General features: G+C 44.4%; 2 protein-coding genes and 1 long non-coding RNA gene across 5 annotated transcripts; 2 read left to right on the top strand and 1 right to left on the bottom strand.

Moving 5' to 3' along the window:
- Positions 1 to 11742: 11742 nt before the first annotated feature.
- Positions 11743 to 24503, top strand: DBNL (drebrin like). 3 transcript variants are annotated; one of them, XM_055414818.2, is made up of 13 exons: positions 11743 to 11902; positions 15909 to 15964; positions 17836 to 17948; positions 18540 to 18614; positions 19558 to 19704; positions 20523 to 20600; positions 20939 to 21090; positions 21213 to 21258; positions 21679 to 21754; positions 22345 to 22440; positions 22543 to 22655; positions 22905 to 23001; positions 23480 to 24503. In XM_055414818.2, the coding sequence occupies exons 1-13, from the start codon at positions 11820 to 11822 to the stop codon at positions 23617 to 23619; spliced, it is 1272 nt and encodes a 423-aa protein (XP_055270793.2). In that variant the 5' UTR covers positions 11743 to 11819; the 3' UTR covers positions 23620 to 24503. The 3 variants fall into 3 exon arrangements, with proteins under 3 accessions (XP_055270793.2, XP_055270792.2, XP_088688075.1); XM_055414817.2 differs by having other exon boundaries at positions 21210 to 21258; XM_088831949.1 differs by lacking the exon at positions 19558 to 19704 and having other exon boundaries at positions 21210 to 21258.
- Positions 24504 to 25346: 843 nt separating this feature from the next.
- PGAM2 (phosphoglycerate mutase 2) lies at positions 25347 to 27750 on the bottom strand. Its single transcript, XM_055414819.2, has 3 exons — positions 27246 to 27750; positions 26944 to 27124; positions 25347 to 25550 (listed from the first exon to the last, which is right to left on the bottom strand). The coding sequence occupies exons 1-3, from the start codon at positions 27657 to 27659 to the stop codon at positions 25384 to 25386; spliced, it is 762 nt and encodes a 253-aa protein (XP_055270794.2). The 5' UTR covers positions 27660 to 27750; the 3' UTR covers positions 25347 to 25383.
- A 10246-nt stretch (positions 27751 to 37996) lies between these two features.
- LOC148774077 (uncharacterized) lies at positions 37997 to 53018 on the top strand. Its single transcript, XR_016036140.1, has 2 exons — positions 37997 to 48703; positions 50282 to 53018. It is a non-coding gene; the product is annotated as an uncharacterized LOC148774077 (long non-coding RNA).
- Positions 53019 to 69358: the final 16340 nt, after the last annotated feature.

Below are 69358 nucleotides of genomic sequence, written 5' to 3'. Positions count from 1 at the left end.
ATACTGTGAGGTGAGTACATGTGCTAAGGTGGGGAAAGTCCCACAAGTTGGCAGGTGACCCCTGACTATTTGTGCAGTACTAGTGGGTGTATTATGGATGTGAGAGTTGGACTGTGAAGAAAGCTGATCGCCGAAGAATTGATGCTTTTGAACTGTGGTGTTGGAGAAGACTCTTGAGAGTCCCTTGGACTGCAAGGAGATCCAACCAGTCCATTCTAAAGGAGATCAGTCCTGGGTGTTCACTGGAAGGACTGATGCTAAAGCTGAAACTCCAATACTTTGGCCACCTCATGCAAAGAGTTGACTCACTGGAAAAGACCCTGATGCTGGAAGGGAGTGGGACAGAAGGAGAAGGGGACGACAGAGAATGAGATGGCTGGATGGCATCACCGACTCGATGGACATGAGTTTGAGTGAACTCCGGGAGTTGGTGATGGGCAGGGAGGCCTGGTGTGCTGTGATTCATGGGGTCGCAAAGAGTAGGACACGACTGAGCGGCTGAACTGAACTGAACTAAGTGGGTGTATTAGGGGCAGGGCTGGTAAATTGCTTGGTGGGATTAGGCAGCTATTGGACAGTTAGCTGAATGGTCCACCTGTCTGTTGCTCTCAGCTAACTTCCTGCCTATCAGAACCAGGGAGTGGGCTCTCACTAGACACCAAATCGACCAGTGCTCTGATCTTGGACTTCCAGGTTCTAGAAATTGGGCTGATAAGCCACCCTGTATGTGGTATTTTGTTGTATCAGCTTGAATGGATGTAAACACTGGGGGACACTGCTGTTGTTGATTCCTTCTAGACAGTGGACTCCAGAGGGAGTTTGCCAGCATGTTCCCTCTACATTTGGGCTCACATGCCTTCTGGACACAGTCAACTGCCCTTAGAGTTCGAAGGACACTGACTATTTGGAGCTCTGCTTTCATGCCTTGGATCTGTTACCTAAACCCACTAGGTAAGCTTCAAGAAGCAAAGCAGATCTGAGTTTATCTATATGCAAGAAAAGTATAGAGGCCTGTGTGAATGATGGGGCCAATTTGCTAAGAAAAGAGAAGAGTTCTAGGGGTGACCTCTGGAAACATCTCACATTCTCAAACCAAGGGACAACCAACCAACAAGAGAGAGATGGCCAAAAGGAAACAGAAATTCCAGAAAAGCTGGAGTAGGAGGGAGAGGAACATGGAGAGGATCTACACACAGCAGCTAGAGGAACATTTAAAAAATAACCTACTTCCCTGGTGGCTCAGACAGTAAAGAATCTACCTGCACTGATGGAGACCTGGGTTTGATCCCTGGGTTGGGAAGATCCCCTGGAGGAGGGCATAGTAACTCACTCCAGTATTTTTGCCTGGAGAATCCCCATGGACAGAGGTGCCTGGCGGGCTATAGTCCATGGGGTTGCAGAGTTGGACACCACTGAGCGACTAAGCACAGCACACATCACACCTAAGGATAAAACCTGAAGTCCTTCCCCTAACTCACAGGCTCCTATAGGATCCAACCTGCAACCATGCCTCCTTCCTTCTCTTTCTCTCTGTGCTCTCACCTCAGCGCTCTCACCTCTGCTTGGAACACTTCCACCAAGATCTTCCATAGCCACATCTGCCACCCTCCAGCCCTCATATCTAGTGTGCTCCAGTGTTACCTCTGAGAGGCCCTCCCTGATCTGTCAAGTTGAAATAGGCTACCACACACTAAAGCAGAAAACAGAATCCTAATGCCCCCCACGTTCCCACACCAGGGACCCCTCTTCGCAGTCTTGTCTTCTTTCAGTGGAGCCTGGGTCCCCCTGCTTTTCCCTCATCAGTATGAATAAACCTGGTCACCACACTGAGCTGATGTGTTTCCGGAACAAAGAGACCTACCTGCCTCTTTGTCTGAACAACCTGATTCAGGCAAGGTGGGGCCTCCCCAAGTTGACTAAAGTGCTGAAAAGTGCTCCCTAGTAGGCCCTAGGGATTTGGGAAACTGGTAACTAGGATGTGTTTAAATAGTAATATTACCAGAGAAAGAAGAGGAACAAAGAAATATGGGGCCAAAGAGAATAAGGAAGTAAAACAATAAGACTGTGGGTTGAACTCCTCTGAACTATGGAGATTATAAAAGGACAGTGGTGGAAGCAAGGTCCAATGCTATAAAGAGCAATACTGCATAGGAACTTGGAATGTTAGGTCCATGAATCAAGACAAATTGGAAGTGGTCAAACAGGAGATGGCAAGAGTGAACGTTGACATGTCAGGAATCAGTGAACTAAAATGGACTGGAATGGGTGAATTTAACTCAGATGACCATTATATCTACTACTGTGGGCAGGTATCCTTTAGAAGAAATGGAGTAGCCATCATAGTCAACAAAAGAGTCCAAAATGCAGTACTTGGATGCAATCACCAAAACAACACAATGATCTCTGTTCATTTCCAAGGCAAACCATTCAATATCACGGTAATCCAAGTCTATGCCCCAACCCCAATCGAAAAAGCAAGAAAGTTCCAGATAAACGCCTATTTCTTCTTTATTGACTATATCAAAGCCTTCGACTGTGTGGATCACAGCAAACTGTGGAAAATTCTGAAAGAGATGGGAATACCAGACCACCTGACCTGCCTCTTGAGAAACCTGTATGCAAGTCAGGAAGCAACAGTTAGAACTGGACATGGAACAAGAGACTGGTCCAAACAGGAAAAGGAGTACGTCAAGGCTATATATTGTCACCCTGCTTATTAACTTTGGCATAGTCAATGAAGCAGAAATAGATGTTTTTCTGGAACTCTCTTGCTTTCTCCATGATCCAGCGGATGTTGGCAATTTGATCTCTGGTGCCTCTGCCTTTTCTAAAACCTGCTTGAACATCTGGAAGTTCATGGTCACATATTGCTGAAGCCTGGCTTGGAGAATTTTGAGCATGACTTTACTAGCGTGTGAGATGAGTGCAATTGTACGGTAGTTTGAGCATTCTTTGGCATTGCCTTTCTTTGGGATTGGAATGAAGACTGACCTTTTCCAGTCCTGTGGCCACTGCTGAGTTTTCCAAATTTGCTGGCATATTGAATGCAGCATTTTTACAGCATCATCCTTCAGGATTTGAAATAGCTCAATTGGAATTCCATCACCTCCAATAGCTTTGTTCGTCGTGATGCTCTCTAAGGACCACTTGACTTCACATTCCAAGATGTCTGGTTCCAGGTGAGTGATCACGCCATCGTGATTATCTTCGTCGTGAAGATCTTTTTTGTACAGTTCTTCTGTGTATTCTTGCCACCTCTTCTTAATATCTTCTGCTTCTGTTAGGTCCATACCATTTCTGTCCTTTATCGAGCCCAGCTTTGCATGAAATGTTCCCTTGGAAACTCTAATTTTCTTGAAAGATCTCATTTTTCCTATTCTGTTGTTTTCCTCTATTTCTTTGCATTGATCGCTGAGGAAGGCTTTCTTATCTCTCCTAGCTATTCTTTGGAACTCTGCATTCAGATGCTTATAGCTTTCCTTTTCTCCTTTGCTTTTCACTTCTCTTCTTTTCACAGCTATTTGTAAGGCCTCCTCAGGCAGCCATTTTGCTTTTTTGCATTTCTTTTCCATGGGGATGGTCTTGGTCCCTGTCTCCTGTACAATGTCACGAACCACCGTCCAGAGTTCATCAGGCACTCTAACTATCAGATCTAGTCCCTTAAATCTGTTTCTTACTTTTACTGTATAATCATAAGGAATTTGATTTAGGTCATATCTGAATGGTCTAGTAGTTTTCCCTACTTTCTTCAATTTCAGTCTGAATTTGGCAATAAGGAGTTCATGATCTGAGCCACAGTCAGCTCCTGGTCTTGTTTTGGCTAATTGTATAGAGCTTCTCCGCGAGAGACGCCGGCCCCGGCGCAACGAACCACACAAAGAGGTGCGGCCGTGAGGAGCTACCCCACGCCTGAGGCCAGGGCCGGCGGCCGAGAGGAGCTACCCCACGTCCAACAGGCGGTGGCTGCGCTGGCGCAGGAGGGCCGAGAGGAGCTACTCCACCTTCAAGGTCAGGAGGGGCGGCCTTGAGGAGATACACCTCGTCCAAGGTAAGGTACAGCAGCTGCACTTTGCTGGGGCGGCTATGAAGAGATTTTCCACGACCAAGGTAAGAGAAACCCAAATAAGACGGTAGGTATTGCTAGGGGGCACCAGAGGGCAGACAAACTGAAATCATAATCACAGGAAACTAGCCGATCTGATCACATGGACCACAGCCGAATGTGGTCCACTGGAGAAGGGAATGGCAAACCACTTCAGTATACTTGCCTTGAGAACCCCATGAACAGTGACAAAGGGCAAAATGATAGGATACTGAATGAGGAATTCCCCAGGTCGGTAGGTGCCCAGTATGCTACTGGAGCTCAGTGGAGAAATAACTATAGAAGGAATAAAGGGATGGAGCAAAAGCAAAACCAATACCCAGTTGTGGATGTGACCAGTGATAGAAGCAAGGTCCGGTGCTGTAAAGAGCAATATTGCATAGGAACCTGGAATGTTAGGTCCATGAATCAAGGCAAATTGGAAGTGGTCAAACAGGAGATGGCGAGAGTGAACGTCGACATTCTAGGAATCAGTGAACTAAAATGGACTGGAATGGGTGAATTTAACTCAGATGACCATTATATCTACTACTGTGGGCAGGAATCCCTTAGAAGAAATGGAGTAGCCATCATGGTGAACAAAAGAGTCCGAAATGAAGTACTTGGATGCAATCTTAAAAATCACAGGATGATTTCTGTTCGTTTCCAAGGCAAACCATTCAATATTACAGTAATCCAGGCCTATGCCCCAACCAGTAATGCTGAAGAAGCTGAAGTTAATCGGTTCTATGAAGACCTACAAGACCTTTTAGAACTAACACCCAAAAAAGATGTCCTTTTCATTCTAGGGGACTGGAATGCAAAAGTAGGAAGTCAGGAAACACCTGGAGTAACTGGCAAATTTGGCCTTGGAGCACGGAATGAAGCAGGGCAAAGGCTAATAGAGTTTTGTCAAGAGAATTCACTGGTCATAGCAAACACCCTCTTCCAACAACACAAGAGGAGACTCTACACATGGACATCACCAGATGGTCAACACCGAAATCAGATTGATTATATTCTTTGTAGCCAAAGATGGAGAAGCTGTATACAGTTAGCAAAAACAAGACCAGGAGCTGACTGTGGCTCAGATCATGAACTCCTTATTGCGAAGTTCAGACTTAAATTGAAGAAAGTAGGGAAAACCACTAGACCATTCAGATATGACCTCAATCAAATCCCTTATGATTATACAGTGGAAGTGAGAAATAGATTTAAGGGACTAGCTCTGATAGATAGAGTGCCTGATGAGCTCTGGATGGAGGTTCGTGACATTGTACAGGAGACAGGGAACAAGACCATCCCCATGGAAAAGAAATGCAAAAGAGCGAAATGGCTGTCTGAGGAGGCCTTACAAATAGCTGTGAAAAGAAGAGAAGCGAAAAGCAAAGGAGAAAAGGAAAGATATAAGCATCTGAATGCAGAGTTCCAAAGAATAGCAAGGAGAGATAAGAAAGACTTCCTCAGTGATCAATGCAAAGAAATAGAGGAAAACAACAGAATAGGAAAAACAAGAGACCTCTTCAAGAAAATTAGAGATTCCAAGGGAACATTTCGTGCAAAGATGGGCTCGATAAAGGACAGAAATGGTATGGACCTAACAGAAGCAGAAGATATTAAGAAGAGGTGGCAAGAATACACAGAAGAACTGTACAAAAAAGATCTTCCCGACCAAGATAGTCACGATAACGTGATCACTGACCTAGAGCCAGACATCTTGGAATGTGAAGTCAAGTGGGCCTTAGAAAGCATCACTACTAACAAAGCTAGTGGAGGTGATGGAATTCCAGTTGAGCTATTACAAGTCTTGAAAGATGATGCTGTGAAAGTGCTGCACTCAATATGCCAGCAGATTTGGAAAACTCAGCAGTGGCCACAGGACTGGAAGAGGTCAGTCTTCATTCCAATCCCAAAGAAAGGCAATGCCAAAGAATGCTCAAACTACCGGACAATTGCCCTCATCTCACACGCTAGCAAAGTCATGCTCAAAATTCTCCAAGCCAGGCTTCAGCAATATGTAAACCGTGAACTCCCAGATGTTCAAGCAGGTTTTAGAAAAGGCAGAGGCACCAGAGATCAAATTGCCAACATCCGCTGGATCATGGAGAAAGCAAGAGAGTTCCAGAAAAACATCTATTTCTGCTTCATTGACTATGCCAAAGCCTTTGACTGTGTGGATCACAATAAACTGTGGAACATTCTGAAAGAGATGGGAATCCCAGACCACCTGACCTGCCTCTTGAGAAACCTGTATGCAGGTCAGGAAGCAACAGTTAGAACTGGACATGGAACAACAGACTGGTTCCAAATAGGAAAAGGTGTACGTCAAGGTTGTATATTGTCACCTTGCTTATTTAACTTATATGCAGAGTACATCATGAGGAACGCTGGGCTGGAAGAAGCAGAAGCTGGAGTCAAGATTGCTGGGAGAAATATCAATAACCTCAGATATGCAGATGACACTACCCTTATGGCAGAAAGTGAAGAGGAACTCAAAAGCCTCTTGATGAAAGTGAAAGAGGAGAGTGAAAAGGTTGGTTTGAAGCTCAACATTCAGAAAACAAAGATCATGGCATCTGGTCCCATCACTTCATGGGAAATAGATGGAAAAACAGTGGAAACAGTGTCAGACTTTGTTTTTTTGGGCTCCAAAATCACTGCAGATGCTGATTGCAGCCATGAAATTAAAAGACGCTTGCTCCTTGGAAGGAAAGTTATGACCAACCTTGATAGTATATTAAAAAGCAGAGACATTACTTTGCCAACAAGGTCCGTCTAGTCAAGGCAATGGTTTTTCCCGTGGTCATGTATGGTTGTGAGAGTTGGACTGTGAAGAAGGCTGATCGCCGAAGAATCGATGCTTTTGAACTGTGGTGTTGGAGAAGACTCTTGAGAGTCCCTTATACTGCAAGGAGATCCAACCAGTCCATTCTAAAGGAGATCAATCCTGGATGTTCATTGGAGGGACTGATGCTAAAGCTGAAACTGCAATACTTTGGCCACCTCATGCGACGAGTTGACTCACTGGAAAAGACTCTGATGCTGGGAAAGGTTGGGGGCGGGAGGAGAAGGGGACGACGGAGAATGAGATGGCTGGATGGCATCACCGACTCTGTGGACATGAGTTTGAGTGTACTCCGGGAGTTGGTGATGGACAGGGAGGCCTGGCGTGCTGTGATTCATGGGGTCGCGGAGAGTCGGACACGACTGAGCAACTGAACTGAACTGAACTGAACTGAACTCTCCATCTTTGGCTGCAAAGAATATAATCAATCTGATTTCGGTTCTGACCATCTGGTGATGTCCATGTGTAGTCTTCTCTTGTGTTGTTGGAAGAGGGTGTTTGCTATGACCAGTGCATCCTCTTGGCAAAACTCTATTAGCCTTTGTCTTGCTTCATTTCGTGCTCCAAGGCCAAATTTTCCTGTTACTCCAGGTGTTTCTTGACTTCCTACTTTTGCATTCCAGTCCCCTATAATGAAAAGGACATCTTTTCTGGGTGTTAGTTCTAAAGGATCTTGTAGGTCTTCATAGAACCATTCAACTTTGGCCTCTTCAGCATTACTGGTTGGGGCATAGACTTGGATTACTGTAATATTGAATGGTTTGCCTTGGAAATGAACAGAAATCATTCTGTCATTTTTAAGTTTCTTGAGAAACCTGTATGCAGGTCAGGAAGCAACAGTTAGAACTGGACATGGAACAACAGACTGGTTCCAAATAGGAAAAGGAGTACGTCAAGGTTGTATATTGTCACCCTGCTTATTTAATTTATATGCAGAGTACATCATGAGGAACGCTGGGCTGGAAGAAGCACAAGCTGGAATCAAGATTGCTGGGAGAAATATCAATAACCTCAGATATGCAGATGACACCACCCTTATGGCAGAAAGTGAAGAGGAACTCAAAGGCCTCTTGATGAAAGTGAAAGAGGAGAGTGAAAAGTTTGGCTTGAAGCTCAACATTCAGAAAACGAAGATCATGGCATCTGGTCCCATCACTTCATGGGAAATAGATGGGGAAACAGTGGAAAGTGTCAGACTTTATTTTTTTGGGCTCCAAAATCACTGCAGATGCTGACTGCAGCCATGAAATTAAAAGACGCTTACTCCTTGGAAGGAAAGTTATGACCAACCTAGATAGCTTATTAAAAAGCAGAGACATTACTTTGCCAACCAAGGTCCGTCTAGTCAAGGCTATGGTTTTTCCCGTGGTCATGTATGGGTGTGAGAGTTGGACTGTGAAGAAAGCTGATCGCTGAAGAATTGATGCTTTTGAACTGTGGTGTTGGAGAAGACTCTTGAGAGTCCCTTGGACTACAAGGAGATCCAACCAGTCCATTCTAAAGGAGATCAATCCTGGGTGTTAATTGGAAGGACTGATGCTAAAGCTGAAACTCCAATACTTTATTGGAGGGAGGCCTGGCATGCTGTGATTCTGATTCATGGGGTTGCAAGGAGTCGGACACGACTGAGCGACTGAACTGAACTCAACTGAAGAGTACATCATGAGAAACGCTGGGCTGGAAGAAGCACAAGCTGGAATCAAGATTGCCAGGAGAAATATCAATAACCTCAGATATGCAGATGACACCACCCTTATGGCAGAAAGTGAAGTACTAAAGAGCCTCTTGATGAAATTGAAAGAGAAGAGTGAAAACGTTTTCTTAAAGCTGCACATTCAGAAAGCTAAGATCAAGTCATCTGGTCCCATCCCTTCATGACAAATATATGGGGAAACAGTGGAAACAATGGCAGACTTTATTTTGGGGGACTCCAAAATCACTGCAGATGGTGACTGTAGCCATGAAATTGAAAGATGGTTACTCCTTGGAAGGAAAGTTATGACCAACCTAGACAGCATATTAAAAAGCAAAGACATTCCTTTGCCAACAAAGGTCCATCTAGTCAAGGCTATGGTTTTTCCAGTAGCCACATATGGATGTGAGAGTTGGGTTATAAAGAAAGCTGAGTGCTGAAGAATTGATGCTTTTGAACTGTGGTGTTGGAGAAGACTCTTGAGAGTCCCGTGGACTGCAAGGAGATCCAACCAGTCCGTCCTAAAGGAAATCAGTCCTGAATATTCATTGAAAGGACTGATGTTGAAGCTGCAACTCCAATACTTTGGCCACCTGATGCGAAGAACTGATTCCTTAGAAAAGACCCTGACGCTGGGAAAGACTGAAGGCGGGAGGAGAAGGGGATGACAGAGGATGAGATGGTTGGATGGCATCACCGACCTAATGGACATGAGTTTGAGTAAACTTCAGCAGTTGGTGATGGACAGGGAGGACTGGTGTGCTGCAGTCCACGGGGTCACAAAGAGTCGTGACAAAGACACGACTGAGCGACTGAACTGTACTGAACTGTGGTGGATCAGGAAGTCACCTGAAGGTTGGGTCTGAGGAAAAAATAACAGCATAGATGTTACCAGGGGTTGGGGGGCGGAGAGACTAGAGACTGGGAGATATGGGAGTCCTCTATTTACAAGAGTTTGGTTTTCCGATGCAAACACATTGGTGAAGTAAAAGTGGAGAAATGAGACGTCTACACTGTAGAAGAAAAGATCCAGGTGAACTGGGGAAGGGAGGAGGGCTGCAGATGGAATTGCTGAAGGGAGGGAGTATTTGGCTAGGACCCAGGGTTTCCCCAGGGTGGGACCAGGTAACTGCTCTGCCCATCAGAGAGATGTCAGAGTTTCTGCCTGTAAGACAAACAGTGATGTCAACAAAAATGAAAATAGATGTAACGAACAGTATTTGTGCCCAAATAAGGCTTACAAGTCCTTAAATGTGCAATCCAGACCACAACACCTTAAGATTTTGGTAATTGGTTAAGCAGCAAAATCTGACCTGAACTGTCATAAGGCTGTTAAGAGTCTTTCTATTAGCCACTTAACTGATTTCTCAGACATTGCTGCAGAAAAATGAGCATATTTGACTACCAGATTCTGCTCAGGATCCTGTGATAGGGTTTACATAGTACAAAAGATATACTTGATATTTTCTGAAAACTCAAAGATTGAATTTGAAACATGGGATTCTAATGGGCTATGGGACTGTGGATATGAATTTTAGGGAAATGAGAGTTCTCTAAGGCGAGAAGGAAGCTGTGAGCTGCTATAGGCCAGACATGTGTCTCTGTTTCTCTCCAGATAGGTCAGTCACAGTCAGGTGAAGATTGACGCATGGGGAGCTCCTTCCATCAGTCAGCTAGGGCCTGGAAAGAATCAGAACCATAATTAGCAGGACCCTAGGAGGCCTCCCTGGGACAGACACCCCCGCACCACCACCAGGTCCTCTGCTTGCCTCCTGTCTGTAGAAAAACTTTAGCCTCCTAGGCCTTCCCTGAGTTTCAAAGAATAAATTTAAGCAGAGAATTGAGACATAGCAGAAACAAAGGAAAAGTCAAACAAGGTGAAATAATAAGTTTCATCACTAAATAAAATCAAGGACCAAGGATCATTCATTCCTTTTAAGGGCTATAGATAATATTCTGAGCTACATCCTTAAGCTATATTTTTACAAATACTGAAACCCCTACCAGGTGGAAGAAGTTGACTGCATGCTGCTCACTGGCAGGTAGACCTAAGACTGGTTGGAACCAGAAGGTTGATGATGCTGACTGTTGATTAGCTCACCGCCAGCGAATCAGAAGAATGTCCATAAGCTGATCTTGAACCCCACAACACCCCACTCACCTTATCTTTAAAAACCTTCTGAAAGCCAGTGGGTGGTCTGGGCACTAGTTGCCTGGACTCCTTGCTTGGTGCCTACAGTAACTGCTGCACTTTTCCCACCACAACCTCATGTTAGTAGACTGGCTCTACTGCACTGGGACCAACGGACAAGTGGACCCAAGTTTGGCTGGGTAACAGGACCAGCACTGGGCAGGTTCTCATCTTTCCTTCCTTACCCCATCCTTGACCTTTCTAGAAAATGCAGGTGAGGTCTGAGAAACACAATTGCACTTTGAGGTAGGTTTGTGGACATCCCAGGTGGCTCAGATGGTAAAGCGTCTGCCTACAATGCGGGAGGCCTGGATTCAATCCCTGGGTCAGGAAGATCTCCTGGAGAAGGAAATGGCATCCCACTCCAGTATTCTTGCCTGGAAAATCCCATCGACGGAAGAGCCCTGGTAGGCTAAATGGGGTGGCAAAGAGTCGGACACGACTGAGCGACTTCACTTTCTTTGTGGCAGTGTGGCCATCACTTAGTGTTCATTTTTATTCTTCTGCGAATTAATTTTCATGCATGCTTCATTCTTAGATAAAACTTCTATTCGGAGTTCACAGACGATCAAGGGACCCCCGTGCCCGTCACGAAATCCTCTCACAAGTGCTTTTAACTGTGATAAGAGTAAGAACGTGCTCCACGAGAGTAACTAATAAGGGGCTGGGTGGTATCCTTCGGCCAGACTCAGAGAGAGTGCCTTGGCTCGGAAGGTCACAGCACGGGGACACACCTTCCCTCCGTCGCCACATACAGCTATCTACATACCTCGACCCCCAAGGGCTTCCAATCCGCCCACAGACCAACAAAAGCCCAACCAGCACTCGCCCGCGCTCCCTGGGTCCCGCCGGCCCCCTTTCCGCTTCCGGCCGTGGGGCGGGGCTTCCGGCCGTCGGGGCGGGGTTTCCGGCCGCTGGGCGGGGTCTTGGGCTGCTTTGCGCGACAGGTCTGGGAAGCGGCGGAGGCGGCGGCAGCGGCGATAGTATCGCGGAGACCGAGGAGTGGACTATGGCTGTGAACCTGAGCCGCAATGGGCCGGCGCTGCTGGAGGCCTACGAGAGAGTGGTCAACGAGAAGTCCTCGACCGACTGGTGGGCGATGGGGCGGGCCGGGAGCGGGCCGGGGCCGGGGAGCCAGGGCGCGCGGAGCGCTGACTGCCTCGCACCTGCGCCACACCCCGCGAGATTAGGTTCCCACCTCCGTCACCCCGTGCCCCGCTGCTTGTGCGGCTTAAACCCGGGTGGGGGCCCGCTGAGCCCTGAGCCCTGAGCCCTTCCACTCCGCTAGCCACCGGTCTCGGCCCGCGGGCCTCGTTGGATCCTGGGCCTGGCTGTGCTTGATGGCTTCGCCGGGTTCTCGTTTCCTGCTCGGGGACTTCCGTGGACAATGGGGCACTTTGAGAAAGCCCTCTCACCCCTCATTGAGAAAGCGGAAGCTACATCTGCCTTCATTCCGAATGTTTTGTTCAGCAGTGGGGCTCCCAGGGTGGTCTAGCAGCCAGACTGGAAATGGGAGCCTTGCTTTGGGGGCGTCCAACAGATCGAGGGGTTTAGGTCCGTGGTTCTCCAGGGATTTTAAGAACCTCCCTTTCATCAAGAAGAATACTACTTCATATGTGTGAACTATGGGGAAATGAATGAAAGGAGGATGGTTATGTGTTTGGAAAAGGTCCGGTCTTCCCTCCACCCCCAGTGACATCCTTTGCTGGAATGTCGGTAATAGGGCCTTTATAGTACAGAAGGCCTGAATCTGAAATCTCTGGCAGAGCCCAGGGTAGCCCACACATAGACCATTGTTCTGTCCTGCAACAAGGATCGTTGTATGCATAGTAATTCTGTTACTTTCCATATGTCTTAAATTACATTCACAGACCAGTTTTGAGCATTTATAGTTGAAATATGCTGAGTATAAAGAAGTAAGGTGACCAGCTTTGAGGAGCTTTATTCCTTTGCCTGGGAAAGGGCTCTCTGGGCGAGGCTGAACAACTGTGGCTTTCTCCACTGGTCAAGTGCTACTGCTTTCTCATCTCTGATTTCCCTGGTGCCCAGCCCAGTGGTTTTTGTACAGTGTACTATTGGGATATTGAGAACACTAGTGCCTATCCTTTCCTTCACTCACAGGCATTTTAAGGAAGAGCTTCAGAATACCAGCTTCCTGGGTCTGCAGAATCTCTGGCGCTACGTCAGTGTGGGCAGGTCTGCATGTACAGACCTGCTGAAAAAATATCTGACCATGTCACTTCCCTGCTTAAACTCCGCAGTAGCTTCCTGTTGCATAAATACAGCCTAGACTCTTCGCCATGGCTGACAGGCCCTGCATGACCTGGCTCCTAACTGCCCCACCTGTTTACCACAACTTTAGCCTTCTTTTGAGAAGGCAGTGGCAACCCACTCCAGTACTCTTGCCTGGGAAATCCCATGGATGGAGGAGCCTGGTAGGCTGCAGTCCATGGGGTAGCTAAGAGTCGGACGTGACTGAGCGACTTCACTTTCACTTTTCACTTGCATGCATTGGAGAAGGAAATGCAACCCACTCCATTGTTCTTGCCTGGAGAATCCCAGGGACGGGGGAGCCTAGTGTGCTGCCGTCTGTGGCATTGCAGAGTCAGCCACGACTGAAGCGACTTAGCAGCAGCAGCAGCGGCCTTCTTTCTCTTCCTTAAACTTGCAAGCTGGTGTTCCTCACAACCCTTGTTCTTTCTGCTTCCTCTGCCTGGAGCTCCTTTCTACATCATCCAACGGGGCTCCCCAAACTTTATTTCTCAAACTCTGGTATTGCCTTTTTGGAGAGGCCTTTCTGGATTCCTGTCCCTTTGTTTGCAGTCAAATGTTCTTATTTCCCTGGTTGACTTCCTCAGACACACGCTAGGCACCGTCATTAATATTCTTGTCACCTTTTCTCGTTCTTGTCACCTTTTCTCGTTCTTGTCACCTTTTCTCTTCACCAGAAAGGGTAGGGTGGGCCCCATCTCTCTCCCAGGTGTAGGGGTACTGAGAGGAATACAGAAAAAAATGGCAGAGAAGCAAGAAGTGGTCTCCAGTTTGGTGGGTCATAAAGTTTCACATTCAGAGTAGGTGCATTGGAACAGTCCCTGAAGCGAGGTGGGATAGGGAGCAGCCATAACATCAACTCTCTATACTGGGTGTTTCTCCTGGGGAAACCAGATTCTTCCTCTGGGTTGTGGCATGTTTGCTCACTTCCTGTACCCACTTCACTACCTGACAATACATTAGTGTGATGTGTTTGCGTGTGTGTTTTGTCGCCCATTAGAAAGTAAGTTCTGTGGTTAGGTTCTATTAAGGATTATTCGTAGCTGCATTCCATCACTAGCAAGTAACAGGTTTTCAGATTGTGTTTTTGAAAGTGATTGAATTATAAGGTAGTTAGTGCCCCCATGCTCCTTGTGCTGTGTGTCTGCACAAGCCAGCACATCTTTTTTTTTTTTAAATGTTGATTTGGAAGAAGGGCTGTTTGATTGAGTGTTGGATGAACTTCTGAACATTCAAGAAGGTGGCTTAGGCTGGAGCCTAGAATAAAGGGGAATGAAGTCAGAGGGGTAGATGGTAGGCATGGGGCGTGGCTCTTGTTAGCTGCTGGATCTCTTCTTGGAAAAGCTAAGCCTGAGCAGCAGTCTCTGTTTCTTGGTGCTTGTCCTGTGTGCCTGTCTTCTGCAGCCAAGGTTTGTGGCCTTCAAGAGGATTGGCTTCTTTCCTCCAGGAGGAAGACTGGTCAGGACTCTGGCCACCAGATTCTGGATGTCTACCAGATCTTTGGACCTGGGTATAATTTCTTCTGACTTTCTTAGGCTTAGACAGCTCTGCCCAGTGATGTTTTCTAGGCCCTTGGAAAGCTGACTGGAACTTGATTTGGTTCCTCTCAGACTGTTGACCCTGCAATTTCTGTCTGGCACACCTTAGCAGCCTGTTCTCTGGAGCATGGGGAGATGACACACCAGACTGGGTTTTGCCTTTGGATTATTCCATAGGTTATCACCTTCACCTTGGGGTCTGCCAGCACTCTCTGGAGCTGAGCTTCTGCAGAGTTCATGCTGATGACTGGGCTTTATGTGGACTGCATGGATGCTATCTCTTCTAGAATGTTCTCTCTGAGTAACCTTTGTTCTGGTCAAAGGACCTTCCATGGCCCAGATTTAATACAATTTACCATACTTCTCAACACTTATAGGGCACAGATTTATAAGCCCAAATCTTTGCTAGCGTTCTTATGAATAGTCTTATAGAAGAAAGGTATGACCCAGGGTCACCTGTGGAGACCTGAGGCTCTGCTAGTTTGTAGAACTTGCCCATAGGAGCCTGTCCTGTGAGGAAACTGACTTCATGTTGAGTCACGGCCTCTATGGTTTCTGACGCCATATGCAACCTGTAAAAGTCTGCCTTTGCGGGAAGAGTCTCAAGCCCAGACAGACATGCAGAGGGGTATTGGTTATTAAAAATGCACGTATTTCTCTTTCCCACTTCTCCTTGGGGTGCTCTGGTTTCGGGAATATGCAAGTATCTTTGCTTCTTCATATGGACATACGTGGGCTTCCCTCATAGTTCAGTCAGTAAAGAATCTATCTGCAGTGCAGGAGACCCAGTTTTGATTCCTGGGTCAAGAAGATCCCTGGAGAAGGAAATGGCAGCCCACTCCAGTATTCTTGCTTGGAGAATCCCATGGACAGGAACCTGGCAGGCTACAGTCCAGGGGGTCACAATAGTCAGACACGACTTAACGAGTAAACCACCACCACCACTGACATACGTGGTAGCCAGGTAAATGTTTCACACATAAACGTGTAGAACGTTGCCGTAAAATTTCACAGCCTAGTTTTCTGCAAAGTAGATGCATGCTTCCCATTTCCATAGATTTGGTCCTCACGACAACCGCTCTGGTAAGTTGGGCCAGTTCTAGATGAGAAGGCTCAGTTCTGGGAGCCCCAGCAGCCTACTGAGATCCTGCCTCAGAGTGGGGCTTGTGTCAGCCCACTTGTTTCTGTCAGGCTGAGCTCTTGGGGTGCAGCGTGAAGCTTTGGTGGGTTCAGTGAGGGCACAAAGTTACTAGGACACTGGTTATGAGCCTGTTTGTGTTTTGTTTCAGGGCCCTCTTTACTTATGAAGGAAACAGCAATGACATCCGCGTGGCTGGCACTGGGGGTGAGTATGGTCAAAAGAGGAAGTAGATGGGCTACAAGAGCATCAGGAGATGGGGGCGGCAGGGAGAGTTGTGGCATCAGTTCTCTATCTCTGCTGGCATTGATGCCATCACAGCAGGAGGAAGGACACTCGGGGTGCAGAGGTAGTCCCTGCACGTGGCATGACCAGTGACACCTTCCCTGGCTAACGATGAGCCTACCCCACATCAGTGTTGATGTTGAGCAGTTCCCTGCTTCCCTGATCTGAGTGACTGCAGCCAGCCAGGCAGGACAGAGGCTTTCCCCCAGCAGTGTGGGGCCTACAGCGCCCACAGCTCCTTCTGGCTTGCTTTGGGTTTCAGATGTTTCTAAGTGGAAATACCTACTCCTTGGCTGTCTCTGCCTGGAGGTGCAAGGCAGCAGTGCTCTCTGTGTTGTAGTTGGGAAGAGCTGAGTTGGGGAATAGGCCTCCCCTCTCTAGCTTGCAGACAGCTCAAGGCCTGACCTGTGCTCTGTCCTTATCCCCGGGCTGTAGCTGAGACAGGATGACAGTCCCACAGAGCTGGGTGTTGGTGGAGGAAGAGAAGATGCAGACACATCCTTCCTTCTGCCCTCTTTCTGGTGGACTGAATGTCTGCTGGGCACACCCTCACCTGGGAGAGGTCACATCAGTGTATATGGTCAGCTGGGACACGGTGACCTGGAAAAATGCTGTTCGAATACAGGGTGATAGGAAGTCTCTTGGGAAGAACGGACTCTTGGCCAATGCTGGGCAGAGGGGTATAAACTGAAGATTCCCCCACCTAATTCTCAAGGCCAGCTCACCTGACCTGAGTGATATAGCTTCATTATTCAGGGCATACTCACTGGCATGTTCTCTGCTTGCTGCATGAATGGTTCTAGTAACTTGTTAGTAGGAAACCTCTTCCGTGAGCGGTTCTTCTTGGTGGCCTTTCTAGAAGGACTGCCACTGACGGTGGTATGTGATGTCACAGGGAGCTGAGAGTTGCAGAGCTCACTTTTCACGCCACCATTCGCAGTGGTATTCACAGGCTCTGCCGTGGGCACCCAGAGCAGGGCCACAGGACCGCCCCAGGTTCTGTGGAGCCCAGTAGATAAAATCCCTGATCCAGCACCTTCTCACAACCTGGGAGTGTTTGGGGTACCTGAGAAGAATCCAGAACTCTAGTACATGCTGGGGCTTACCGCCTAAGTGTCAGGGGAGAGTGGCATAGGGTTGTTGACTCCTATTTCCCCATCACTCCCTTGTCCCTACTCAGGGAGTCTAAGAGCTGAGCCCCTATATGGCTGTGGGCAGTTAAGCTCAGGAGCCTCTGGGTGGCCCTGGAGTCTGAGAAGACATGTAAGGACAGGGTGACTCACAGCAGGCCCTGCTATCCCAGGGCGGTTAGTGGAGTTCAGGCTGTGGTAAAACTGTTGCAGAGCTCCTCTATTGGAGGTCTGGTACCTGCCTGGTTTGCAGCAGAAATGACATTTTTATTTCCAGAATTACCTATGGGTTTACAGGAGGAGTGATTTTTAGACTGCTGCTGCTGCTAAGTCGCTTCGGTCATGTCTGACTCTGTGCGACCCCATAGACGGCAGCCCACCAGGCTCCCCTGTCCCTGGGATTCTCCAGGCAAGAACACTGGATTTTTAGAGTAGTGTAGCTTAAAAATCACTTGAGGTGCTTTTCACAAATGCAGACCCTGCGCTCCGTCCAGTTCTCATAAGTCAGCTTGGTGGGGTTAGGCCTAGGAATCTGATTCTGTTTCAGATAGGCCTGAGAACCCTGGCTTAGAAGCAGCTTGGGTTTCCTCTCCTGGTGGACTAGGTGCCAGGGTGGGTGTGGGGTGCCTGGGCCACCTCTGACTCTCCTTGTGACTGCTGCAGAGGGTGGCCTGGAGGAGATGGTGGAGGAGCTCAACAGTGGGAAGGTGATGTACGCCTTCTGCAGGGTAAAGGACCCCAACTCCGGCCTGCCCAAGTTTGTCCTCATCAACTGGGTACGTGGAACTTGAGGGCTTCTGAGTTCTCATCTAGATGTGATCCAGAAAAACTCCCTTTTCTTATTTCCTTCTTTGCCTTTTGTGACTGGAGCAGGGGAGAACTTGACTTCCCAGCACTTTGAATCTAGTGACTGAACAGAATAGTGGGTTCATTCAGTGTGGCCCAAAGGGCACCTGGGGCCTTACTTGTGCAGACTTCACTTTCCTGGCCCAGAATTACTCCTGTAAAATGGATTACAGGCAACCATAGGACACTTGTCCTTGTCCCTTTCAGTGTAGTCATCCTGAGGGAGCAGAGGGCCTGGATAAGGGTTAGGAGGGCTCTGGGAGTATAGGACAGAGACTCTAATGAAATGGCTCCCCTGGGTGGGGACTACGGAATTCTAAGGAAACTTACCACAGGGGAAGTGGGTGACCGTCCTGCTCCAAGACTACCCCTGACTCGGAGGTTTGGGGTCTCACCATGTCCTCTGCTTTAGGGTTGCAGTTTTCTCTTTCCTGGAACACAGGGAAACTGCCGAGTCCCTGGGGTGGGCGGTGACTTCGCAGGGAGACCTGGATCACACCGATTAATGTGCTGTGTTTCAGACCGGTGAGGGTGTGAATGATGTGCGGAAGGGAGCATGCGCCAACCACGTCAGCACCATGGCCGGCTTCTTGAAGGTGAGGGCTGCTCCGTACAGGACCTCCCAGCATTCACCAGATCCCCAGGTTCCAGGTTGTGAGTTAGCAGGAATCACATCCAGAGTTGGAAGTGTGCCTTACATCTGAGGCTGCTCCACTCTTGCCCAGGATTAGCCAGAGCCCCTGCAAGCTGGCCTCAGTGGGGACGAAGGACCATAAGGAGGCCATGCTGGAGCTGGTCTTGAGGCAGGGCTAAGCCTTGGGTTCCACTTGTTTTATGAGTACAAATTTTCAGCAGTACTTTCAGGATCTGGAGGAAAAGGATAGTTTCTTATATCCACAACCTCAATGTGCATGTTCCCTTTAATGCTTTTTTTTTCCCAGTCCATTTCTGCATATATTTGTTTTAATCATCATATAATGGAACTTTGTTTCATTTCAAAAGCATTGTGATCAAAAAGTATTTGTTCACTTGTTAGCTTACTCTTTGCATTTCTTTGGTTACTGGCAAGGAGACGCAGGGCTTTGTTTTCTGGTTCTGCCAACATTTCTTCACATGTACCTCAGTTTCTCCATCTAGGAGGTAAAAGAGAGGGTGCCAAGCTTATTGGTATTTAGTACCAATAAGGTCATAGTTATCATTTCTCAGGGAGAAATAGTAACTTGCTTTTTGCAGAAAATGTGCTTGTTTTCAGGTCCCTTTTAAGGTTAGTTTTCATTCACTAGAAAGAAGCTCTTTAATGCTGGGGCTGTCTTGTAGTACCGCTGAACAGGCCACATTGTGGAAGGCGTGGGCCTTCCACGAAAGCTGGGACAAGAACAGTAGGTTTCCCTCAGCTGGTTTTCCTGAGGCCTTGGTGAGAGCAGGCCTCCTGACCCTGAGCCCTGTGCAGCCACTGTGCTATGCAGACTGAGGTGTGCAGACTGTTCTCTTCCGGGGCCGCAATGCTTTTGTTTCCATCAAGTCCTGCTCCTGCTGCAGGGGGCCCATGTGACCATCAACGCCAGGGCCGAGGAGGACGTGGAGCCTGAGTGCATCATGCAAAAGGTGGCTAGGGCCTCAGGTGCTAACTACACCTTCCACAAGGAGAGTAGCCGCTTCCAGGACACGGACCCCCAGGCCCCAGTGGTGAGTGCTGTATGGGCCTGAGAGCAACCGCACAGGAGTGTGCAATCCCTAACTTCAGACTGATTGGACCCACATTCAGTGCTTTATTCCCAAAGGGACTGGGCTGCCACCTGTCTGGCTTCTGGTCCGGAGCCTGATTGAGGTGCCTGTGGTGGCCCTGTGCCTGACAGGAGCAGGAGTTGCCTCCTTGAGGGGGCAGTGGTGTGCATGAGGAGTGGCCTTTCAGCCTGTGCGGCGGTGCTGGAGCCTCTTGTGCTGCGTCTGTGTGGTCAGGGGTTCTCTGCAGAGAAATTCCGTCCACCCTCCAGGCCATGGCACCACAGTCTCCTGTACGGCCTGGACAGCGGTTGCTTTGGAGAAACTCCTGCTGGTGTACAGGGCAAGCCTCGAGTTGTGGCCAGACACCTCTGGGCTTGTGGCCTGGTGCTTGGTGTGGAGCTGAGTCTCCCAACACACAGCTGAGGTTCTTGGGTATTCTGTGGGTGCTGCATTGCAGTTAGCTGTCTGAGGGGACCCCTGTCCAGAATTTGCCTCAGCTCGGCCCGGCTTCCAGGATTCTCAGGCAGGCCCAGGGGCCTTTCCTGCCTTGGCTTCCATGCACAAGGGCCTGCTGCAACCAGAGATGATGACTCCAGTTTTCTCTGGGGTTGAGCATCCCCACTTGCAGTTTCCAGGGCCTTTCAGGCTGTTTTTGTTTAAGGCCTCCATAAGAGTCACTGGTCCAAGCGCCACTCCTTTTGCCAGGTGCCATCACAGCAGTTCTTAGCCATTCTGTGTACCTGTCAGTGGCACTGTAGTGAATTCTCTGTCCCTATCAGGGCTCAGTGTACCAGAAGACCAATGCTGTGTCTGAGATCAAAAGGGTTGGCAAAGACAGCTTCTGGGCCAAAGCAGAGGTAAGTGCTGCCCAGGGCATGATGATGAGAGCTGGCATTTATGGAGCATTGTCTGTGCACAAAACATGAGCTGCTACATCTCAGTTTTTCTTATGATAACTTCACTGACATTTGTTCAATAAGGGATTTGAACAAATAACCCTTTTAGCACCCATTTGCAAATGGTTGGCCTAAGGGTTAGAGGTGTTAAGTAACATAGCTAGTGGGCGTTGCTTTAGAGCCCACGCTTGACCACAGCCTGCGCAGCCTGCCTGAATAGGACGGGGGTGAGAGGGCAGGTCCGTGCTGCCGGCAGTGCAGAGGCTGAGTGGGGCAGGCGGGTGCGACTCTCCCTGCAGAAGGAGGAGGAGAGCCGCAGGCTGGAGGAGAAGCGGCGCGCGGAGGAGGAGCGGCAGCAGCTGGAGCGGGAGCGCCGGGAGCGGGAGCTGCGGGAGGCGGCCCTCCGGGAGCAGCGCTATCAGGAGCAGGGAGGCGAGGCTGGCCTCCAGAGGTGAGGTGGGGGCTGGCACCTACCGGGAGCGGCTGTCTATCCTCCCTCGGAGTGTCCCCCAGAAGCAGGGAAGGAGTGTGCTGAGGCCAGGCTGCAGCTCTTCCCTCTGCCCCTCCCAGCAGGAAGTATGAACAGCATGAGGTGGTTTCAAGGAACAGAGAGGAGCAGGTGAGTCTTGGATGCTCCCACCTTGAGAGGCCAAAGTAATACGTGGATGCTCGTCCAGGACTGGTGTGCAGGCTGCCTGCTGGGAGCGATGATAGCCACATGGATTCCTCCAGAAGCACACATCTTGCTCCACAGGCCCAAGGGAGGGGCTTCCTCTAAGGGGCCTGCAGGGGGCTGAGCAGATCTGAACATAGGACATGTGGTGTCTCAGAGCTGGCAGTGGAGAGGAGGCAGAGGGCAGAAGTTTGGCCCGATGTGGGTCTCCTGTGGTCCTGGAAAAGACCTGTGAGCCCCTGAGCTTTCAGGTGTTGCTTCCTGACCCCTCTGCACAGCTGCAGGGAGCCAGGCAGGCCGGTGGACTCCTGGGCCTCATTCACCACCGGGTCCATGTACACTCTCTGGGAGCTTGTTTGTCCACAGCCAGCTCACCCACGGGAGATTTTCAAGCAGAAGGAGAGGGCCATGTCTACCACATCTGTCTCCAGTCCCCAGCCAGGTGAGACTTCCCTTGGTCCAGCTGTGAGGCAGGGGATGGCTGAAGGGGTCTGGGGTCCCAGTACAGGCTGCGCTGAATTAGTAACAGATGTATCAGAACGTGAAAGGGATGAGTAAGGAGAGCCTGTGCTCGTGTGGGTAGCTTCTAGGATGCGAGCCTGGGACCCAAGTGCCACCTTCCTGCTCTTGCCCTCCTCCTCCAGAGACCTGGTGGGACAGGAGGGGCCGTGTGTGGCTCTGGAAAGAATACTCACCAGTCCTGGCCCTGTACACCTGGCACATCTCCCATGCTGGCTGTTATCTGGGCCTCAGGGTCCTGGATCAGCCATCTCTCTGGCCCTCAAAGGCTGTATCAGACTGCACTGCTGGCCAGCCCTCGAACACTGCACAAGGCCCACAACACACATATATGATGTGTGCATGCTCGATAGTATTCCTGTAGCTGTTGCACGTCCCCATTCACTCCCTGTGCTCACTCTCCCAGAACAGGTCCCACCTCTGAGCAATACAGAGCACAGAAAAGGCAGCAAGTACTTGCTTCTTCCTCCTTTCCAGCTGTGTGATGTCTTATATGTTTACATTGGTTTGTAGGCAAGCTGAGGAGCCCCTTCCTGCAGAAGCAACTCACTCAACCAGATACCCCCATCAGCAGAGAGTCAGCTCATGTCACCTCAAGGCCCAGGGCAGGCAAGGCTGTTGGCTGCCCCGTGGGGGGTTGAGGGTGGGAGGGAGATGTGGGCTGTCCTCTCCCCTCCCCTGGGTAAGAGTGAGCTGTGTCCCCTCACACAGATCTTCACGAGGAGCCGGTGCCCAGCATCCCTCCGTGTTCGGTGCAGGTGGAAGAGGAGGCTGTGTATGAGGAGCCCCCAGAGCAGGAGACTCTCTATGAGGAGCCTCCAATGGTGGGTTCTCTGCAGCAGGGCTGATCTGTGAACAGGCCACATACCCAGAAATGCACTCCTTGTCTCTCCCATCATGGGACACCTAACTTCCATGACTCACTACCTGTGAATTATCTTGCTTAGTTCTGGAGGAGGCCCTGTCCCACATGTCCTCCCCACAAGTCTGCGGTGAGCCCTGGTCACAAGCAGGGATGAATCTGGGGTAATCAAGACCTCAGACTTCACTTCTTCTTTCCCGTCCATGGGCAGGTGCAGCATCACGATGCCAGCTCTGAGCCCACTGACCACTACCCTGGGCTGAGTGGGAAAGGGCTCTGTGCCCGGGCCCTGTATGACTACCAGGCAGGTAATGTGCTGTCCAACCACCTCAGACCACAGGGCCCAAGGTCAGGAGGCAGAATTTGGGGGTCCCCTCAAGGAAATAGCCCCAGGAGGTGTTGGAAATGAAAACAGGAGGGTGAAAAGGAGGAATGGGTGGGTGTCCTGCACAACTCAGACCTCCCCACATGCTCTGAGCAGCTGCTTGCTGTCTACTGGTGTGAATCCTGGTTGCCCATCTTGTTCTGCAACTAGAAATATGGCCAGAGGGATGGGTCAGGCCTGGATGCTGGTACCCCTCCTGCTGACCTTGGGTGGAGACTTCGGGGAGCCGGCTGATGTGTGGAAGTGCTATACTGTAGCCTTTCACTGGGACAGTGGTCCCAGAGCCCAACCGTGTAGAAAGATGTGTCCTTGGGGACTGGCCACAAGAGCAGCATCAGGACAGGCTGGTGGCCAGGGTCTCCAAGCTCTCAGCACAGCATCTGGGCTCACCTTCTTTGCAGCCGACGAAACTGAGATCTCCTTTGACCCTGAGAACCTCATCACCGGCATTGAGGTGATTGACGAAGGCTGGTGGCGTGGCTATGGGCCAGATGGCCACTTTGGCATGTTTCCCGCCAACTATGTGGAGCTCATTGAGTAAGGACCCTCGACTGCTGGCTGAAGCCAAGGGCTGTCCTTCCCTTCCCCACCCAGATGTGATTTCCTTCTTGCTGGAAGAGGTCGGGTGAGGGTTATGTATGGCACTTTTCCAGTAATGGTATCTGCTGATGAGGACAAGCCCTCTGGCTCCCTGTGGCTTGGGTGGCTTGGCCTCTGTTACCCCAAATGCAGCAATAACATGGTGATCTCCAAACGTGCTACCAGAGCTTCCCAACCAGCTTGGCCCTTGACCCCCAACAGAAGACTGAGCCAAGGCCTGCCCAGAGCCAGCCCTCAGTAACCTCTGCCCCAGGAGTATGGCACTGCCAGGCGGCGGGGGGTCTGTTCAGGGCACCTCAAGGCCTCCTGCATGTGCCTTTTTCTCCTTTTCCTCTTGGCTCCAAGGGATGATGCCTATAACTAGAAAGTGATCATTGGGAACAGTGAACTTAGTTTATGACCAAAGTCAGAGTGGGTCATGACAATTTTGACGAGTCTTTTTGGATCCTACTCTGTCCTCCCCATTTCTCTGTCCCTCTGCCTGGGCTGTGGGCAGTGGAGACAGGGACAACCAAGCCCCCATCTGAATATGTGAAGGAGGAGGTGAAAACATCAAGAGACACTGCATTTCCTTCCATGTGGCTCAGTCTTGTCTCCTGGCCCCAGTTTGCCTGAGAGTTTCAGGAAAAGTAACCATGGTGGCCTGTTCCTGCTGTCTTTCCTCATTTCTGCCCCAGCCCACCCGTGTCTGCTTTTGGAGTAACAACTGCCCCACACAGGCGCTGGCTCTGACCCACCCTATTGTAGCCCTCACGTGTACACCCTCTGACCTCTGACCGACCATCAGGCACCTGGAAGAGGCATAAAGATCTACATGTGACTGAAGTCAGCCTCCTGCATCTCAGTTCTCTGGGACGGGCCAAGGACCACGCTGATCCCTGCCATAGGGAACTTCCCCTCCCCCAGGACAGCCTGTGCCCCTGTGTGCATGGAGCGAGGCACCTGCACCACCGTGTTTGGGGAATTACAGCTCCTCTTGCCAGTGCCAGACGGAAGCAGCGTGGGGCAAAGGTGCTGAGGAGGCTGCCAGCCCCACACAATGGGGCTGGTGGCCAATCCCAGTGCCCTCTCCCTGCCTGGCTGCAGATGGCACTTCCTGTCTACTTAGGCTGATCTGCAGGCAGGTCCCACCACGTCCTGATCTCCCAGGACAAACTCCAAGTTTAACCCAGCCATGGGAGCTCCATGAATCATGTATTGCCAGCTTTAAGGCCACCTGTGGGCTTCTCTGTCCCTGGACAAGGGGACACTCATAGGGCAGGGCCCAGGGTACCATCTTGCCCTTCCCACCCTGGGGCTACAAAGACAGTAGAGGACAACCAGTGTGAGGGAAGTGGTGTCATGGGCAGTCCTGGCTCACCACGGGGCGGGCTGCATCACTGGGACACCCCTTAGGTGACCTTGGGCACTCTTAATTTAGAGCTACCAAGTGGCTCTCCAGCTTCAGGGGTTACATGGTGAGTTGTCAGGAGCCACTTGATAGCCTGGGATAGGGAGTCTTGGCCACCACCGATGGGATGGGTTGGACAGGCAGCACGGGCCTGGGGCTGTGCTTGTGGCATCCCAGGCTGCAAACCTGTGGAACTAGCCCTGAGGGAGTGCTGGGGTAGGGGGTGGGCTTCTGCCAAGCCACATGCTGGATGTCTGGGGCCATGCTGAACTCGAGGCTGTGGAAGGAGGTGCCTTTATTGCCAGCGCCCACCCTTCACTTGGCCTTTCCCTGGGCAGCCACAGCTTCCATGGCCTTGCGCACGGTCTCCTCGTCCCCCAGGAAGCGCATGGGCTTGGTGGGCTTCAGCGCCTGGTCCAGCTCGTACACAATGGGGATCCCCGTGGGCAGGTTCAGCTCCATGATGGCCTGGTCCGACATCCCTAGACCAGAGGAATAGGGTCCTTAGCCCCTCCCAGCCTGTCAACCAGCCAGCCACCTGCTCGTGCATTTAGCGGGTTTCGTGACCTTTATGGGCCACAGTGCAGTCAGCCAGGCAGCAATCCTCCCACCCCTGACAGCAGGGCCACAGGAGTATGCCCAGAGAAGGTCAAGGCAGCACCGAGACAGCAGCCTACAGAAATAGCTGTGGCGAACCAGGGGCCTCTCTCCACCCCCAGCTGTCTTCATCTGGGGCGATGCCATCAGCCCCCTTGGCCTAGCGTGAACTCTGGCCAGACTCTGGAGTGGGATCAGGGAAAACATTAACCATTTGGTTTCTAGGGAGTTATAGTTTCTGGACTTTGTAAGCGAAGGAGCACCGGTGTGTTGAGAATGGGAAAGGACAGCGAGAAGGGCTGCTCATGGCCATGGCGCGTGGGAGGTCCTGCCAGGGGTCAATCAGATTTCCGAGGAAACCCAAACCTGCTGGCCTCCAGTCCGTGGCCCGGAATAGCAGTTTGACCTTTGGCGTTCCTGCCACCCCACTGTTGAAGCCAGGAGAGCGTAAGAGAGCATGCTCTGGTCTATGCAGGACCCCAGTCAGCTTTGCCTCGGTGCATTCGTTCCTCCTAGACCAGGCTGCCAGAAGTCCCAAGAGGGAGGGCAGGTGGTCTTTCCATCCTCTAGGCTCAGCACCAAATGTGAGGCATCTATGTGGACTCAGCATCAGAAAGGCAGCTGGGGCGTCCATGACAGAGCCTGTCATGCTGGGAGGTGTTGCTCTCTTTTAATGAAAGCCAAGTTACAAACCTAAGGTCTCTAGTGTTCTCCACACCCTGTTCCCTTCTTTTGACTAATCTTTGCTTGGAGTGGGTGTGAGCTGGGGTGTGGGCAGGACCTTGCCCCCGGTTCTCAGTAACATGACTTGACCAAGTTCACTCAGCAAACTGGGATTTAGAACCAGATGGCCCTGTCTTTTCAGGAGTCAGTGTCCAGCAGGATGCCAGCCCCTGGGCCTTCCCCCTTCTCACTTAGGGCTTGAGTTTGGGAAGCCAGTCCAGCAGTGGACTCCTGTACAGGGCCTGGGCCCTGAGTGTGGTGGCAGACATTTTCACCCAGAATCTTCATTAGGAGACTCATGTAACATGGTGTCCCAGTACACAGAAAATTTTTTTTTAAATTTTTTTTTTTTTTTTAACAGAGAAGGTTTCTCAATCCTCCTGGCTGTGAACTGGAGTTCACAATTAAAAAACCCTACCCTGATGCTGATGTCTGCAAAGCTGCCTCAACGAAGCGAGTGTCCCTTCTATGAAAAGCAGTTGGGGGCTGATTGGTTCATGGGAAAGTGTCATCCCACCCGCCTCTGCCCATTCCGAATGTGAGGACGGGCCTCACCTTCCAGGTGCTTGACGATTCCCCGTAGGCTGTTCCCGTGGGCTGCAATGAGCACTCTCTTGCCAGCCTTGATCTGAGGGGCGATTTCATCATTCCAGAAGGGCAGGGCCCGTGCAATGGTGTCCTTGAGGCTCTCACAAGTGGGCAGTTCCCCGGCTTTCAGGCCTGCATACCGACGCTCCTGGGGGCATCCATGCTGCTGTTCACTCCCCAGGCGGGCACCCCTGCCTCGACCCTGCTTCCCTCCCTGAAGCCCCGGTCCCCAGGCCTTCCCTTCGCCCTCCCACGTCCCCGCACCTCACCTTGCTGATGGAGTTGTAGTAGGGGTGCTTCTCGTCCATGGGGGGTGGTGGGATGTCGAAGGAGCGCCTCCAGATCTTCACCTGCTCCTCCCCATGCTTAGCAGCCGTCTCTGCCTTGTTGAGGCCGGTGAGGCCCCCATAGTGCCGCTCGTTGAGGCGCCAGGTGCGCACCACGGGCAGCCACATCTGGTCCGTCCCATCCAGGATGGTCCAGAGGGTGCGTATGGCCCGCTTCAGCACCGAAGTGTAGCAGATGTCGAATTCCATCTTGGCGTCCCTGATGGCCTGGGCCCCCCTCTTGGCCTCCTCAGCCCCCTTCTCGCTCAGCTCTGCATCAAACCAACCACAGAAGCGGTTCTCCTGGTTCCAGGTGCTCTCGCCGTGCCGAACCATCACAAGGCGGTGGGCAGACATGGCGGGAGAAGTGGGGGCTGGCGGGCCGTGGACAGGGGCAGGTGACTCCCAGGTGCCCCAGCTTTATAACGGTCCGTCCCCAGCCCCCGCCCAGCCAACTGCCGATCAGCATTCCAGGCTGGACAGGCGGCGGCAGGTGGCCAGCAGCAGAGTGAGGTATAAGGCAGGCCAAGAGCTGGACTTAAAATAGCCTCCCAAGTCCCCACCGCCCACAGCCCAGGCTGGGTGGGGCTGCTGAGCAGGGCTGGGCATGAAGAACAGAAGCCAGGGCCTCTGACAAACCTGAAATGCGAGGGCTAGCGGAAACAGGGACTCTGGGGAAAGACCCCCAGAGCTGGGGCTCCCAGCCCTGTCAACCTGCTTGCTGTCTGCTCCCAGGGAACTTGTCCCTCCTAGGCAGAGGCACAACAAAATTCTAACTGCTTTCTTCGAATCACTCAACACAACTGGGGCACAAGCCTGCATTTCAATAAGGATATTAGTATGCTGTCAAAGGAACCAGTGTGTGTGAGTATGCACACGTGTTTGCCCACCCACGTGTGTGTGCCTGTGAGCACGTGTGTGTGTGCGTGCATATACTACGTGTACACGTATGTGTGCCTTGCACTCACACCTATGTTGCATGTGTGCTCGCATACATGTGAGCTGCCACAAGGCTCCCCCCATGGCTCTGCTCTGCTAACCTACAGATGGGGTCTGTATATTGGCAGGGGACCTTCCACAGCACTCCTGACCTCCCTCCTCAGGTTCCTCTTGCCCTGGCAGACTCTGTGTCTTGCCTGCTGACAGGATGGGTCATATGGAAGCCTGTGGCTGACAGCCAGGCTGGGACGGACTCATATCTCCACTAATCCCCTCAAAGGACAGGGGAGAAGGAAAGGGTGCTGTGGACAGAATGAGGGAATGGGTGAGGGCCACAGACCTGAAGGGAGAGGTCTGGCCCTGTGGGAAGTGGCAGCAGTGTGGGGCAAGGGCTGAGGTGGGTTTCCAGGACAAATGAGAGCTGCGGGCCTGGCTACTTGGGCCAGAGAGGGGCAGAAGGTTTTCGGCTCTCACATCCTTTTGTCAAGTTCTTACCCACATCTGCCACACTCTCCCACCCTACCTGCCTTCATGCAAGACAGGCTTATTCTTCTCAGTTGAAGGTACCTTTAAAAAGAAAAAGAAATCCAGGACTCATAAGGAGTCCCAGAATCTGAGGTACTGTTTGTTAGGTCTGTGCCCAACTTATCAGAAGCATGCAGAGGTCAGCTGAGGTTGGGACTTGGGGGAAGTAGAGCTGGGTACAGGTCCAGGACTACTGCATTCAATTTTTTCTGAGGCGGGGGGGACAAGGGTTGCTGGGGTCTTGGAAGTGAAGAAACCAAGCAGAGGGGCAGGGTTAAGATGCCAAGTTGCAGCTGCACCAGCAAAGAACCAATCTTTATAGAACAGCAAACAAATGTGTGGTAAAGAGGCATCGAGGGCCTGCGTCACGTGTCCTAATGAGTGAGAATCACTGGAGAGTCTGAAGCTTGATTGTAAAGTCAGTTGCAGCTGTGGAGGCAGGGTTGGAAGCCAACAGCCCTAGTAGAGGTGGTGGCTTTGGGTTAGGTGCGAACGAGGCTGCTTAGCCTGGGCTGGATGCAGATGGCCTGGTGAGGAGGTGCTAGACTGGGGAGCCAGTGGGCTTACTGCAAATCAAAGGAAGAGATGGGACATGCCTTTCTGTCTGTCTGAGGGATATTGGGAAAACGGGACCTCAAAAGAAGTTTTAAGGTCAAGAAGACACACAGCTTCTCATCCATGGCTCACTTCAAACTGTCTCATTCATTCAAAAAGTATTTGCTGGGCATGTCTGGTGTGCCAGGGCTGTTCAAGCACTGGGCAAGCAAGGCTCTGCCTGGGGGGGCTCTCCATCCCAGTGATGGGACATGGACAACATGTGATGTGTGTAGCATGGTGGACAGTTAAGAGGTCCATAGAGAAGCAAGCAAGGGGGCAGGAGGACTGCTCTTTAATGGGATTGTCCTGGGAGGATGGAGTGAGCACCCTCCACTGGACTCTTCCATGACCACAGCTCTAAATCCTGGACAGAGGCAGAATGCAGATCTCAGAGAACTGAAAATTGTCAGGCAGATGAAGCAGGTCAGATTCAAAGTTGCATGTTTTTTCTTCCAGAATTTCCCAATGTGAAACCTAGAAGTGTGCCCAATGTGGACAAAAAGGGCTCCAGAGAATATCTCTGGTCCAAGGAATAGAAATAAAATTCCTACAAGCCCCTTCGTTTTCTCCCCTTTTTACCACCACAGCTCCTGGGCAGTAATGTGGAGGTGGCACTGTCAGCCAGACAGTTACCTAAAACCCTGAGAGAAGAGCTACCCTCTAGCCAGAGGATGTGAGGCTACAAAAGTGCATGGCAACTACCCACTGCTTTCTCTCTCTGCCTCCCTGCAGCTGAGGACTGACTGGATGCGGCTGCAGGAGCTGTGCAGTAAGCTGGGGGATGGAGGGTGAATAAGACGTCAAATTCCTGGCCAGTGGCCTTGAAAAGCAGGGACCAGGGAACTGTCAAATATCAAGCATGGAGAAGAGATTCAGTGAGTGATTTTACAAGTGAATTCCTGGGCTTCCCGCACTTGTGGACTTCGACCTAGGTTGACCCGCTGGTGACGTGATTATCTGCCAAAATGATAAGATCAGTGTTCTTAGAATTTAAACAGACTCTCAATATCCAAAATACCTAGGACAATTTTGCATGTGGCAGTCCAGTTTCTCCCAAACCATTTATTGCATGTCGTTTCCCTATGGTATATTCTTGGGTTTTTTTTTTGTTGTTATGAATTAGTTGACCACTCATGGGCGGGTTTATTTCTCAGTTCTTTATTGTCCTTTGGCCTGTGTGTGTGTGTTATGCCAACATCATACTTTTTTTTTTAAATCACTGTAGCTTTGTAATATAATTACAAAGAACTGTGTATCTCCAGCTTTGTTCCTTTTTTTTCAAAATTCCTTTTAACTATTCATGGTCTTTTGAGGTTCCATACAAAGTTTTAGCTTTTTTTTGTTTTCTATTTTGAGAAAAATCTGGAATTTTGATAGGGATTACATTGAATCTATAAATTGCTTTTTGTAGCATGGACATTTTAACAATATTAATTCTTCCAGTCTATGAGCACAGAATAATTTTACACTTGTGTGTATCATCTTCAAATTTTTCTTCAGTGTCTTAGGTTTCAGTATATAGATCTTCCACCACCTTGGTTAAATTTATTTCTAGTTATTTTATTCTTTTGATGCAATTGGAAATAGGATTGTTTTCTTAATTTCTTTTTTTTTTTTGCTATTTTTTATTGTGTAGAAATATAACTGATACTTGTATATTTTGTATTTCAAAACTTCATTGAGTTTATTAGTTCTGACAGTTCTAGATTTCTTCTAGATTGTTGAATTTGTTGGTATATAATTGTTCATAGTAGTTTCTTACGATCCTTTATGTGTTCTCAGTTGCAAAGTATCCTTTTCCTCTTTCATTTATAATTTTGTTTGATTCCTCTCATTGATGAGTAGCTAAAGTTTTGTCTGCTTCGTTTCCTTTTTTGAAGAACCTGCTGTTTGTTTCATTGATATTTACTGTTATCTGTTCATTCATTTCTGCTCTGATTTTTGTTACTTCTGTCCTTCTACTAACTTTGGACTTTTCTAGTTCCTTGAAGTGTAAGGTTAGATTGCTTTTTAAGCTCTTTCTTTTTCTTAATGTAGGTGTATATTGCTATGAACTTCCCTCTTCGAACTGCTTTTGCTGCATTCCATATGCTTTGGTATGTTGTATTTCTATTTTCATTTGTTTCAAGATATATTTTGGTTTTTCTTTCGACTTCTTTTTTGATCCATTGATTATTCAGGAATATATTATGTCATCTCCACATATTTGTGAATTTTCCAGGTTTCTTCTTGCAGAAGAAATTTATTAAGAAAATTATTTAAGAACTTGCTCTGTGGATATGATCTATCTTGGAACATGTTCCATGTGTGTTTGAGAGGAATGTGTATTCTGTTGATAGATGAAATGTTCTATATATGTCTGTTAAGTCCATTTGGTGTAATACATAGTTTTAAGTCTAATTTTTCCTTATTTTCTGTATATATGATCTATCCGTTGTTGAAAGTGAGATACTAAAGTCCCCAATTATTACTGTATATTTCTATTTTCCCTTGCTGCTGCTGCTGCTAAGTCGCTTCAGTCGTGTCCAACTCTATGCGACCCCATAGACGGAAGCCCACCAGGCTCCCCCGTCCCTGGGATTCTCCAGGCAAGAACACTGGAGTGGGTTGCCATTTCCTTCTCCAATGCATGAAAGTGAAAAGTGAAAGTGAAGGCGCTCAGTCGTGTCCAACTCTTCGCGACCCCATGGACTGCAGCCTACCAGGCTCCTCCGTCCTTGGGATTTTCCAGGCAAGAGTACTGGAATGGAATGCCATTGCCATCTCCATTTTCCCTTAATGTCTGTTAATATAAACATAAATATATAATATTTAATAAAGATATGTAAATTATACAAATATATAACAATATACATATATAATATATATTTGCTTTCCCTAATTCAGGTGCAAAATATTTTTTGGAGGGATATTCACCTTTTTTAATATTTTAATTGGAGGCTAATTACTTTACAATATTGTGGTGGTTTTTGCCATACATTCACGTGAATCAGCCATTGATGTACATGTGTTCCCCATCCTGAACCTCCTACCACCTCCCTCCCCATCCCATCCCTCAGGGTCATCCCAGTGCACTAGCCCTGAGCACCCTGCCTCATGCATCTAACCTGGACTGGTGATCTGTTTCACATATGATAATATACATGTTTCAGTGCTATTCTCCCAAATCATACCACCCTCGCCTTCTCCCACAGAGTCCAAAAGTCTGTTCTTTAGATCTGTGTCTCTTTTGCTGTCTTGCATATAGGGTCATCATTACCATCTTTCTAAATTCCATATATATGTGTTAGTATACTGTATTGGTGTTTTTGTTTCTGGCTTACTTCGCTCTGTATAATAGGCTCCAGTTTCACCCACCTCATTAGAACTGATTCAAATGAATTCTTTTTAATAGCTGAGTAAATATTTAAAATTACCCTTGTTGGATTGACCCTTTTATCTTTATACAATAGCCTCTACATCTCTTTATATATGTGTGTGTGTGTTTATATATAGAGAGAGCAGGCAAAGTAAATCAACTGTATGTATATATATATATATACATGTATATATACATGTATGTATATGTATATATATACATATATCTCCACTCTTCTTTAGATTCTTTTCCCAGATAGGCCATTATAGAGTGTTGTGTAGAGTTCCCTGTGAAAAACAGTAGGTCTTTATTTGTTATCTATTTTAGTTTTGTTTTTGAAATATAGATGACTTACAGTGTTGTGCCAGTTTCTGCTGTGCAGCAAAATTTCTCAGTAATACACATATATACATTCTTTTAAAATATTCTTTATCATTATGGTTTACCACGGAATATTGACCATAGCTCCCTGTACATTAAGACCTTTTGTTTATCCAGTGCAAATGTAATAGTTTGCATCTACCAGCTCCAAACTCCTGGCCCCTCCCTCTCCCTCCCCCCTACCTTGCCAATCATAATCTGTTCTCAGTTTCTATGAGACTGTTTCTGTTTTGCAGATAGGTTCATTCCACACATGGAAAGTGAAGTCTCTCAGTTGTGTCCGACTCTTTGCGACTCCCTGGACTGTAGCCTGCCAGGCTTCTCTGTCCGTGGGATTTTCCAGGCAAGAGTACTGGAGTGGGTTGCCATTGCCTTCCCCAGGGGATCTTCCGAACCCAGGGATAGAACCCAGGTTTCCCACATTGTAGGCAGACGCTTTACTGTCTGAGCCACCAGGGAAGTCATTTCACATATAAGTGATATCATATGTTATTTGTTTTTCTTTTTCAGACTTATGATAATAATCTAGTTGCATCTGTATTGACGCAAATGGCATTATTCATTAATTTTTATAGCTGAATAGCAGTCCATCATATGTATGTACGCATCTTCCTTATCTGTCCCTCTCTTGATGGACATTTTGGTTCTTTTCATGTTTTGGCTACTGTGAACAATGCTGCTACTATGAACAGTGCTTCTGTGAATATAAGGGTGTATATATCTTTTTGAATTACAGTTTTAAAATTCTTTTCTTTTTTAAAAATATATTTATTTTAATTGGAGGCTAATTACTTTACAATATTGTGCTGGTTCTTGACATACACTGACATGAATCAGCTATGGGTGTATGTACATGTGTCCCACCATCCTGAAGCCCCCTCCCACCACCCTCCCCACCCATCCCTCTGGGTTGTCCCAGAGTACCAGCTTTGAGCGTCCAGCTTCACGCATCTGATTTGCACTGATCATCTGTTTTACATATGGTAATATACATGTTTCAATGCTATTCTCTCATATCATCCCACCCTTGCCTTCTCCCACAGAGTCCAGAAGTCTGTTTTTTACCCTTGTGTCTCTTTTGCTGTCTTGCATATAGGGTCATCATTACCATCTTTCTAAATTCCATATATATGCGTTAGTAGGCTGGACTCCAAGTTTTCAGCACAACCCGGATCCAGCAAGAGTGAAATCACTTCTGATTATTGGGTTTTTTTAATTCATGTATTTAATTTTTGGCTGTGCTGGGTCTTCGTTGCCGCGTGGGCTTTTCTCTCGTTGCGGAAAGCGGGGAGCTGCTCCTCAGTGCTGTGCGCTGGCTTCGCACTGCAGTGGCTGCTATTATCACGGAGCCCAGGCTCTCGGTGCAGGCTTACTAGCTGCAGTGCACAGGCGTAGTTGCTCTGCCGCCCGTGGGATCTTCCCGGAGCAGGGATCGAACCCGTGTCCCCTGCATTGGCAGGCAGAATCTTATCCGCTGGGCCACCAGGGAAGCCCTGACTACTGTTCTGCTGGACTTCATTCTGTGTATTGTGTGGGTGCCCTCTCATTACTTAATGACAGTACTAGCGTTTGAATTGAGCCAGAGGTTAAATGTTTTCATTTTAAATAATGCTGGAAATAAAAGAAGACTCAACCTAGATACTCTTGCCTAGAAAATCCCATGGATGGAGGAGCCTGGTAGGCTGCAGTCCGTGGGGTCGCTAAGGGTCGGACTGAGCAACTTCACTTTCACTTTTCACTTTCACACATTGGAGAAGGAAATGGCAACCCACTCCAGTGTTCTTGCCTGGAGAATCCCAGGGATGGGGGAGCCTGGTGGGCTTCCGTCTATGGGGTCACACAGAGTCGGACACGACTGAAGTGACTTAGCAGCAGCAGCAGCATACTGTATTGGTGTTTTTCTTTCTGGCTTACTTCACTCTGTATAATAGGCTCCTGTTTCATCCACCTCATTAGAACTGATTCAAATGTATTCTTTTCTATGGCTGAGTAATATTCCATCGTGTACATGCACCACAGCTTTCTTATCCATTCATCTGCTGATGGACATCTAGGTTGCTTGCATGTCCTAGCTATTGTCACTGCTGTGATGAACATTGGGGTATACATGTCTCTTTCAATTCTGGTTTCCTCAGAGTGTATGCCCAGCAGTGGGATTGCTAGGTCGTATGGCAGTTCTATTTCCAGTTTTTAATGAATATCCACACTGTTCTCCGTAGTGGCTGTACTAGTTTGCATTCCCACCAACAGTGTAAGAGGGTTCCCTTTTCTCCACACCCTCTCCAGCATTTATTGCTTGTAGACGTTTGGATAGCAGCCATTCTGACCTGCATGAAATGGTACCTCATTGTGGTTTTGATTTGCATTTCTCTGATTATGAGTGATGTTGAGCATCTTTTCATGTGTTTGTTAGCCATCTGTATGTTTTCTTTGGGGAAATATCTGTTTAGTTCTTTGGCCCATTTTTTGATTGGGTCTTTTATTTTTCTGGTATTGTACTTCATGAGCTGCTTGTATATTTTGGGATTAATCCTTTGTCAGTTGCTTCGTTTGCTATTATTTTCTCCCATTTTGAAGGCTGTGTTTTCTGACTGGTGTGAGGTGATACCTCATTGTAGTTTCAATTTGCATTTCTCTAATAATCACTGATGTTGAGAATCTTTTCATGTGTCTGCTGGCCATCTGTATGTCTTCTTCAGAGAAATATCTAAAGTTCTTCTCCCCATTTTTTGACTGGATTGTTTGGGGAGTTTCTTTGTTATTGTTGACTTATATGAAAAGACCCTGATGCTGGGAAAGATTGAAGGTGAGAAAGAAGGGGACGACAGAGGATGAGATGGCTGGATGGCATCACCGACTCAATAGACATGAGTTTGAGTAGACTCCAGGAATTGGTGATGGACAGGGAGGCCTGGCGTGCTGTAGTCCATGGGGTCGCAAAGAGTCAGACACAACTGAGCAGCTGAACTGAACAGAACTGATAAGCTCTTTTGGAGATCAAGCCCTTGTCTGTCATATCCTTTGCAGATATTTTCTCCCATTCTGTGGGTTATCTTTTCAGTTTTTTCTGGTTTCCTTTGCTGTTCAAAAGCTTATAAGTTTGATAAGGTTCCATTTGTTTATTTTTGTTTTTCTTTCTATTGAATTGGGAGAGTGACCTAAGAAAGCATGATTTATGTCAGAGAATGTTTTGCCTATGCTGTCTTCTAGGAGTTTTATAGTGTCTTATATTGTGTTTAAATCTTTAAGCCATTTTGAGTTTATTATTGTGCATGGTGTGAAGGTGTATTCTAACTTCATTGATTTACATGCAGCTGTCCAGCTTTCCCAGTGCTCTTGCTGAAGAGACTGTCATTTCCCCCTTTATATTCTTGCATCCTTTGTTAAAGATTAATTAACCATAGGCGTGTGAGTTTATTTCGGGGCTCTCTATTCTGTTTCATTGATCCATATACCTGTTTCTGTACCAAATACCACACTGTTTTGATACTCTAGCTTTGTAGTATTGTCTGATGTCTGGGAGAGTTATGCCTTGTGCTTTGTTTTTTTCCCTCAGGATTGCTTTAGCAATTCTGGGTCTTTTATTTTTCCATATACATTTTTAGGTTATTTTTTCCAATTCTGTGAAAAATGTCATGTGTAATCTGATAGGACTCATATTAAATCTGTAAATTGCTTTGAGTAGTATTGCCATTTTGACAGTATTAATTCTTCCAGTCAAAGAGCATGGGGTATCTTTTGGTTTCTTTGAATCATCTTTTTTTTAAATCATCTTTTAAAAATGTTTTATAGTTCTTAGTGTATAAGTTGTTCACCTCCTTGGTCAGTTTTATTCCTAGGTTGAGCGGGGTTTGGTACAATTTTAAAAGGTATTGGTTTTTTTACATTCCCATTCTGAGTTGCTCAGTCATGTCTGACTCTTTGCAACCTCATGGATGGCAGCATGTCAGGTTCCCTGTCCATCAACAGCTCCCAGAGTTTGCTCAAATTCAGGTCCATTGAGGTGGTGATGCCATCCAACCATTTCATCCTCTGTCATCCCCTTCTCCTCCTGCCTTCAATCTTTCCTAGCATCAGGGTCTTTTAAAATGAATCAGTTCTTCACATCAGGTGGCCACAGTAGTGGAGTTTCAGCTTCAGCATAAGGCCTTCCAATGAATATTCAGGACTAATTTCCTTTAGGATGGACTGGTGTATTGTATTGATGGATGTATTAGAGTATGTTGATGCATCCCCTTGTGAACCTGGGATGAATCCCACTTGGTCAGGGTGTATGATCTTTTTTTTTTTTTTTCCAAGTGGATCATATTTTAAAGTCTTTATTGAATTTGTTACAATATTGCTACTGTTTTTTTTTTTTTCTTTTGCTCTGAGGCATGTGGAGTCCTACCTTCCCAACCATGGATCAAGCCTACACACCCTGAATTGGAAGGTTAAGTATTAACCCATGGACCACCAGGGTAATCCCCTGTATGATCTTTCTTATATCTTGTTGGCTTCAGTTTGCTAATATTTTGTTGAATTTTTACATCTATATTCATGAAGGATTTTGGCCTGTAGTTTGCTTTTTTGGTGGTGCCTTTGCCGCTCAGTTGTGTCTGACTATCTGTGACCCTATGAATCACAGCACTCCAGGCCTCCCTGTCCATCACAAACTCCCGGAGTTCACTCAAACTCATGTCCACAGAGTCGGTGATGCCATCCAGCCATCTCATTCTCTGTCATGCCCTTCTCCTCCCACCCCCAACCTTTCCCAGCATCAGAGTCTTTTCCAGTGAGTCAACTCGTCGCATGAGGTGGCCAAAGTATTGGAGTTTCAGCTTTAGCATCAGTCCTTCCAATGAACAGCCAGGATTGATCTTTAGAATGGACTGGTTGGATCTCCTTGCAGTCCAAGGGACTCTCAAGAGTCTTCTCCAACACCACAGTTCAAAAGCATTTTTGGGTTTAGCGTCCTGAAAAATACTAATTGTTTAATTGTTCTATTGTATCATTTAGGACCTCTGTCGCATTATTGATTCTCTCTGGAAGATCTGTCCATTGGTGTGAGTGGGATATTAAAGTCTCCTGCAAGGAGATCCAACCAGTCCATTCTAAAGGAGATCAATCCTGGATGTTCATTGGAGGGACTGATGCTAAAGCTGAAACTGCAATACTTTGGCCACCTCATGCGACGAGTTGACTCACTGGAAAAGACTCTGATGCTGGGAAAGGTTGGGGGCGGGAGGAGAAGGGGACGACAGAGAATGAGATGGCTGGATGGCATCACCGACTCTGTGGACATGAGTTTGAGTGTACTCCAGGAGTTGGTGATGGACAGGGAGGCCTGGCATGCTGTGATTCATGGGGTCGTGGAGAGTCGGACACGACTGAGCGACTGAACTGAACTGAACTGAACTACTATTGTATTGTTATTAGTTTCTCCCTTTATGTCAGTGTTTGTTTTATTATTTGGGTTCTTCTATGTATGGATGTGAGTGTTGAACCTTGAAGAAAGCTGAGCGCTGAAGAATTGACGCTTTTGAACTGTGGTGTTGGAGAAGATTCTTGAGAGTCCCTTGGACTGCAAGGAGATCCAACCAGTCCATCCTAAAGGAGATCAGTCCTGGGTGTTCATTGGAAGGACTGATGTTGAAGCTGAAACTCCAATACTTTGGCCACCTCATGCAAAGAGTTGACTCATTGGAAAAGACCCTGACGCTGGGAGGGATTGGGGGCAGGAAGAGAAGGGGACGACAGAGAATGAGATGGCTGGATGGCATCACCGACTCGCTGGACATGAGTTTGAGTGAACTCCGGGAGCTGGTGATGGACAGGGAGGCGTGGCGTGCTGCGGTTCATGGGTCGCAAAGAGTTGGACACTACTGAGTGACTGAACTGAACTGATGTTAAGTACATATATGTTAATGAGTGTAAAATCTTCTTTTTGCATTTATCCTTTTGTCTTTATATCTTCTTATATTGATCTTTTTCTTGTTATATATGTCCTTCTTTATCTTTCCTTATAGCCTTTGCTTTAAAGTCTATTTTGTCTGATATAAGTGCTGCAACTCTTGCCTTCCTGTCATTTCCATTTGCATGAAATATCTTTTCCATCCCCTCACTGTCAGTGTATGTGTCTTTTGTCCTGACGTGGATGTCTTATAAGCAGCATATTATAGGCTCTTGTGTTTGTTTGTTTTTTAACCAGTATGTCACTCTTTGTCTTTTGATTGGAAAGAGAGTGAAAGTGAAAGTTGCTCAGTAGTGTCTGACTCTTTGTGACCCCATGAAATTAGTCATATAGTCCGTGGAATTCTCCAGGCCAGAATACTGGAGTGAGTAGCCTTTCCCTTTTCTAGTAGATCTTCCCAACCCTAGGATCAAACCCAGGTATCCCACATTGCAGGTGGATTCTTTACCAGCTGAGCCAAATATCTGGTCAGTTGACATTGAAGTTAATTGTTGATACATATGTATTTTCTTACAATTGAATAGATTTTTATTTTTTTAATTAATTATTTTAATTGGAACCTGATTACAGTATTGTGTTGTTTTTTGCCATACATTGACATGAATCATTGTCATTGATCATTGTGTATTAATTGCCATTTCAAACCTTGTTTTCTGGTTGATTCTTTGTTTCTTCTATGTTCCTTTTTTTTTTTGGCTTCTTTTTGTGGTTTAATCAATTTCCTTCTTTTTAATGCTTGTGTTCTCTTTTAGGTTTTTGTGAATCTGTTCTACGTTTTTGATTTATGGTTGCCATTTTTAAATTATGTTAACCCCTTCCTATATCTGCTTGCTTTAGATTAATAATCCTATAGACTTAAACACATTCTAAAAAAAGAAAAATAATCTTCATTTTCTTATTTTCCTTTCCGGAATTATATGATTTTGATGTCCCTTTTTACATGTTGGTGTTTATCCTTTTGCTGTTCCTTGTGTTTATCATTGTTTTCACAAATAGGTTATTTGTCTCTTATGTCTCCTGTATTGACAGGCAGGTTCTTTACCACTAGTGCCACCTGGGAAGCCCAGTTTAAGTGATTTACTTGTGATTTCTTCCCTCCTGTTTTCTTCTTGCTTCTTTTCTATGTAGAGACAACCTTTCAATATTTCTTTAGGATAGGTTTAGTATTAATGTATTCTTTTAGCTTCTGCTTATTTTAGAAATTCTTTAATTCTCCTCCTATTCAAATGATAATCTTCTATCATTTTGATGATAAATGGGAAGGTGGGAAGGTTACAGATTTTTCTCTTTCAAGACTTTAAATATATTTTGCCACTCCCTTCTGGCCTACAGTGTTTCTATAGAGAAATCAGCTGATAGCCTTATGAGGATTTCTTTGTAAGGAACTTTCTTTTCTCTTGCTGCCTTTAGAATTCTCTGTTTATCTTTAATCTTTGTCATTTTTATTATAATATGTTTTGATATAGGTCTGTTTGCGTTTATTTTGTTTGGAACCCTCTGCGCTTTCTGTTCTGGGTATCTGTTCTGGATATATTCTTTAGATTTGGGGAATTTTCAGTCATAATTTCTTCAAATACATATTTAATCCCCTTTCTCTTTCTTCTTTTTCTGGAATCCCTATTATGTATAGATTGTCCTGTTTCATATTATCTGATAGATCTCTTATATTGCTTGCTTGCTTTTTTTTTTTTTTTTTGCTTTCTATATGCTGTTTTGATTGGGTAATTTCCATTAGTCTATCATCCAGGTCACTTATTCTTTCTTCTGCATTATTCATTCTGCTATTCATTCCTTATAGCTCAGATTTCATCTTGACAAATGGATTTTCTAAATTTTCTTGTTTCCTCATTATAGTTTCTAGTTCCTTTTTACAGTAATCTTCATTTCTGTCACTATCCTTTCTTAATCCCTTCAGTACTTCTATTACCTCCTTTTTGAACTGAGTGTCTGTGAGACTGAAGAGGTTTATTGCACTGTTCCTTCAGAGAAATTTTCTTAGTTTTAACTGAGAGTGGTTCCTCTGCTTCTTCATTTTTGCTTATATTTCTCTTAGTCTGTGAGTTTAGGAAAAACAGAATCAATTGTAGTCTTGGAGGATTATTTATAAATTGGAGCATCCCTGCATAGCTTTTATGGATTTGATATTTTTTGGTATGAGGGCTGTTTTAGGTTTGGATGCTTGCTATCCTTTCCTTACCATGTTCTGGCCATTACCACCTTGATAAGGGGATATACAGATGCTCAGGTGCAAAGCTCACACAGGCTCCCAGGAAGGTACGGACAGGGGGTCCCTCCTCAGCAGAATTAGTGGCAGGTCACCTCCTCCCAGGGAAGCTGGCCCTAGATTGCAGAGCCCTCAGTGGTGTTAGCTGTGTCAGCTCCCAGGAAGGTGGAGGCAGTGACCTGAGCAGGTGACCTGCGCCTGCTCACAGGCAGCAGCAACAGCAGTTCTTGCCGCCTCTGGAGTCCAAGATAACAGCTGTCACTTGTGTTGGCCCCTGGGGCTCATGCAGGTGCTGCCTGCTGCCTGTGAGCTTGGAGAAAGAAGCTCCTATTGTGGGCCCACCCTTGTCCTGTCATGCTTCCCAACAATGATTCCTTGCCTCTCTGGCAGGCCCAGACTTCTTTCTGGACTCCCTCAGGTGTGGCGCACTACATCCTTTCCCCGTCAGGCTCTCCTCACACAACCCCAGTCCTCTCTCCAGGGTGCGACCCCTGAAGCCTGATCCTCAGTACCCAGCCCTCACCTACCCCAGTGGGGGAATGGACAGCTATCTTACCTGGGGAGTGCCAGTTGGCACTGACCCTATTTGAGGGTCTCTCTCTGCTTTGCCCCCAATACGCCTGTTGCTTCCCTGTCCTCCAAGGCTCTGAAGCTCTCTCTGTCCCTGCTAGTGAGGGGACTTCCCAGTGTGCAGAACCCTTTCCTCTTTGACAGCTCCCTCCCAGTGGCACAGGGCCCATCCAGATTCCTTTCTGGTTCTTTTTTCTTTTGTCATGCCCAGTTACATGGAGGTTTTCTTGCCCTTTTGGAAGTCTGAGGTCTGCCAGCGTTCAGTAGAAGTTCTATGAGAGTTGTTCCACATGTGGATGTATTTTTGATGTATTCGTGGGAAGAAGGTGAGCTCCACATCTTGTTCCTCCACCATCTTGATCTGATCTCCCTATTTATCTATTTTATATATAGTAGTTTGTACATACTAGTCCCAATCTCCCAATTTTTCTCTCTTCCCTCTTCCCCACTCCACCAGTAATCATGTTTGTTTTCTACATCAGTATCTCTGTTTTTGTTTCATAGAGAAGTTCATTTGTACCTTTTCTTCAAATTCCACATACACTAGATATCATATATTTGCCTTTGTCTGACTTACTTCACTCAGTATGGCAATCTCTGGATCCATCTATGCTGCTGCAAATAGCATTATTTTGTTCCTTTTAATGACTGAGTAATCCTGGAATGTGAAGTCAGGTGGGCCTTAGGAAGCATCACTACAAACAAAACTAGTGGAGGTGATGGAATTCCAGTTGAGCTGTTTCAAATCCTAAAAGATGATGCTCTGAAAATGCAGCACTCAGTATGTCAAAAATTTGGAAAACTCAGCACTGGCCACAGGACTGGAAAAGGTCAGTTTTCATTCCAATCCCAAAGAAAGGCAATGCCAAAGAATGCTCAAACTGCTGCACAATTGCACTCATCTCACACGCGAGTAAAGACATGCTCAAAATTCTCCAAGCCAGGCTTCAGCAACACGTGAACCGTGAAATTTCAGATGTTCAAGCTGGTTTTAGAAAAGGCAGAGGAACCAGAGATCAAATTGCCAACATCCACTGGATCATCAAAAAAGCAAGAGAGTTCCAGAAAAACATCTATTTCTGCTTTATTGACAATGCCAAAGACTTTGACTGTGTGGATCACAATAAACTGTGGAAAAATTCTGAAAGAGATGGGAATACCAGACCACCTGACCTGCCTCTTGAGAAACCTGTATGCAGGTCAGGAAACAGCAGTTAGAACTGGACATGGAACAACAGACTGGTTCCAAGTAGGAAAATGAGTATGTCAAGGCTGTATATTGTCACCCTGCTTATTTAACTTATATGCAGAGTACATCATGAGGAACGCTGGGCTGGAAGAAGCACAAATTTGAATCAAGATTGCCGGGAGAAATGTCAATAACCTCAGATACACAGATGACACCACCCTTATGGCAGAAAGTAAAGAAGAGCTAAAGAGCCTCTTGATCCCAGTGAAAAAGGAGAGTGAAAAAGTTGGCTTAAATCTCAACATTCAGAAAACTAAGATCATGGCATCCGGTCCCATCACTTCATAGCAAATAGATGGGTAACAGTGGAAACAGTGACTGACTATTTTTCTGGCTCCAAAATATCTGTGGATGGTGATTGCAGCCATGAAATTAAAAGACACTTGCTCCTTGAAAGGAGAGTTATGACCAACCTAGACAGCATATTAAAAAGCAGAGACATTACTTTGCCAACAAAGGTCCGTCTAGTCAAGGCTATGGTTTTTCCAGTGGTCATGTATGGATGTGAAAGTTGGACTATAAAGAAAGCTGAGTGCCGAAGAATTGATGCTTTTGAACTGTGGTGTTGGAGAAGACTCTTGAGAGTCCCTTGTACTGCAAGGAGATCCAACCAGTCCATCCTAAAGGAGATCAGTCCCGGGTGTTCATTGGTAGGACTGATGTTGAAGCTGAAATTCCAGTACTTTGGCCACCTGATGCAAAGAGCTGATTCATTTGAAAAGACTCTGATGCTGCCCTTGCAGGAGGAGAAGGGGACAACAGAGAATGAGATGGCATCACCGACTCAATGGACATGGACATGGGTTTTGTTGGACTCAGGAGCTGGTGATGGACAGGGAGACCTGGCATGCTGCGGTTCATGGGGTCTCAAAGAGTCGGACACGAATAAGCGACTGAACCGAACTGAATATCCCATTGTGTTTATGTACCACATCTTTATCCATTCCTCTGTTGTTGGATATTAGGTTGCTTCCATGTCCTGGCTATTGTTAATAGTGCTGCAATGAAGATTGGGGTGTATATATGTTTTTGAATTATTGTTTTCCTTGGAAATATGCCCAGGAGTGTGATTGCTGCTGAATCATAGGTTAGCTTTATTTTTAGTATCTAAAGTAACCTCCATACTGTTCTCCATAGTGATGGTACCAATTTACATTCCTACCAACAGTATAGGAGGGATCCCTTTTCTGTACACCCTTTCCAGCATTTACTGTTTATAGATTTTTTGATGATGGCCATTCTATCCAATGTGATGTGATACCTCACTGTAGTTTTCATTTGCTTTTCTCTAATAATCAATAACGTTGGGCCTCTTTTCATATGCATTTTGGTGATCTGTATGTCTTCTTTGGAGAAACACCTATTTAGATCTTCTACCTATTTTTGATTTTTTTTTTTTTTTTTGAGCTGCATGAGCTTTTTGTATGTTTTGGAGATTAATCCCTTGTTCAGCACTTTGGTTGCAAACATTTTCTCCCATTCTGAGGGTTGTCTTTTATTTTGTTGGTTTTCTTTGCTGTGCAAAAGGTTTTACGTTTAATCAAGTCTCATTTATTTGTTTTTGTTTCTGTTTTCACTACTCTAGGAGGTTGATCAAAAAAGATCTTACTGTAATTAATGTGAGAGTGTTCTGCCTATATTTTCCTCTGGAGTTTTATAGTATCCAGTCTTACTTTTAATTCTTTAATCTATTTTGAATTTATTTTTGTGCATGGTATTAGGGAGTATTCTAATTTCATTCATTTTTTACTTATGACTCTCCAGTTTTCCTAGCACCACTTATTGAAGAGACTATCTTTCCTCCATTGTATATTCTTGCCTCCTTTGTCATAAATTAGGTGACAAAAGCTGTGTGGGTTTATCTCTGGCCTTTCTGTCCTGTTGGGTGGTGTATGTTTTCTATTGAAGTGTAGTTTATTACAATATTGTGTTAGTTTTAGATGTACAGAAAGTTCAGTTATATATACATATTTTTCAGATTCTTTTCCATGATAGGTTATTATGCATATTGAATGTAGTTCTAGTTCCCTGTGCTATACAGTGAGTCCTTGTTGCTTATCTCTTTTATGTAGAGTAGTTTATATCTGTTAATCCCATGCTCCCAATCTATCCCTTCAGTAACCATCAGTTTGTTATGTCTGTGAGTCTGTTTCTGCTTTGTGTAAAGATTCATTTGTGTTACTTTTTAGAGTCAACATATAAATGACATTACATAATATTTGTCTTTGTATGATATTCTCTAGGTCATCCAATTTTCTACAAATGACAATACTTCATTATTTGTTATGGTTGAGTAATATTACATATGGGCTTCCCAGGTGGCACAGTGGTAGAGAATCCCCCAGTTCAGGAGATACAAAAGACGTGAGTTTGATCCCAGGGTCGGGAAGATCCCCTGGAGGAGGAAATGGCAACCCACTCCAGTATTCTTGCCTGGAAAATTCCATGGACAGAGGAGCCTGACAGGCTATATTGCATGGGGTTGCAAAGAGTCGGACATGACTGAGCACCACTACCCACCCAATATTCACATTTTATTAAGCTAATCATCTCTTGATGGGCAAGTGGGTTGTTCCCATGTTTTTACTGTTGTTAATAGTGCTACTATGAACTGTGTATCTTTTCAGATTAAGTTCTCATTGTTTTTGGTTATATACTCAGGAGTGGCATTGCTGGATTTTATGGTAGCTCTATTTTTAGTTTTTTAGGTAACTTCCATACTGTTTTCCAAAATGGCCGCACCAGTTTACATTCCCAGCAACAATGTACACCATTTATTGTTTGTAGATTTTTAAATATAGTCATTCTGATAGTATGAAATGATATTTCACTGTGGTTTTGATTTGCTTTTCTCTAATAATTAGTGATGTGCCTGTTGGGCATCTATATGTCTTCTTTGAAAAAATGTCCATTTGGATCTGCTGCCCATTTCTTGATTTGTTGTTTTTGTGTTTTGGATATTAACCCCTTGTCAGTCATATAATTTGTGAATATTTTCTCCTTTTCTGTAGCTTGTCTTTTCACTTATGGTTTCCTTTGCTGTGCAAAAAGCTTTTAAGTTTGATGTAGTCCCATGTAGTTTATTTTGGGAAGACTCATCTAAGAAAATATTGCCACAATTTATGTCAGAGAAAATTTTGCCTATGTTCTTTTCTAGAAATTTGATGGTGTTATGTCTTATATGTAGGTCCTTAAACCATTTTGAGTGTATATGATGCAAGGGAGTGTTCTAATTTCATTGATTTACATGTAACTCTCCAGCTTTCCCAACACCATCTGTTGGTATCTTTTTTTTTTTTTGTATATTCTTGCCTCCTTTGTTATAGATTAATTGACCAAAGGTGTTTGACTTTATTTCTTTCCATTTATGTGTCTTTTGTTCTAGTAACAGTATTTTGATTACTAGAGCTTTGTAGTATAGTCTGAAGTCCAGAAGGGTTATGCCTCCAGTTTTATTCTTTTTCCTCAGGATTGCTTTGGCAATTCTGAGTGTTTTGTTGTTCCATATAAATTTTTGTTGTTCCATATAAAATGATTTATTCTATTTCTGTGAAAAATGTCATGGGTATTTTGGGTAGTGTTACTATTTTGCCAATATTAATTCTTCCCATCCAAGATCATGAGATACCTTTACACATCTTTGAATGGTCTTGATTTCTTTTATCAATATTTTTACGTCTTTGGTGTATAGTTCTTTCACCCCTGTCAAATTTATTCCTAAGTATTTTTTTGGACACAATTTTTAATGGGCATTTTATGCTTTCTCTTTCTGATATTTCATTGTTAGTATAAAGAAATGCAATAGATTTTTATACATTAATTTTGCACCCTTCTACCTTGCTAAATTTATTTTTCTGATAGTTTGAGTGGAGACTTTAGGGTTCTCTATATAGAGTATCATGGAAATCTGCAAATAGTGACAGTTTTACCTCTTCCCTTCCAATTTGTATACATTTTATTCTTTTTTCTTGGCTGATTGATGTGGTCAGGACTTCCAATACTGTGTTTAATAGAAGTGGTAAGAATGGGCATACTTCTCTTATTTCAGATTTAAACGGAAAGGCTTTCTTCAGTTTTTCACACTTGAGTATATTGTTGACTGCGGCTTTGTCATAATTAGCTTTTGTTTTGTTGAGATGGACCCTCTATAACCACTTTATCTGTTTCTCTGGTGGCTCTGATGGTAAAGAATCTGCCAGCAATGCAGGAGACCCAGGTTTGATCCATGGGCCCCTGGAGAAGAGCATAGCAACCCACTCCAGCATTCTTGACTAGAGAATTCCATGGACAGAGATGCCTGCAAGCTACAGTCCATCAGGTCACAGAGTCAGACACAACTGAGCAGTTAACACTGACTTACTTAGTTATACCCTTTGATGAGAATATTTATCATGAATGGACATTTAATTTTGTCAAGTGCTTTTCTTCACCTCTGGAGATAATTATGTGGGTTTTGCCTTTTCTTTTGTTACTGTGTATCATGTTGATTGCTGTATGTTTAACCATCTTTATAACTGTGGGATGAATCCAACTTGAACATGGTGTATGATTCATTTTCTGTATTTTAGGATTTGGTTTGCTCATATTTTGCTTGAAGATTTGCATCTATATTAGCCTGTACATTTCTTTTCTTTCTCCTTTTTTTTAAAAAAAATTTTTTTTGGTAATGTCTTTGTCTGGTTTTGGTATCAGGGTGAAAATGGCTTTATAGAATGAATTTGAGGGTGTTCCCTCCTCTTCAGTCTTTTGAAATAGTTTGGGCAGGATAGGTATAAGCTTTTCTTTTCTTTTGTAGAATTGCCCAGTAAAACCATTTCATCCTGGACTTTTGCTTGCAGGGAGTGTTCATTTGTTTAATTAGAGATTTCATTTCAATGCTAGTCATCAGACTGTTCAAATTATGTTTCTTCTTGACTCAATTTTGACAACTGTATGTTTCTAGAAACTAGTCTGTTTTTTCCTAGGTTCTGCAATTTGTTGATAAATTTTCATAGTATTCTCTTATGTTTTTTTGCATATTTCTGTGGTATCAGTTGCTACTTATCCTTGTTCATTTCTTATTTTGTTTATTTGGTGCCCTTTTTCTTATTTTCCCTGAGCCTGGCTAGAGATTTGTCAACTTTGTTTATCTTTTCAAAAAACCAGGTCTTGGTTTTATTGATCTTTTCTTGTGTTTTTATCTCTATTTTATTTATTTCCTAGATGATCTTTATTATTTCCTCTCATTTGACTTTGGGTATTTTTCTTCTTTTTCTAATTCTTTTAGATGGTAAGTTGTGTTATTTATTTGAGATTTTTCTTGTTTCTTAAGGGAGGCCTGTATTAACTACCCTCTTCAAACTGCTTTTGCTGCATGCCATAGATTTAGTAAGGTTGTATTTTCTTTGTGTTTTGTCTTGAGGTATTTTCTTTTTTAGAGTTTTTTTTTTTTCTTTTTTAGAAAATTAGTTAATTTGAAGATGGCAGAGGAATAGGAGACCACTTTCTCCCCCACAAAGTCATCAAAAGATCATTTGAATGTTGAGTAAATTCCACAAAACAACTTCTGAATGCTGGCAGAGGACACCAGGCACCCGTAAAGGCAGCCCATTCTCTTTGAAAGGAGGTAGGACAAAATATAAAAAAAGAAAACAGAGACAAAAGATTTAGGGATGGAGACCCATTCTGGGGAGGGAGTCGTGAAGGAGAAGTTTCCACACAGTAGGAAACCCTCTCACAGGCAGGTCTGTGGGGGGTTTTGGAATCTCAAGAGGGCAACAAAACTGGGAGAAAACAACAACAACAAAACCCACAGAACATATGCCTCACCACAGCTGCCAGTGGAGAAGTTGCCCAGACACTTGCATCTGCCACCAGCAAGTTGGGGCTGAGCAGGGAGGCACAGGCTGCATCATCTGTCCTTAGGGTAAGAACCCGGCCTGATGCCCTGAAGACAATCTGAGGGAGCTAACGTGAGCCAGCAATCCAAACCGTGGGATCACCAGAGAGGCAAAAAAAGAAAGACCTTTCCCAGGAAAGGCTCTAATGCAGCACAGTGGCCCCTGGTTCACTCGCAGAACAGAGGATTGAGCGAATACCAAAAGAGATCGAGCTGGCTGCCGTATAGGCCCTCCCCCTCTGGAGGCAGAGAGGCAAGTGTGTGACAGCCAGAGCTGGAAGGCAAGGGGCTGCTGCAATCGCGGCCCCAGAGACAACGTCTTCCACCAATCTGTGAGCAGGCTCCCAGTTTCTAACCACGTCTTCCTGGGATTCTGGATGGTTGACATCTTCCAGGAGTGTCACAGCCTGAGATCAGTTCCCTGGAGGAGACACGGAATACCTGAGACAGTGCTCTCACGGAGTGCCTGGGAAACTTAGCGGCCAGGACTGGGGAGGTGATGAAAGTGTACAGCCCACCTGGGGCACTGCACTCACCAAGCACACAGTCACCTGAGCTGCTCAGACCTGGGATGGGCACAAAACGCACAGCCCATCCAGGCCTGTGCCCTTGCAGAGTACCTGAGACCCTGAGTGACTTAGATTTGGGAAGTACACGAAATACTGGGCCCACCTGGGACAGTGCCCTTTCAGAGCACCCTGGAGTCTAAGCAGTGTAGACCTGGGAAGCACACACTGCCTTGGGCGGTGACAAACCCAGTGTGGTCCATACACTACAAGCACTCTCCACACATGCTAGCGGTATTTGTTTGCAGTGTCCCTCCCTCCCCACAACACAGCTAAACAAGTGAGCCTAAATAAATGGCCATCTTCACCTCCTTGTGTCAGGGCAGAAATTAGACACTGAAGAGACTTGCAAACAAGTAAGCCAAAATAATGAAGAGGGAACTTCTCTGGAAGTGACAGGTGCAACAGATTAAAAGCCTGCAGTTAATACTGACAGTGCATTGGAGGGGGACTTATAGACCTTGAGAACAAGTACAAACTGGAACAAAGAACTATCTGACACTGAGCTAACCCCACACTGCCCACAACAGCTCCAGAGAAATTCCTAGATATATTTTTACTATTATCACTTTTTAATTTAAAAAAAAATTTATTACTTCTTTAATTTTCATTTTTATAACCTAATATTACCTTGCAAAAAAAAAAGACCCTATTTTTAAAGTAAATTTCTTACATACATATATATTTTAAGTTTTTTGATTGATTTTGTTTTGTAATTTTTATATTGTATTTATGACAGTCTATGTGAGAGTTGGACTGTGAAGAAAGCTGATCGCCGAAGAATTGATGCTTTTGAACTGTGGTGTTGGAAAAGACTCTTGAGAGTCGCTTGGACTGCAAGGAGATCCAACCAGTCCATTGTAAAGGAGATCAGTCCTGGGTGTTCACTGGAAGGACTGATGCTAAAGCTGAAACTCCAATACTTTGGCCACCTCATGCAATGAGTTGACTCACTGGAAAAGACCCTGATGCTGGGAAGGATTGGGGGCGGAAGGAGAAGGGGACGACAGAGAATGAGATGGCTGGATGGCATCACCGACTCGATGGACATGAGTTTGAGTGAACTCCGGGAGTTGTTGGTGGACAGGGAGGCCTGGCGTGCTGTGATTCATGGGGTCGCAAAGAGTTGGACACGACTGAGTGACTGAACTGAGCTGAACCTCTATTCTAGATTTTTAATCTTTGCTTTTTGGTATTTGTTGTCAATTTTGTACCTTTAAGAACCTGATCCTCAGTATCCATTTTCACTTAGGGATTTGATTACTGGCTTGATTTTTCTCTCCCCTTTTCTCTAGATCACCTCTTTCTCTCGCCTCCACCTTCTCTTCTCAGCTTAACTCTGTGACTAACTCTGGGTTTTCTGAACGGTGGAGAACACTTAGGGAACTGATTACTTGGCTAGATTGCTCTCCCCTTTTGGCTCCACCTCTTCTCCTTCTGGTCACCTCTATCTCCCTCCTGCCTCTTCTCTTCTCTGTGTAACTCCATGAATCTCTCTGGGCATTCCTCGCTATGGAGAATTGTTTCATCATTAACCTAGATGTTTTATCATCTGTGCTGTATAGATGGAGAAGTTTTGAGTCTACAGTAAGAGATGGACTGAAAGCCAAAGGCAGGAGGCTTAACTGCAAAACTTGAGAACATCAGAGAACTGACTCCAGGGAACATTAATAGACAAGAGCTCACCCAAAAGTTTCCAAAATCCACCAAAGAGCCAACAAGTTCCAGTGCAAGGTATAACACGTTAATTCTCCAGCAAAACAGGAACACAACCGTGAGCATTAAAAGGCTGCCCAAAGTCATACTAAAACCATAGACACCCCAAAACTCACAACTGGACAATTCATTGCACTCCAGAGAGAAGAGATCCAGCTCCACCCACCAGAACACATACAAGCTCCCCCAACCAGGAAACCTTGACAAGCCACTAGTCCAACCCCACCAACAGGGAGCAGAGTCCACAATAAAGAGGAACCACAAACTTCCAGCATACAGAAAGGATACTCCAAACACAGCAATCTAAGCAAAATGCAAAGGCAGAGAAATATTCAGCAGGTAAAGGAACATGATAAATACCCACCAAACTAAACAAAAGAGGAGGAGATAGGGAGTCTACCTGAAAAAATTCAGAATAATGATAGTAAAGATGATCCAAAATCCTGGAAACGAAATGGAGTTACAGATAAATAGACTATAGAGACTATTTATTTATAGCTAAATAGTCTAGAGACTAGACTAGAGACACTTGAGAAGATGCAAGAAATGTTGAACAGGGATCTGGAAGAAATAATGAAGTCAATCAATAATGAATAATGCAATAACTGAGATCAAAAGCACTCTGGAGGGAACCAACAGTAGAATAACTGAGGCAGAAGAGAGGATAGTGAGCTGGAAGACATTTCATTTATTATAAATAAATGAAGCAGAGAGGAAAAAAGAAGAAAAGAATTAAATGAGGACAATCTCAGAGACCGCTGGGACAATGTTAAAACGTCCCCAACATTTGAATCATAGGTGTCCAAGAAGAAGACAAAAAAAAGGGCATGAGAAAATACTTGAGATAATAGGTGAAAACTTCCCTAAAATGGGGAAGGAAATAGCCACCCAAGTCCAAGAAACCCAGAGAGTCCCAAACAAGATACACCAAAGGAGAAATACCCCAAGACACATACTAATCAAACTAATGAAGATCAAACACAAAGAGCAAATATTAAAAGCAGCAAGGGAAAAGCAACAAATAACACACAAGGGGATCCCCTTAAGGATAACAGCTGATGTTTCAATAGAAACTCTTCAGGCCAGAAGGGAATGGAAGGACATACTTAAAATAATGAAGGACAAAAACCTACAACTAAGATTACTCTACCCAGCAAGGATCTCATTCAGATATGAAGGAGAAATCAAAATCTTTACAGACAACCAAAAGCTGAGAGAATTCACCACCACCAAACCAACTCTTCAACAAATGCTAAAGAATCTTCTCTAGACAGGAAACACAGAAAAGGTTGATAAAATTGAACCCAAAACAACAAAGTAAATGGTAATAGGGTCATACTTATCAATAATTACCTTAATGTAAATGGGTTGAATGCCCCAACCAAAAGATAAAGACAGGTCCAATGGATACAAAGCAAGATCTCTATATATGCTGTCTATAAGAGACCCACCTCAAACCAAGGGACACATACAGATGGAAAGTGAAGGACTGGAAAAAGATATTTCATGCAAATGGAGACCAAAAGAAAGCAGGAGTAGCAATACTTACATCAAATAAAGTAGATTTTGAAATAAAGAAGGAGAAAAGAGACAAAGGAGGACACTACATAATGATGAAAGGATCACTCCAAGAAGAAGATATAACAATTATAAATATGCACCCAACATAGGAGCACCTCAATAATGTAAGGCAAATGCTAACAAGTATGAAAAGGGAAATTAACAGTAACACAATAATAGTGGGGGACTTTAATACCCAACTCACACCTATGGATAGATCAACCAGACAGAAAATTAGCAAGGAAACACAAGCTTTAAATGATACAATGGACCAGTTAAACCTAATTGATATCTATAATCTATAGGGCATTTCACCCCAAAACAATGAATTTCACCTTTTTTCAAGTGCACATGGAACTTTCTTCAGGATAAATCACATCCTGGGCCATAAATCTAGCCTTGGTAAATTAAAAAATCATTTCGAGCATCTTTTCTGATCACAATGTGGTAAGATTAGATGTCAACTACAGGAAAACTATTAAAAATACAAACAGATGGAGGCTAAACAACAGGTTTCTGAATAACCAACAGATCATGGAAGGGATCAAAAAGGAAATCACAATATGCATAGAAATGAATGAAAATGAAAACACAACAGCCAAAACCTATGGGATTCAGTAAAAGCAGTACTAAGGGGAAGGTTCATAGCAATGCAGGCTTACCTCAAGAAACAAGAGAGACAACAAATAAATAACCCAACTTTACACCTAAAGTAACTAGAAAAAGACAAAAAGAACCCCAATGTTAGTAGAAGGAAAGAAGTCATAAAAAGCATAGGAGAAATAAAAAGAAATGAAGAAGATGATAGCAAAAATCAATAAAAACTAAAAACTGGTTCTTTGAGAAGATAAATAAAATCGGCAAACTTTTAGCCAGACCCATCAAGAATAAAAGGCAGAAGAATCAAATCAATAAAATTAGAAATGAAAATGGAGAAATCACAACAGACAATACAGAAATACAAAGGATCATAAGAGACTACTACCAGCAACTATATGCCAATAAAATGGACAACTTGGAAGAAATGGACAAATTCTTAGAACAGTATAACCTTCCAAAACTGAACCAGGAAGAAATAGAAAATCTTAACAGACCCATTACAAGCATGGAATTGGAAACTGGAATAAAAAATCTTCCAACAAACAAAAGCCCACGACCAGATGGCTTCACAGGTGTGAATTCTATTGGTTTAGAGAAGAGCTAACATTGCTTACTCCTTGGAAGGAAAGTTATGACCAACCTAGATAGTATATTAAAAAGCAGAGACGTTACTTTGCCAACAAAGGTCTGTCTAGTCAAGGCTATGGTTTTTCCAGTGGTCATGTATGGATGTGAGAGTTGGACTGTGAAGAAAGCTGATCGCCAAAGAATTGATACTTTTGAACTGTGGTGCTGGAGAAGACTCTTGAGAGTCCCTTGAACTGAAAGGAGATCCAACCAGTCCATTCTAAAGGAGATCGATCCTGGGTGTACATTGGAAGGTCTGATGCTAAAGCTGGAACTCCAATACTTTGGCCACCTCATGCGAAGAGTTGACTCACTGAAAAAGACTCTGATGCAGGGAAGGATTGGGCGCAGGAGGAGAAGGGGACGACAGAGAATGAGATGGCTGGATGGCATCACCGACTCGATGGAAATGAGTTTGAGTGAACTCCGGGAGTTGGTGATGGACAGGGAGGCCTGGCGTGCTGTGATTCATGGGGTTGCAAAGAGTCAGTCACGACTGAGTGACTGAACTGAACTGAACCGAACACCTATCCTACTCAAACTCTCCCAGAAAATTGCAGAGGAAGGTAAACTCCCAAACCATTCTGTGAGGCCACCATAATCCTAATACCAAAACCAGACAATGATGCCACCAAAAAAAGAAAACCACAGGCCAATATCGCTGATGAACATAGATGCAAAAATCCTCAACAAAATTCTAGCAAACAGAATCCAACAACATATTAAAAAAATCATACATCATGACCAAGTGGGCTTTATTCCAGGGATTCAAGGATTCTTCAGTATTTGCAAATCAATCAATGTGATACACTGTGTTAACTATTTGAAAGACAAAAACCATGGGTATCTTAATTATTTCAAATATTTTTGATGAGATATTTAATCAAATAGTATCTCAATTACTCAAACATTTAAAGTAATTACTGATAGATATGTACTTATTGTAATTTTAAATCTCATTTCCCAGTTGATTTTGTTCGTTAGTTCTTTTTTTTTTTTTTTTTTTTTTGTCCTTTCTGGTTTGATGGTTTCTTTTTGTATTATGCTTGAATTCCTTGACTTTTTGTTTCTATAAATCTATTATGTTTTTGGTTTTTAGTTACCATGGTTTTCTAGTATGTTGACCAATAACCATATCTACTTACTTTAAACTGATAATCATATAAGTTCAAACACATTCTAAAAGATCAACTTTTTTTTTTACTTTCCTCCTGCACATTTTGTGATTTGGATGTCCTATTTTACATCTTCATGTTTATCCTTTTGCTGTTAATAGTTATAATCACTTTTACAAAATTTTTTGGTTGTTTTTTAATCTATGTGATGATTTATTTAAGTGACCTTCAATTCTTTTCTATATTTGCTTTTTATATTGTGATTTTCCCCTTCCCAGAGACTCTTGTTTCTTTTCTGTTTAGCGAAGATCCTTTAATATTTCTTTTAGGGTAGGTTTTATATTGCTAAATTCTTTTCATTTTTGCTTGTCTGAGGAATTGTTTATTTCTCCTTCTAGTCTTAATGATAATCTGCTTGGTAGAATATACTAGGTTTCAGGTTTTTCTCTTTCAAATTGTGAATATATGCCACTCCCTCTGCCCTGCAGAGTTTCTGCAGAGAAATCAGCTGATAGCCTTATGAGGGTTCCTTTGTAATTAAGTTTAAGGTTTTTTCTTGATTCCTTTAAAACCCTTTTTCTGTAAAATTTGCCAGTTTAATTCTGATATATGTTGGTGTGGGTCTGTTTGGGTTCATCTTGTTTGGGACCTCTTGTGCTTCCTATGCTTGAGTATTTGTGTTCTTTTTTTAAGTTTGGGAAGTTTTCAGCCATAATTTCATTAAGTACATTTTTGATCCCCTTCTCTCTTATCATCGTCCTGGAACCTTGACTATATGTAGTTTCAGTTCATTTCAGTTGCTCAGTCATGTCCGACTCTTTGCGACTCCATGAACTGCAGCACACCAGGCCTCCCTGGCCATAACCAACTCCTGGAGTCCACCCAAACTCATGTTCATTGAGTTGGTGATGCAATCCAACTATCTCATCCTCTGTCATCGCCTTCTCCTCCTGCCCTCAGTCTTTGGCATGCTTTAAATTATCCCATGGACCTCATGTTACTTTCACTTTTTAAGTTTGTCTTTCCCTCCACTGTTCTGATTGGGTGACTTCCAATATTCTGTCTTCCAGATTACTTATTTCTTACTTAAGTCTGCTGTTTGTTGCTTCAAGGTTGGTTTTTACCTTGGCAGTTGACTTGTCTAATTTTGATTGGTGTATCTTTATAATGTCTAGTTCCTTGTTACATATTATACATTTCTATTTATAATTTCTAGCTCCTTGCTATGTGTCCTGCATTTCTGTGGGTAACTTTTGTTAATTTCTTTAGCATTTTTAATACTGTTTTTAAAATTTGGAGTTTCATATACTGGTGAGGTCTGTTTTATTGTTTGTTCTTTCAGAGGATTTCTCCTGTTCTTTTCATTGGGAGTAGTTCTTTTGCTTTTCTTATTTTACTTAACTTTGTCTCTATGAATTCAGGAGAAACAGTTATCTACTGTGGTCTTAAAGGGGTTTGCTTATGTGGGAGCATCACTGTGTAGATTGTGTGAGTCCAGTGTTTTTGGTGTAAGGACTGTCTTTGGCATGCTGTGAGCCTTGTCTTTCCTTAGAGTGTGCTGGCTATTATCCCCTTGATAAGAGTGTGGTTGCTGTTGTGAAGTCCAGACCTATGCTGGATGTGGGCAGGGTCTCCTCTTTGCTCAGTGGCTACCACAGCCCTGCTGGGGGGTGGGGGTAGGTTCTGCTCTGCAGTTGCTTCAGTAGAAGCCCTGAAGGTTGGGTTTGGTAAGGCTTTGTTGCCCTTGAGTGCATGCCCTGTCCCAAAGGAGGTGACTGCTAAAGCACGTGAAGCGCATATTGCCACAGGGAACTTATGTGCAACTTGTGTGAGCATCTGCAGTTCTGCCCAAAGCAACTCAAGGTAAATATCCTTTTTCTGTTGTGTTCAGTCTAGATCTAGTGCTAGGCTGTGGTGTGGAATGGGCTGGTGCTGAGTACTGAGGAGGTAAGAATTAAGATTTTGCATCCACCTGGGACCAACCTGGGCTGACTCTGTAGCAGACCTTCCCCAGGACCTCTCTGCCCCAGACCTGGCTCCAAGCTGCAGTGCAGGGTTGGTAGAGCTGGAGTGCTTCCACAGGGATGCAAACTACTGTATACTCCTCTCCAGGGCCTGTCCATGGAGATTTGCATTTCTGTGGTACCACCAGGTATGTGCTGCAACAAAGCCCACCACAACTGGACCCATTCTCACAGTGAAAGTGCTGTCACTGGGCTCAAGGCCAGACCCACCCCAGCAATGCCCCTGCTAATGAACTCTTCAATTCGGCTTGGACCACCTCAGACACTCTGGGCTCTCTCGACACAACTATACCAAGTTCTCTTCCAGGGATCAACCACCTAGGATTTAATGTCTAGCCACATCCTCGCTTGACATGTTTCAGACTGAGAATTGCCGTGAGGCTGCAGCTGCTATCACCTGTTTCTTGCCATGCTGATTGCAAGCAAGTCAGCATGAGTACACTCTTTGTAAGCAGAATCCAGGCTCCTCCAGCCTCTATCTGTCCCAGCAGCCCTCTGAACAGACAAAGGGACTCTCTGGGTGAGAATCTGCTAATATGGACCTTCCCTTCTTCACAGATTCCCCCCAGGGTACCAGTCCCATTCTGATGCCTTTTCTTCTCCCACTTCTGCCTACTAACATGGACACTTTCCTTGCAACTTTGGTAGTATAAGAGATCTACCAGTTTCTAGTAAATTTCTGTGAGAGTTGTTCACTCTGTTGATGTGTTTTTGATGTGTTTGTGGTGGGGAGGTGAGCTCTATATCCTACTCAGCAATATTAATCCTCCGGACCAAGCTGTACATTTTTATACACCCCCCCCCAATGTTTTATGTCTTTAATGTTACAATTTTTTTGCATTTAGTATCAGTTAACAAATTACTGTGTTTGGTTATTTTACATACTTTTGCCTTCTAACTTTTATTAGACTTAAAAGTGATTTGTAGATTTTTAACTGTTTATTCATAACCATTTCAACATTATTCTGAATTTAACTATATATTTAACTTTACCAGTGAGATTAATATTTTTAGATTTTTGTTACTAATTAATGTCCCTTTGTTTCAGCTTGAAGTTCCTTTAATAGTTTTTGTAAGGCTGGTATAATGGTAATGAACTCTTTCTGCTTTTGCTTATCTAGAAAATTCTGTATCTCTCCTTCAATTCTGAAGGACAGCTTTGCCAAGTATTCTTGACTGGCAGGTTTTATTTTTCCCAGCAATAGTTTATGATGAAAACTCTGCTGGGGGATTCCCTTGTATCACAAGTCTTCTTTTTTTTTTTTTCTCCCCTTTTGCTGCTTTTAACATTTTCTCCTTGTCTTTAATTTTTGACAATTATAATGTGTCTTGGTGTGAGTCATTTTGGATTCATCTTATTTGGAGTTTTATGTGCTTCCTGGATCTGGATGTCTGTTTGTTTCTCCAGCTTAAGGAAGTTTTTAGCCATTATTTCTTTGAATAAGCTTTTTGTCACTTTCTTTCTTCTCTTTCTGGGACTCTTGTGATGCATATGTTGACCCATTTGATTCTGTCCCCTAAGTCCCTTAAACTATCTTCACTTGTTTTCATTTCTTTTTCTTCTTTCTTTTTGATTGGACAAATTCCAATTGCCTGTATTTGAGTTAGCTAGTCTTTTTTTTTTTTTCTTTCTGTTTAGTCTGATGTTGAATCTCTCTATTGAACTTTTCAGTTCAGTTATTGTATTCTTCAGGTTTGTGATTTCTGTTCAGTACTTACTTATGTTTTCTGTCTCTTTGTTGAAATTTTTTCTTAGTTTATGCATTGTTCTGAGCTCACTGAGCATCTTTATGACTATTATTTTGAACTGTTTATCAGGTAAATCACTTATGACCATTTCATTTAGATCTGTTTCTAGAGTTATATCTTATTTTTAGGAGAGGGGGCATATTCTTCTGCTGACTTAAAAAAAATTGCACAAAATGAGAGTTGTGAGTTAAGTTTTATTTGGGCCAAAATGAGGACTGCAGCCTGGCAGAGAGCATTTCAGATAGCTCTGAGAAACTGCTCCAAAGAGTTAAGGGGGGGAAGATCAATATATATGTGATTTTGGCAAAAGGGAGTTCTTACAGTCAAGCACATATTTTTGTGGAATATTTCTGTAAGTTACAAGGAGCAGATGTCACCATGGAGGAATTTACTGCTTTTCTAGATATGAGGAGGTGCAAGAATTGGGCTTGTAAAATCTGCTCCTGAAAACATCTATCTAAAGACCTGTCCTGCCAGTTTTTCCAGAGCACAGAGTGGCTCCTTGCTGATCTCCACCCTGAATTCTCTGCAGGGTGCTTAAGGTAAGCAGCTGCAGCAGCACCTGTAATTTAATCCTTGCAGAGGTAAATGGCAAATGCCCATGGCAAGTACCAATTTGTAGTTGACACCTCTATTGATTCATTTTTCTTCATTATTTATGTTGGTTTCTGTGCATTAGATGAAATAGTCACCTCTCTCAGTCTTTATATTAATGGAGTGGTCTCATGAAGGAGATGAACCTTATCACTTAGCCTGTCCTGAGCTCTTGGTTTTCTCTCAAACCTTTGTGATAGTCCAAGATATCTTCTTTGCTTTTAGTGGCTCCCAGTAGTTGAGGGTGTGCCAAGACTTGTCAGTGTTTTAGAGGTGAGGGTCGCCCCTGGGTGTATCCTAAGTTAGAAGTCTGACCCTCAGGCAGAAGATTTTAAAATAGGCAAATCAGCTTCTTGCAAGGAAGAATTGCAAGATGGAATTTCTGTCTGTGTCCTCTGTAAACCTTGGAAGGATAGTGGGTTAAAATCTGTTTGTTTGTTTTTTTAACAGAACTGTGGGGCCCTGCAAACGCAAGCCTCACTGGCTACCAGAGACAGGTGATCACAGAGTGTGTCCTTTGGATGGCAGCTGCCAAAACTAGGGAGCTAGATGTGTTCACAAATTCCTTAGTGAGACTTGTGAGCAGTTTCACTGTGAGTATTTTCTTATTCAGCCGAGATGTGGGCATTGCTCAGCTATTTTCAAGGTTTCTTTTAGAGGGAACTGCTTCTTGTGTAGCTATGGATTTAGTGTACCCAGAGGAGGAATTGAGTTTAGGAGCCTCCTATGTTGCTATCTTGGACCTGAAGTCAGAATTAATTGACTTTGGTAAAGAAGATGTCAAGGATATTACAGTTAAGGGTCTAGAAGTAGTAAGATGTTGTAGTCAAGTTTATCTGGAAGCCTATTCCTCAGTCCTAACTGTTGAGAAGGAAGTCCTGGTAGATACTTAAGTTTCTCCAGTTTTCTGGGGAAATTTTTACAAAAATAAATTCAAGATAGATTAAAGACTTGAACATAAGACCTGAAACCATAAAACTCCTAGAAAAAAGCACAGAGGGAAAACTCCTTGATATTGGTCTTAGCAATTTTTTGAATATCAAAAGCAAAGGAAAAAATAAAAAATAAACAAGTGAGGCTAGCTCAAACTAAGAAACTTCTACACAGTCAAGAAAACAACAAAAGAAAAGTTAGTCTATGAAATGAGAGAAAATATTTGAAAATCATGTGTCTCATAAAGGATTAAAATCCAAAATATGTAAAAAATTCATACATTCAATAGCAAAACCCAAACAATCTGATTAAAAATAGAGGAAGTGAATTAACATTTTCTAGAGTGGAGGACCCTGGTAGGCTGCAGTCCATGGGGTCACTCAGTCGGATACAACTGAGCGACCTCACTTTCACTTTTCACTTTCACGCATTGGAGAAGGAAATGGCAACCCACTCCAGTGTTCTTGCCTGGAGAATCCCAGGGATGGGGGAGCCTGGTGGGCTGCCGTCTATGGGGTCGCACAGAGTCGTACACGACTGAAGCGACTTAGCAGCAGCAGCAGAGAAGACATACAGATGCCCAATAGGTACATGAAAAGATGGTTAACAGCACTAATCATCACAGAAATGCATGTCAAAATCACCATTATCACCTCACACATGTTAGAATGGTTGTCACCACAAAGAGAAGGGATAACAAGTGTCGGTGAGGATGTATAGATTCTCCACACCTTAGGATCCAGCAATCATACTTCTGGGTATATAGCCAAAGGAAATGTGTTCAATGGATGAATGAATAAAGAAGGTGTATGATGTGTGTATGTGTGTGTAAAATTTAGCCATGAGAAAGAAAAAAAATTCTTGCCACTTTCAACAGTGTGGATGGACATTGAGAGTATTATGCTAAACTAAGTAAGTCAGAGAAAGACCAGTGCTGCATGGTATCACTTATATGGGGAACTTCAACAGCAACATCAAACTTATACAGAGTAGAAAAGTGGTTGCCAGAGTGTGGGGAATTAGGGAGAGGTTGGTAAAATAGTGCAAACTTTGGGCTATAAACTGAGTAAGGTCTGAGGATCTAATGTAAAAACCTGATGATTACAGTTGATAACACCATACTGTACAATTAAAATTTGCTTAGAAAGTAGAACTTAAATGTTTTCATAGAACAAGCAAACTTTGGTCCCAAGAATCACTCCACTTTCTAACTTCCATATTACTCTTTCTTTCCCTTCTTGTCCTCTCCTGGCTATTTCTTGCTCAGGTGAAAGAACACTCTACTGAACACCTGTTGCAAATAGCTTTTAAGAAACAATTTTATAACAAGTCTTGTCAAACACTTCAGTAAATACATTCTGGAATAGTGTCACTCCCATTTACTTAGATAACACAGTGTTGAAAACATGTTCCAACTAGCCAATATTTTTTTTTTTTTTTTTTATAGTCAGAGGAGTCTAAGATGATGGCATAGGAATACTCTGAGTTCACCTCCTGCTACGGACACACTAATTACACCTACATACAGAGCAGTTTCTCCTGAAGACTACCTGAGGGAAGAATGAACAACTACTACACATAAAAGGACCACACAGAACCAGATTTGAAAGATGGAGATAGGAATCCCACGCTCAGTGCAATGATCTGTAGTAAAGAGGCCTATTGCTGAGGCACCAGACTGCACACACCTGCTTTTGGATATTTGAAAAAACAGTGGTTTAAAAGGTGCCTACACTATCTGACTGGAAAAGACTCTGATGCTGGGAAAGGTTGGGGGTGGGAGGAGAAGGGGACGACAGAGAATGAGATGGCTGGATGGCATCACCGACTCGATGGACATGAGTTTGAGTGAACTCCGGGAGTTGGTGATGGACAGGGAGGCCTGGCGTGCTGTGATTCATGGGGTCGCAGAGAGTCGGACACGACTGAGTGACTGAACTGAACTGAACTGGACACTATCTGAAAGGAAATCCATTTACTAACACTAAAGGTTCTGCCAAGTGGACAGGAACCTGATGGAGCTATATTTGTTGGCATTGGTGAGTGCCATTTTGAGGCCCCTGAGAGTCTCATTGTCCCGGACCTACTCCAGCTCTACCCACACCCTTGGGGGTTATGCTCCCTTAGGGCTGCCCCCAGCTCTTGTCCATTTCAGCCCACACCAACCTGCCAATTCAGCCTCAGGAGAAGTTCGCCCTGTGGACTGAGCTTGTCCTATACCCCTCCAGCTCCATCTCCCTCAGCCTGTGCCCACTCCAGCCCCAGACAACCTGTCAAAGCCACCAGGTGAAAGCAGTCTACACAGGATGATCTCACACAAGACTGGAAAAGTAGCTGTTTTGCCTAACTCAAATAAAAACCAAATGTCAAAGAAGAGAGATTAACATATTTCAGATAAAAGGACAACAACAAAAATGCAGGAAAAACCCCTAATGAAACAGAGATAAGTAATTTGCATGACAAAATGTTCAGAGAAATAGTTATTGAACTTGGGAGAAAAATGGACGTACTCAGAACTTCAACAAAAATCTTAGAAAATATAAGAATGAACTAACCAAATTAAAGAATAGTTGAAATTTAAAAATCCTAGAGGCATTCAAAAGTCAATTAGATGATAAAGAAGAATGGATAAGAAATCTGAAAGAATAGGAAATTGTCCAATCAGAACAGCAAAAAGAAGAAATAATTTTCTAAAATGAGAAGAGTTTAAGGTACCTCTAGGACAACATCAAGTGTACTAACATTTGGATCATAGTAATACTTTGGCCACCTCATGCGAAAAGTTGACTCACTGGAAAAGACTGATGCTGGGAGGGATTGGGGGCAGGAGGAGAAGGGGACGACAGAGAATGAGATGGCTGGATGGCATCACCGACTCGATGGAGGTGAATTTGAGTGAACTCCGGGAGTTGGTGATGGACAGGGATGCTTGGCGTGCTGATTCATGGGGTCGCAAAGAGTCGGACACGACTGAGAGACAGAACTGAACTGAGTCTTAGATGAACAAAGAGATAGGAAAAAAGTTTGCCACTTTATTTAATTGAAGGATAATTGCTTTACAGAATTTTGTGGTTTTCTGTCATACATCAACAAGAATCCGCCATAGATACACCCATGTCCCCTCCATCCTGAACCTCCCTCCCATCTCCCTCCCCATCCCACACTTCAAGATTGTCTCAGAATCCCTGTTTGAGTTTCCTGACTAATACGGCAAATTCCCATTGCCTATCTATTTTACATATGGTATTGTAAGTTTCCATGTTATGCTCTCCATATATCTCACCCTCTCCCTCCCCCCTTCCTCCTCCCCTCCCACCAGGTTCATAGGTCTGTTCTCTATGTCTGTTTCGCCAGAGAGAATTTATTTGAAGGGATAATCACTAAAATTCTTCCTAACCTGGGGTATGAAACAGACATCCAGGTACAAGAAGCACAGAGGGTTCCAAACAAGATGTGCACAAAGAGATCCACACCAAGATATATTATGATTAGAATGCCATATGTCATAAACAGACAATCTTAAAAGCATCAAGAAAAAACAACTAATACAAAGGAACCCCCATAAGACTATCAACTGATTTTTCAGCAGAAAGGGGACAAATAAAGGGAGAATTGTAAGCCAGCAGGAGTGGTAAGATATATTTAAAAGGCTAAATAGTCTATCTAGCAAAATTATCATTCAGATTTGAAAGAGAGACAGTTTCCCAGAGAAGAAAAACTAAAGGAGTTCAGCATTAATAAAATGACCTTACAAGAAATATTAGTCTTCTCTAGGCAGATGAGAAAAGACCACAACTAGGAATTACAAAGTATACGAAAAAGAAAAAGATCTCACTGATAAAGGCAAGTACATAGTAAAGGCAGTAGACCTGCCACTTAAAAAGTCAGCATGGAGGTTAAAAGACAAAAGTAGTAAAACCAACTATAACTACAATAAGTAGTTAAGGGATACACAAAAAGATGTAAAATGTGATATCAAAAATAGATTCCACTCTTCAAGGGCACACAAAATCTCACATGCTCCAGGACTCAGGACAGAAACAGTAATTTGAAAAGAGCTCAGCTCAGACTTACTTGCTGACATTTAAAAGCCTCCCAGAGAGGCAGGAAGCAACTGGAACTCACCTTGGGTACATAGATGCTGGTGAGAGTCATTATTGGGAATTCATCCTACCATAAGAACACTGGCAAGTATCATTTTTCTATCCTCCCTCTAGTTTATTCAGAACAGGACCCAGCCCAGCTCACCAACCTGTCAGCACTAGTCATGGGATGCCCCAGTCCAAGCAACTAGCCAGATAGTGACACAGTTTCACCCATCAGTGGACTAGCTGCCATAGAAAGCACTAAGTCCCCTGCAGCACTGAGACCCTGTCCCTCCCACCACAGGGCCCAGGATCCACCCCCATTCACAGTTGGGCTGACACTAGTTCCAGGACCCACGGGGCCACACAAACAGCTACTCCTGGATCTGGACCTACCTCAAGTCAACACCAGTCATGTAAGCCCTTAGGCCGTGAACCCACATAACAGCAGGCTGACACTAGCCGCAGGGCTCCCAGCTCCACAGAAAGCTACCCTAGGATACAGCTCCATCCACCAGCAGTCTGACACTATCTGAGGACTCCCCCGACCTGGGCTATGGTACCATCCACCAGTAGGTGAGTACTGGAACTGGGACGCCTCAGACCATGCAACCAGCTGTGACAGAACCTGTCCCCACCCACCAGCAGTCAACAAATTTTGTACTAAGCTGGGCCTGGAAACCAACAGGGCTAGAGGCTATGCACATCAATCAGCATGTCCATAGTAGTCAGCCGACCAGAACAGAAGGGCCCATAAGGCACACACAGAGGGCACACCTAGGGTATATAGCTCTAGTAACTAGAGGGTGCTGCTGGACCTCATAGGATGTCTCCTACATAGGCCACTTCTCCAAGATCAGGAAACATAACCAACCTACCAAATACATAGAAATAAAAACAAAATTAGGCAAAATGAGGTGACACAGGAATATGCTTCAAACAAAAGAATAAAGTAAAATGCAAGAAAAAAAGATAAATGAGTAGAGATAAGAAATCTACTCTATAAATAATTAAATGTAATGATCATAAAGATACTCAAAGAATGTGGGAGAAAAAGGAATAACAGAGTGAGAAGTTAGAAGTTTCTAACAAAGAGAACCAGAGATGATGAATACAGTAACTGAAATTAAAAATTCACAAGAAGGAATCAACTAGATTAGATGATACAAAGGAATGAAGATGGAATAGTGGATGTCACTCAGGCTGAACAGAAAATTTTTTTTTAAATGAGAGCAGTTTAAGAGATTGGTGGGAAAATATCAAGTGTACTAACATTCACATTATGGGGTTCCAAAAGAAGAATAAGAGAGAAAGGAACAGAGAACATATATGAAGATGTAACATGTAAAAACTTTTCTAAACATGGAAAAGAAAACACACACTCTAGGTCTAGGAATCATATAGAATCTCAACAAGATCAGTTCAAAGAGGTTCACACCAACAAGCATTGTAATTTAAATGACAAAAATAAAGATAAAGAATATTAAAAGAAGTGAGATCAAAGTAATGAGTTACATACAAAGAAACTCCCATAAGATCATCAGTTGATTTTTCAGCAGAAACTCTGGACATTAGAAGCAAGTGGCACAATAAATTTTAAGTCATGAAAAGAAAGCATCTGAAATCAAGAAAATTCTATTCAGCAAGTCTTTCATTCAGACTTGATTGAGAGATCAAAAGTTTTACAAAGCAGCAAAGCTAAAAGAATTTGTCACAATGAAACCAGCCTTACAAGATATGTTAAAGGGATTTCCCTAAGCATAAAAGCTTACAATAAGAAATATGAAAATTAAAAAAGGAATAATCTCACTTGTAAAGCCAAACATCTAGTAAAGTTCAGTCACTTATAAAACGTGTGTGTGTGTGTGTGTGCATGCTCTATCATGTCTGACTCTGCGACCCATGGGCTATAACCCACCATACTCTTCTGTCCATGGAATTTTCCAGGCAAGAATATTGGAGTGGGTTGCCATTTCCTACTCCAAGGGATCTTCCCAACCTTGGAATCGAACATGCATCTCCTTCATTGGCAGGTGGATTCTTTACCACTGTGCCACATGAGAAGCCCATAAAACTAGTAGGAAAGCTAAAAGAAAGAACTGGTCAAGTTACCTATATCCACAATAAGTAGTTAAGGGATACACAAAACAAAAATGTAAAATATGTCAGAAGCAGTAAGTGTGAGGTGAGAATAGAATAAAAATTGAGGCTGCTAAACTTAAAATAATCATATATATAATGTATTATATACATATATACATCTTTGTCTATATGTATAAATATTATGGCAACCACAAACCAAAAAACCTATAATACAGACAAAAAAGGGAAAGAAATTGAAACATAACATGAAGGATGATCATCAAATCACAAATGAAGAAAGGGAAAAAAAGGAAAAACAAAGAACTAGAAAAATAACCTCAAAACAATTAACAAAATGTCAGTAAGTACAATCTTTCTAATAATTTCTTTAAGTGTAAATAAGCTAAATTCTCCATTAAAAGACATAGACTAGATTGTTGTTGTTGTTGTTCTTTAGTTGCTAAGTTGTGTCTGACTCTTGTGACCCCATGGACTGTGGTGCAAGCTTCTCTGTCCATGGGATTTCCCAGGCAAGCATACTGGAGGCTTGCTATTTCCTTCTCCAAGGAATCTTCCTGACCCAGGTATTGTACCTGCATCTCCTGCATGAGCAGGTGGATTCTTAACTGCTGAGTCACCAGGGAAGTCCATAGACCGGATACAAAAATAAGACCCTTATAAATAGTTTGCCCCCAAGGGACTTGCTTCATATCTAAAAACACATACAGATTGAAAATGAAGGAATGGGAAAAGATATTCCATGCAAACAGAAATTAAACCTGGGTCCAAGCAAGAGTAAGAATCAGGTCACATTTGGTAGTAACTTTGATCCCGGTCTAGATAGAGTCAACACTTGGGCTGCCCTGTTTATAAGATTTTAGCCCTTTGGCATGTTCATATACATTTTGAATGTAGGTATAACAAACCCAGTTAGAAGTAGTTGAAAGAGTGACAACATGAACCTTAACAGACAAAATAAATCTTACCATTTCTTTTTAGAAGAAGGAGTCTAAATCCCAATGTAGACAGCTGTTTTAGGGAGACTTATATCCAGGTATCCAGTTGCTAAGTTTGTCCAAGTAGACTTTAGCCTCTTATTATGGTATTACCATATAAGCGTAAGTAGTTGTCACCATTAACAATTTTAGAGTTTATCTAAGTATGAGAAGATGCAAGAATATGGGCTCAAGAAAATATTTACCTGAAAATATCTAACCATCTGAAGGCTTGTTTTGTCCATTTTTCCAGAGCACAGAGTGAGTACCTAATTTCTGATTTCCACCCTGAATTCCATTCAGGGGATATTGAAGTTCAGCAGCTGTAGTGTCCGTGATTTAACCTTTGTAGAGGCAGACAGCAAGTGCCAGTTTCCAGTCGCAGGGTCCCTGTATGGCCACGAGTTTGACCATGGTTTGGGGCCATTTCATGACCATTTTGTCCTACAGTGCTGGGAAGGCTCATTCATTCCCAGGTCTATTGCAGATTTCATGGATAGGCCACTCAGTGTGCTGTTACTGAACTAGGCCCTGTGAGTGTCAAATCTGTGGACCGCACCTGTCTCACTAGTCTCTTGGTCCAGGAAAATATTCCCTCTTGTTGCTTCTTCTCATGTACAGAGTCACACCATTATAACTATGGATCTCATATGGAACTGTACACCATCATCACAGCAGTGCCTCAGTCACACACTTGGCAATGTAAGGGACAACACTTCCTGAAACAGGCAGTACAGAGGCTAATACAGTCAGCAGTAATAATAAAATCATAAGTAAGGACTGAAGAACTTCCATTAGGTATAGCCCAGTGACATCTCCAGGTCATCTGACTTAGTTTCTTAAATGACTATAGCCTGCTGTTAATCTCCTGGTTGTAGATCTTGGAGCATCTGATCTTTATTCAAAGACTGGCTACTGAGATAAGCTTTAGAAACAAACTCAGAGTGTCCTTTTTAATAACTTAATTAAACCTCTTAGTGATGTAACATAATCACAAGGAACTATCTCAGAAGTGAATCTTAATAAATATAGACCTTAATTAACAAAACTAGAACTTAATATTCAGTGAAATATAATAGATGCCACAGGCCTGTTATCGGTTGGGTGGGTTTTCTTTAGAGCTCCCCAGTACACTTTGAGATTTCTGTATATGATGGGAGACAGTCTTTTTTAACTTGATAAGGCTGTTCAGAACCCAAATGTCTCAAATTTCTGGAAGGACGAGGCAGAAAGAAAAAGTGTTTTAATTTTACCCACAGGTGTAAATTACTAAATTGTTTTAAATCATCAATAACTTGAGAAGAACTTCTTTATATCTGAAAACAAAGATTAGAAGCCAGTAATATGTCAGACAAAAAGCATGAAAATTGTAATCATATTAACCAGTCTAATCTCATGCAACCAATCCCTTTGTTTTGCCATCCCTGCCCAACAACGGAGGATGCCAGTGAAAGCAATAGTCTCTAAGATGCTCGTGAAGCTCTTTGCCAATGGCTGCATGACCTGTCCAGCAAAGTGGGTGCCCCAATAACTGGAGATCTCAGAAAACACATTTTAACCATGTTTTCTCCATTGTGAGATATTAACCCTACAGCCAGGAAAGGCTTTATCCTATTAAATAAAAGTGAATTCTGTCAGGGAGACAGGAGAAGCCAAGTGGCCATCTTCGATTTCCCATGGCCCTAACTATTTGGTTTATAGCCATTGTTTATCCATTTAAAATTCCCTGATGGCTT

Source organism: Moschus berezovskii, chromosome 24 (genome assembly GCF_049115385.1).
Source record: "Moschus berezovskii isolate FMDL1 chromosome 24, NW_MosBer_1.0, whole genome shotgun sequence".
Lineage (NCBI taxonomy): Eukaryota > Metazoa > Chordata > Mammalia > Artiodactyla > Moschidae > Moschus > Moschus berezovskii.
The sequence above is the reverse complement of the archived record's forward strand: the minus strand, read 5'-3'. Positions and strand labels throughout refer to the sequence as shown.

Excerpts from the sequence above, each read along its gene's own strand:
- PGAM2 (XM_055414819.2), bottom strand. The coding sequence starts at position 27,659 with ATGTCTGCCCACCGCCTTGTGATGGTTCGGCACGGCGAGAGCACCTGG. Across the intron at positions 27,125-27,245 it reads ACTACAACTCCATCAGCAAG|GAGCGTCGGTATGCAGGCCT; the intron begins GTGAGGTGCGGG and ends GGATGCCCCCAG. Across the intron at positions 25,551-26,943 it reads AATCGTCAAGCACCTGGAAG|GGATGTCGGACCAGGCCATC; the intron begins GTGAGGCCCGTC and ends CCTCTGGTCTAG.
- DBNL (XM_055414817.2), top strand. The coding sequence starts at position 11,820 with ATGGCTGTGAACCTGAGCCGCAATGGGCCGGCGCTGCTGGAGGCCTAC. Across the intron at positions 22,441-22,542 it reads CACCTCAAGGCCCAGGGCAG|ATCTTCACGAGGAGCCGGTG; the intron begins GCAAGGCTGTTG and ends CCCCTCACACAG. Across the intron at positions 22,656-22,904 it reads TCTATGAGGAGCCTCCAATG|GTGCAGCATCACGATGCCAG; the intron begins GTGGGTTCTCTG and ends GTCCATGGGCAG.